Source organism: Buteo buteo, chromosome 8 (genome assembly GCF_964188355.1).
Source record: "Buteo buteo chromosome 8, bButBut1.hap1.1, whole genome shotgun sequence".
NCBI lineage: Eukaryota > Metazoa > Chordata > Aves > Accipitriformes > Accipitridae > Buteo > Buteo buteo.
This window is the reverse complement of record NC_134178.1, coordinates 22,341,417-22,413,505: the sequence shown is the minus strand read 5'-3', so window position 1 is coordinate 22,413,505 and position 72,089 is coordinate 22,341,417.

Genomic DNA, 72,089 nt, shown 5'->3' with positions numbered 1-72,089 from the left:
GCTTTGGTGCAGTGGAATTCTGAGTGGGATGACCCATTACGTAATTTAGAATGGATGTTTTTGTCATTCCAGCCATGAAATACTGCTCCTGGCTTGTTTGAACTTATTGCTGATGTAATCATAAAAGCCAGAAAACGCTGTGTAGAACTAATAGGACGTGATCCAGCTACGATTGTTTTACCTGTTCAAAATTGGTACTTTGAATGGTGTCTGGCAAACAATTATGAGCTGCAAGCAGCTATGGCGGGTTTTCAAGGACAGATTTCGTATCATCTACTGTCGTGCCCGCTCCTGAAATTTGCTCAAGAAATACCATTTGGTCAGAAAAACTTAAGCCAGCCGGAACCTGTGAAAGGCCCTACTGTCTTCACAGATGGTTCTGGAATACCGGGTAAAGCGGCAGTAGTATGGTATGAAAACAACAACTGGAACGGCAAAGTAGTACATCAAAATGGTTCTCCTCAAGTGGTAGAGCTGCGTGCAATGGCTGTTGCTTTTTCTATTTTTTCTACTCCTGTAAATATTGTAACTGACTCAGCGTATGTAGCTAATTTGGTTTCTCGACTAGACAAAGTGGCTTTGACCATGTCAGACAATCAATTATTATTTGATGTGCTTTTAGAACTCTGGAAAAGTATTCAACTACGAACAGAACCTTATTTTATCATGCATATCTGGAGTCATACCACTTCACCAGGTTTTTATACGGAAGGTAATGCTAGAAAAAAAAAAAAACAAAACCAAAAAAACCAAAAATAAAACAAAAAGGGGGAATGGATGGGGAACTACCATAGGCATGCTTAGATAAAGCAGTTTATGTTCTTAACTTTCTCCGTTATGGGGACAATTCTTCCCTACCTCCTCTTTCTCAACACTTCTCTCTTTTCAACACAGAATTTACAAAAGGGTATCAAAGTACATGTTAAAGATTTAGTTACTGGTCAGTGGAATTGACCATGTGAGCTATTAACCTGGGGGCGAGGTTATGCTTGTGTTTCCACAGATACAGGCCCACAATGGACTCCCGCTCGATTTGTGCGACCGTCATCATCTGGAACATCCCAGAGGGTGCGGCAATATAAATACCATCTCAACCAAAAAACTAAGTGTAGGTCACCTTGGCCAATATAACAGGTCAAGATTCTCTGTGCATTGCAACCGCATCACAAAGCCCATGAACCAATAGACAGGATGGCTATGACTCGTGCAGCGCGCCTGGCCAGCGAGTGCATGCGTCATAGGTTGCAACTGAGGTGGATTTTGGCACCCGCTGGCCACGTGTGTTGAAATCCGTTCCTCTGCAAATGTATAAATACCGGGATTTTCCGAAGAGCATCGGGCTGGTGTACAGCAAGGCCATCGTTGCCTCCGTGGGGACGCCCACGCAAAGCTGGCACCTACCGATTGCTGGGCTGAGTTCGTGGAGCAAGACAGCACAAGAATGTACAGATGGTTCATCTACCTCACAGTCCTCAGATGGACGTAGTCATGGATACCGCCGCAAACCAAAGAAAACATCTGGATGACCCTGGCTGATGTGACCGGACAAGATTGCTTATACCTTAGTACAGTAACACCAAGCAATCCTTTTTTTGCAGGTTTAATAGGGGGTTACACTGACATCAACAGAGTTTAAGAACTTATTGATGGAGACCCCTGTGCAGCAGGTCATGGACTCAATGGATGGGAATGCCTGGTTTCCACGAATCGGGCATTCACCCTCATTGCCACCCCAGGAATCACAAATTCTGGGGTCCCTGAATACAGACTGGTGTAGTATTATCTGATTTACTGCTAGACTTTGATAGTGTCAGACATGCTACACTACAAAATAGAGCTACAATTGATTTCTTGCTTTTAGCACAAGGACATGGTTGTGATGAGTTTGAAGGGATGTGTTGTATGAATTTACCCGATCACTCAGAATCCATTTTCAGTAGTATTCAACAATTAAAGAAGGGAGTCAGGAAGCTGACAGAAAGCGATGAATTAGATTGGCTGACGAAGATGTTCGAGGGTTGGGGATTGTCTGGATGGTTGATATCTCTGCTCAAGACTGTGGGGGTAGTGATCTTGGTTGTGATAACTATGCTCCTGATGTTACCCTGTCTTTTCAGCCTTCTGCAAAGGGCCCTGCAGAGGGCAGCCAGGACAATATCTTTAGCACAAATACAAAAAGGGGGAATTGTCGGGGGATGCAACGAGCCTACGGAATTCCTGACAGTTCGAGAACAGCGCGACCTTGAGCAGCTTGTAGTGTATCCTTGAGAGTCTGGAAAGATCCGAGAAGACCAGTACAAAAACAAGATAGTGATAAGAAGAACCGTCCTAACGAACTCACCAATCATGAATTGTTAGTTACTAACCAAACCAATCATATACTAACACATACTCAAAAGAAGGGTATAAAAAGGTGTGTTAGAACAATAAAGTAGCCATTTTGCATGATCTATTACTTGTCGTGTCCGTCTCTACTGCGACAACTTCCCCCACCAAAAGTCAAGAGAGCTCCCCCCCCCCGACCCGCTCCCCATTTATATACTGAGCATGATGGCACATGGTATGGAATAGCTCCTTGGCTAGTTCAGGTCAGCTGCCCCGGCTATGCCCCCCCACCTCCCAGGTTCCTGTAAAAATTAACTCTATCCCAGCTGAACCCAGGACAATGGGTTTGTTCTTTTGCTATAGGCATCCTTGAGTTCTCGACAGCGCTTTCCAGGAGCCAGTGGAAAATGATGCCATACCACCGCTTGTTCAGCCACGGACTGACAGCAAAAGTTTGTGCTGGAAGCCTTTCCACCAATTGGATCAATAGGTTCTGCTTTAAACTTCATGGGGAGAGCAGGAAGATGGATCATAAAGGGTAATTGGTTTCTCTCTGTAAGTATATATTAAATTACACCGTCAAATATTACCAACATAGAAATGCCTAATAAAACACAGAGGTTTCTAAGCTGCAGATTCCCTGCCTGGATGCTTTTCCTTTTATTGTGGCATGGAAAATCCCACAGCTTTTTGAATAGTTTTCTTGTCCACTGATTATGTATTTGATTGATGAAGGTAAGGGTGTTTTGTTTTTTTTGTTGTTTTTTTTTTTTTTTTTTAATAAATAGCATTAAATAACCAGAATGGCCTGCAGTTAACAGATCCATTTCTTTGGTTTCTATTGGTTTATGGCTTAATATTTTTTCTTTTTTTACCTGTGGGACTTTCTAGTTACAGCATCCTCAAAATACAGTTTATACAAAATACATATGCATCCATTCTCAGAAATTCTCAAATGTTCAGAAGCACCACTCCCCTGTTTTTCAGTCTTTGCCCTTGCTCTCCATATAATCCTGTATTATTTTTAAGATTTTATGCCCTAATTTAAAGACATTGTGCAGTGGACATAGCCCAAGATACCTCTCAGATCTTTTAAATCCATATGCTCATAACCATTCTTAAGGGCAGTACTTATATAGTTACTTAGTTTATGATATAATTGAAAGTATTTTGGTGTTTAAGCAACTGAGGTTAGTCTCTGAGGAAAAGCTATTTCAATTTCATTTGAGATCATCAGTTTGAAGAATTAGGTCTACAGAGATCTGAATTTTATGGTGATTTTAGGAGCTTTTAAAAATAATAAATATTTTATTTATTATATTAAAACCTATGGCCTTTGGATAAAAAAAGCTAGTAGAAAACGCTTGTGGTTATTCTCCTCTGCCTATAGGGCATGAGCAGGCTGATGATGCATCTCAGGCTGAGACACAGTGAACTTTTCAGATAAACACACACTGCTTCCAAAGTTTAGTGCTATACTAGTTTATACAGCTTGAAGGCATACATAGTCTGTCCATCTCACAAGTCACTTAAGATTACTTTCCACTTCAGTGAAAATTGTTGTGCATGTGAGAAAGCATAACTACAAAAAAACTCCCAAAAACCCAAAAAAACCAAAAACCCAAAAACGCTGCAACAACAAGGAAAACATCTAGTTCTTTTAAGCTGTTTGTAGCTAAATAAATGTAATTGTGGTATGGAACTTTTAGACAGACTTGGATTTGCTTAAAGGATATTCCTGACATCCAACCATATTTCTTGATGTACACATTATGTAAGTTCTTATCTGTTATTTGAATGTTTCAGGGTTATAAAATCAGTTTCTTAGATGTTGCAAAGAACAGAACACCTGCCTGCAGCATACCTAAATGCTATACAGTCCATTGGTGAAGTTGCAATAAAAATAAACATCAAAATAAAACTTATATAAAAGTTAATAAGCTTAGCTTGCAAGACACTTTCAGGCATCTGGAGAAATTGCATTACCAGAAGTCATGATCAATATAATGCTAGTATCCTCATTACAGACTTGAGGAGGATACAAGCTTTTCCAAGCAGGTTTCCTAGTTGTAATACTTACAGTGGGTCCAAGTAGCTTAAACATTTGCCTTATTACAGAAAAGCAGTGAAAACATTTGTTTTCAAAAAAAAAAAAAGTTAACATTTGATGAATTTACATGGTGCCAGGAGATTACTTGGAGTGAAGATCAGTGACCTGAGTCAGAAAATGTACTGGGTCTCTCAGGCTTTTGTACGTTCAGTAGTGTCATGGGCAGACGTGAGCAATGCACCATTCATTTTCTTTCAAAACCTGACATTGTGTACTGGGTCTGGCTGGGTTGGAGTTAACTTTCTTGACAGCATCCTGTATGGTGTTGTGTTTTGCATTTGTGGCTAAAACTTGCTAACTCACTAACATTTTGGCTATTGCTGGGTAGTGCTTGCATACCGTCAAGGATTTCTCTTTTTCCCAGTCTGCTCCCACAGCAAGTCAGCTGGGGGCAGGCAAGAGACTGGGAGGGGACACAGCTGGGACAGCTGATCCAAAGTGACCAAAGCGATATCGCATACCATTTGACATTGTGCACAGCTAGGGAAAGGAAAAGGAAGGGGGATGTTCTTGGTTATAGTGTTCGTAATGTGTGCTGAGGCCATAATTTCCAGGAAGTGGCCTGACATCTGCCTACTGATGAGAAATAGTGAATTAATCCCTCTTTTACTTTGCTTGCACTCATGGCTTTTGCTTCAATTATTAAACTGTCTTTATCTTGACCCACAAGTCTCCTTGTCTTCTTTCCATTTTTCCCTGTTGTGCAGGAAAGGAGAGTGAGTGAGCAACTCTGTGGGTGTTCAGCTGTTGGCTGGGGTCAACCCACAACATGCTGCCACCATTTAGAGGTTAATTACAACGGGAGCAGTTTGGTAGAGCAGCACAGATCAACACTGATGAGGTTGCTGAATTTTCTTGAAGAGAGCAAAACCACTTTATTAGCAGCTGATGGTTAAGTAGACCTTTCCAGGATGGTCCTGGGTCTGGTTACATTTATGACTGGGATACACTGGCATCATCTCTAAACTTTGATTAGTCAGCAGTTGAAGTTTCTGACTGTTACTCCAAACCCTTGTCTGATAACTTGTTTTGTATTGCCAAATCTTTGACACCCAGCCGTGCTCTGGATCTTGGCCTCTCCCCCTCACAGTTCTTCAGACTCTTCTTTGACAATGACAACAAAAGAAACCAAAAGAATAAGCAAAGTTAACTTTTACCCAAACATTAAATTGTGGAAGTTTTTCACAAAAGAATTTGTGCGACTGAATTTGTAATAGTAAATGCTGCAGACTCCCTAGTGTCAGAAGGATTGATATAAGAAAACAGATGACCATGCTATGCTCTGAATACTCAAAATAATGTTATGGGCAAAAAGGAACAAACCATACATGTGAAGCCACGGATTTGTTTTAGTCCAATGAATGTTGTTACAGTCTAATAGTGAAATTATTAGCCAACTTACAATAATATTAACACTTATAATTCAAATTAATACAGACCCCCTCCCTTAACAATACCTTTAAAATCATTATACATTTAAACCTACTAACATCTACTCCTTTTCTCTGGTATTCTGCCTACACTTCCAGTGTCCCACTGGGTCCTGAGGCTGAACCTTCTGCCTCCCTCAGGAAGACTGGAGGGAAACTCAGCTATAGCTAAGACACCTGATACTGCCAGCAGAAAAAGAGGCAATGTGAGGAGTGGTCCTGCTGCTCTGAGGAGATGAGATACAATGAGAGAGGGAAGGGGCTGCAGCCCCAGAGAGTTGAATGGTCCAAGGGTCACTGAAATGCCTGCAAGGCCAGTTGTTATGATCCATTTGCAGATCAGAAGCAAAGCAAAACTGGTTCAGGGACTTTTTTTTGTTTTGTTTTGTTTTGTTTTGTAATTCAAGTATAAATTGAAACCAAAGTTTGTGATACGGACTTGAGCTTAAGACTGATTAATAACTGGTCCTAACAAAGCAAAAAATCTTGATTTAGCAAAGCATAATGATTTAAAAGGAATTCAAGCACAAGTTTTTTGATTGCTCTGATGAACTGAAATCCTATCAAATAGGCTCACTCTATCCTTGCAACTATCTTAGAGAAAACTTACAGGGAAAATTAACATAAAACTAGCTGCTATTACTCTAAATCTGGTTTTAGCTAACCTCAGATGATTCCATAGGCATTTGCATATGGTAGTTCTATCTGAATGAAAGTTACCTCATATTTCATATTTTCTCTGGGGTAACAGAGTAAAAATTTGCCTTTTTTTTCTGACATTAAAACAACATTTCAAAACAAAGCATTATTTATTCGATGCTCAAAGGCACAACCTATTTAGGAATATAGGTTAAAAAAATGAAAAGCTTAGGTGTAGGATATTGGCTATACCTCTGGAAATCCTTCACGGTAGCTTCATCTATCTGACAGAGAAAAGAAACAAATCAGTCAAATAAAAAATTGCAGAACCCCTTGGTGCCCTGTTATCTTCCTCCCTCTGTGTATATGAGCCTGTTCAACAGTTTTGTACAGACACAAACTGGACAGGATCTTCCTGCTCCTTCAGTCCTCTTCTTTAGCCAGAGGTGCGAGAATTTTTAGATCTCTTTTAATCCCATTCTAACCTGACCAAAACCAGGCAACTAAGGTTTGTCCCCACTGATGATGGAAGCATTATTGTCTTTGCTGGTTTGAATAACTACATCAGGAAAGATGGACTTTCTTTCATTTCCTCTAGATTGTCCTATTTGTACTCTTATTTGAATAGAATAGCTAAATCTCTGCACCTAACTCCAAGAGATCCTTACCACATACATAAAATATAATACAGACATTTCAGAGTTTACCATAATAGATTAAATTTGTTGTTTTCTGTTGTTAGTCAATAATAAAAAAGTACTGTGAAATCATTTTGCTTTTGTGTTTTTTTCTGTCTCCAGCAAGAAATCTGTAGCATACTCATGCAACTGCACAAAGATAAGCTTGACTATAATTAACATTTTAAAATTTAAAACAAAACCTTCTCTAGAGGATTTTGGGGTGTAAACAAACAACTAGACCAAGCCTTTAAAAGAGAAGCATTTTCTATTACATTTGATCTCTGTCCTACCATTGCTTTAAAATGTAGTATTTTATTGAATATAGATCCACCTGTAACTGTTTAGGGATTACTACGTGAATGGGATTTTTGATAAATGGATGTTTTAGTCCCTCTGCAATCTAATTTATCATTGAAATTGGAAGATTTAGAGTTTCCAGATATCCAGACAGTAATGAATTCTCCAAGGTTACCTCAGTTTCTCAGATGAGAAGTACATTTAATATATGACTTAGAGACAGCAAAAACATTGAATCAGAACAGATTAGACACACAATCTTTAGAAATTTTACAGGTTGATTCAAAATAATGTTCATCTTTTGAACCGTCTGAAACAGAACTTCTTTCTTTGGGAAACTGATGACTTTATAGAACTTTAAGCTTCTAGAAAGGTCCTTTTTGTTTGACATCCTACAGTTTCCTTACATCTTTGCCACAAAATATAAAGTGCCAGACCTTTGATTGGGAAGCCACACAGAAATGTTGCCACTTTCAATACCGTAACAAAACTGTTTTATAAGGATTAAAGGAATTTGAAGTCTCTGAAGTAATTCCATCTATGTTTTTCTACACAGAAAAGAAGTATGTTTGTTTGCTTGCTCAGAGAAGGTCAGAAACTGGATAAGATTTGCCAAATGTGAAGTCAAGTTTTTATGGCTATTATATCTAGAATTTTTCTTATTGTAGGTCAGGGTAATTCTATTTCTTCCACACTGAATTTTGCTTTTAAACCTTTAAACCACTGCATATTCTTGGCACACATAATAGGCCAGAAGAAAAGTTATTCTTTATTGACAAAGTTGTAAAGAGGAAGGTATAGAGTTTATTACGCTATTACCCTAAATTACTCTATTACCCTATATTACCCCACATTACTCCAGTTTCCTAGGTTGTTGCTGTGAAACAACCCAGTGATCCTTTTACAATAATACCATATAGAAACAGAGTCACCATGGGGCTTCAGTATTGAATGTCTCTTCCGTCTCTATGAAATATTGGTCTTCTGTTCTCAGGTGCTGTCCTGATTTGAGCTGGCATAGAGTTAACTGTCTTCCTAGTAGCTGGTACAGTGCTATGTTTTGAGTTCAGTATGAGAACAATGTTGGTAACACTGATGTTTTCAGTTGTTGCTAAGTAGTGTTTAGTCTAAAGTCAAGGATTTTTCAGCTTCTCATGCCCAGCCAACAAGAAGGCTGGAGGGGCACAAGAAGTTGGCACAAGACAGAGCCAGGGCAGCTGACTCAAAGTGGCCAACGGGGTATTCCATACCATGTGACATCACGTCTAGTATATAAACTGCAGGAAGTGGGGGTGGGGGGGGATCGCCGCTGAGGGACTAACTGGGCATCGATCGGCGGGTGGTGAGCAATTAGATTGTGCATCATGTGTATATTCCAGTCCTTTTATTTTTATTATTATTATTATTATTATTATTATTATTGTCATTTTATTAGTGTTATCATTATCATTATTAGTTTCTTCTTTTCTGTTCTATTAAACTGTTCTTATCTCAACCCCTGAGTTTTGCTTCTTTTCCCCGATTCTATCCCCCATCCCACTGGGCGAGGGGGAAGTGAGTGAGTGGCTGCATGGTGCTTAGTTGCTAGCTGGGGTTAAACCATGACAGGTGCCCATCCTATTTGGATGGAATCTAGGAGATTTCATATACTAGAAACTAGCTCAGAGAATAATTTTTAAAAGGGAAATACTGCTTATATAAAAGAAAGAAAATTTAAAACACTCACGAAAAGGATCAAATGTCTTTAAGCATCCAATCAGGGATTCACAGACAGTGGAAGATCAAACTAGCGTAACTTTCAGAAGTTTTTAATACATTGTGTTGCCTAGATCAGTAATTCTCCAATATTTTTATGATTAAAATCAATTGTAGTGTATATAAGGAATTCCTTTGCTAAAAGATTTTACTCGTCTTTTCACTGAAGGGCTGACCAGAAAGCTAGAATTCATATAGATAGTTCTAAGACAATATGCCCAAACAATGTAGCTTACTGTTTGGGATTGTGACACAGGGGTTTTGTATTGATCTAAGATAAATTGTAAGGTGGGCATAGCTCCACAGCATTAAACAAATAACCTCAGAGAGCACGCTACACTTTAACCTACCTTGAAATATCTAGAATGATTATTATTGGAGCACCTGTTGACTATAGAAGATGAGCACAGGCTGAACATCTTACTTTAGGCAGCTAAAATGAAATGAGATTAATCTGACCTCTAATAAGAAAGGCAAGCTACAAGGGAGCACTGAGTGAGGGCAAAGGGCTCTTTCCTCCTTTACATTCTGCCAGGATTTGAAGGTCTGGCAATGTACATACCCTGTTCATAATAAGCCCTGACTCATTGACATAAAAAGAAGAAAATAGCGCTTAAATATTGAGAACAAAATGAACATAGTAATACTGTAAAAACAAAATAGTATTTTTCCTTTATAAAGATGAAATGATAAATCTGAAAAAGTTTTCTTTGGCTTTTTCTCCAACACACTGTCAAATTGATACATTCATTTGAAATATGCTGATTTTAACAAAACTGTGTTTTCAGATGAAAAATCTTCTGACCTTTTATGTACATTTTAGTTATGATTTCAACTTATCTTTTCTATATTTTCTAAATGAGTTCTTCTGGATTTTCAGATTTTAATACATTTTATCTGAGATTTCTGTAATTTACAATCTAATTTACAAGTATGGATTGTGCCATTAATTAAAGGGTTTCATTCTTTCCTCCCTCCCTAGCCCACCCAACATTCTGGAATTTTTTTGTTAAAATATTAGGTAGAGGAAAAGAAGTATTTCACTGTCATTGAGTTATTATTGGACTAAGCATCATTATCCAAGATCTTGTTTATGCAAGTTTGAGACCAAAGTAAATCCAAGAACTCTGTCCAGAAATATGCAGTCCCTTACCTTTCAACATGTTTTTCACAGCTTTTCCATAATCTTCAGCATCCTTGCTATCAAAGTCTTTCTTCTCTCTGTCATCAGCCTCACAAAAGGGTCCACCCCATGGTTGTCTCACCAGTCTTGCCTCTTGCTAGGGAGGCACTAGATTTCCCTCCACCACAGGAAATTCTCCCCTTAACCTAGTGCTAAGCTGTATCAGCCCTTATCATGTTGCACTGTAGGGGGAAACACCTCCTAATGTCTTTTGTCTTACACTGCAGATGTCCATTTAGGCTACCAGTTTGCAACACTCATTTATATCAGCTTTACTTCTCCAGATAAGTTCAAGGTTAAAACAACGGTCCTTATACTTGCAAAGCAATAAAGTTAAGTACATGATAATAACACCAGAAACATGATTAGAAGACAAAAACACTAAATAAGTTACTTCAAATTTGAAATATATCTGCCAATAGTCTCAAAACTTAGTTCTTCATGTGATTTTTTTTAAGACATTTTTCTTGATTGTGACACCTATGACAAATGAGGGTCTGCTTATCTCAGATGGTTTTGTCCCTGTCCTCAAGCACACAAAAATACATGACCTCATATTTGCAGTTATATGGATACACAAAGATCTTGAGAGCAGGGGCTGGATCCTTGACATTTTTCTCCTTGCTAGTTAATTTTATTGTATCTTATTTATTGACATTTAAGGTCTTCACAAATGTAAATGAAACTTTTTTGTTTGTATTCTGTAATGTCCTAGCTCTGTTTTCTTCATGCTTCTTATGGGTCTTGTCTTTATCTGATCACTTTATTTCCTTTCTTCTTCATACACTCATACACATGTATTTTCATAGCTTTCTTACAACTGCAGTCTTCATATCAGAGAAACTTTATACAGCACTTTTTAAAGGTCTCATGAACGGATTTCCAGCCAGACCATACTCATTTACCACTGCTGTGGATCTCTTACAGGAAACCTTCTGTGCTTGGGTTTCCATAGGTGTTGATGCTGAGGTTATGACATTTTTTGTATTTTTTGTAAGTTTACAAGCTGTACAAGAAGAAAACTCAACATGTCACCGGAACTAGTTTCTTGGGATAGACAATTCTTATACATACCCTGATTTGGAGCAGTAGAGCTTGTGCCTAGTTTTGGGGTTCATAAATATTGCAAGGTCAGGTAGAAACAAAGAAAATAGAAACCAAGGCAAATTAAATTAGAAGAAGTGTTCGATGAACTACATCTCCCTACTCACAAACAGTACATCATATGGTTTAACAGAATCTTGCCATACTGAACAGAAACAAGAAAAGGAAAAAAACAACAGGAACATAATTACATATAACAGCCAACTAGACCTTCCAAAAATAAGTAATAGTAATATCAATATCAATAATAGTAATAATAATAATAATAATAATAATAATACTTTTTAAAACCCTCTTAAATTTCTTAGTGATGTATTGCTAGTATGGCTGGCTGCTTCTAGTAAGTATTTACTTCAGTAAAAATTCCACTCGCAGTTTGCTATCATCAAGCCTGTTTTTTTGGGCTAGAAAAGCCTCAGTGGAGCTTCAGCTGATTTAGGGTCATAAGCCACACATCACCCTGTCTGTTTAGTTGTGTTTCTTACTTTCCTTTCCTTTGCCTGTTGTTGCACATATTTGCTAGCTGTTCTGGCTAAACATTTCTCCTTTTTGGTATATCTGTGATTTCTATCTGACTGCAATTAATACAGCTTCATACCAAAAGAAAGACTTCTCAAAGTCTTTGTCTTCCTTTAGTCATGAGAGGGATTCTTTTAATTCCAAGGTACAAACCATTTCATAAGATTAGGGTGGCCCATAAACCAGCCTTTTAGGCTTTTGCATTTTGTATGATTTCACACAAGAGGTGTGATGGCTGTATTTAGAAGTGCTGTTTATGATGATGTTTGTGTTCATTTGGAACTGTTTATGGCTGCATTCCATCTTATACATATTTTGTCTATCCATAAATACTGTACACAGCGAAGGTCTTCTTAGAGAGTGGTTGTTTGGCTGCTACCTGTTTCAAAGCTCAGTAACTCTGTAAAACAGGCATGAAATTTTGAGTCTTTCACAGATAGTGTAATAATGCCTAAGTGAAGTAAAGTTTGTAGGTAGAGTGTATATCAGCTTCCATGAGCTAAAGTAGCTGAAAAAGAACAGTTCAGCTTTCAAGCAGAGATGTTCTTGAGATTATAATGCATATAATCATACATTTACATAACTGCATAGGAACAGAGAGATCTGTCCACACCAAGCAAAAGGCACCCTGAGTCAGTATCTGTACACTCCCTTCCCTTCAGGATATGGCTTCAATGGTAGTTAAGAACAATAGCGTACCAAAATTTCATCTAAGCTTCCTTCCAGATGTTCTTCTTCCAAGAATTGCCCTGTAGAACTGTTTCCTAACTTCTCTTTTATCTCCTAATTGAAATTAACTGGAGGTATAAAGACTCCACAGAAATTGTCATAACATTTATGTGTATCAGTGATCTTTATAATGCAGGAGTGATATATTAATTCAGGGAGGAAACTACACAAGTTGCTCGGCTTTTATGACAAATGTTTGAAGAGATAATAGTTTTGCATCTCAGAATCATGACTGAGAGAAGATGCACTGGTTTGAGAACCTCCACCCATTCCCTGGCTTAGGCCGTGTTGCCACTAGCAGGTGTCTATAACCTCCTGACAGGTTTGAATTTTGTCACAAGTAATTTATGTGAACTTCAGTTACAGACACCCCTAAAAGTAGTAGAGAAGTGAAGTAAGGTACTTCAGGAGAAAAATTGTGGTTTTACAGTATAAGTTACTCACTTTAAAATGCCAGCCTCGGTGCCTTGGCTTTACTTTGTCTTTGAATATATTAAAGTTGTTTGTTTGGACTGCTCCTACACTTTCTGGCTGAATACATCCCACTGTCTGTGATCAGCTAGCCAACATGTTAATGGAATGTAATTTGAGTTGCACATAATTATCTGGATGGGAGACTACCACTCTTGTGTACTCTAATGGATAGCTGGATTATGTAGCTTTATTACCCAAAGCAAATGGGAACATGAATTACACACTGCGTAATCGAAATGAGTAGGGCCCATAGGTTCAGTCTGATGCTTATTAAGTGGCCTGCCGTAGTTAATTCACTTGTAAAATAGGATTTATAATGGAAACATTTAAAGTGGGAACAGCATCTTACCCCCATCTACCAGTAGCTCTGAAAATATTGTCATATGGCAGCATGTTAAAACAGAAACCAAGTTCAACTGAATATGTTGCAGCAGAGAATCTTTTATATGCTTAATGCACAGAATCTTTAATAGGTAATTAATGATGTTTTATACTATTTCTTGATAGGGGAAATCTAAGAACATACCTTAACTTTTACTGGTCTGTCTACTTAAAATATTATCACAGAATTAATTTTGTACATAATCAATCTTTGAAGGAGTGTCTTGAAATAAACAGCCTCAAAATGAAAGCAGTGTCAGACAGTATTTTTTTTCCTTTGATAATTTCATTAGATGACATGTTGATCATATCTGTCTTTATTTGGTATCCACAGACACTCAGAGACTAAAGTAAAAGTGGTACTGGAGGAAGAAATGTGGGTGGAAAAGTGGGCATGGGAGGATGGTCTTGTTACTTTGTTCTTGATTTCTGCAAACCTACATTTTGGATTTTTTTAGACCTCTCTACATTTTCAGAGTTAGGCCCTAAACATATGCATCCTAAATAAATGTAACTAGCAATATAAAGTGACCACCAGTATGGGAACTTTCACTTCTGAAATTCCATGTTGTGTGATACTAGACAAGACACTTCCAGACTGGCTTTTTGGGCTGGTGACTCAGTCAGTGTTGAAAGTCCCATGAAATCTGGAGGAATAATTCATCCCATTTGGCACTGTATGGAGAGGGACATTACTCGCAAAAAGCAGTGTTCATTTTAGACCTCCTAATTGCTTTCAGACAGTGCCATGGCTTCTCATCAAGCTGGTCAAGGTATTAGGCCTTCAGAATGCCTTTATGAGGGCCTTGAGGCTGTAACGAACAAGACGTACTCTCGTGAGACCCCACCTGGAATACTGCATTCAGATCCAGGGACCCCAGCACAAAAAGGACATGGACCTGTTAGAGTGGGTCCAGAGGAGGCCCACAAAAATGATCAGAGGGATGGAATACCTCTCCTGTGAAGAAAGGCTGAGAGAGCTGGGGTTGTTCAGCCTGGAGAAGAGAAGGCTCCAGGGAGACCCTATTGTGGCCTTTCACTGTACAAAGCAGTCTTATAAGAAAGATGGAGAAAGGCCTTTACCAGGGCCTGTAGTTATAGGGTAATAGTTTTAAACTGAAAGAGGGTCAATTTAGATTGGGTTATATATAAGAAAGAAATTTTTTACAATGAGGGTGGTAAGACACTGGAACAGGTTGCCCAGCTAAGTTGTGGATAGCCCATCACTGGAAGTGCTCAAAGTCAGATTAGACGGAGTTTTGAGTAACATGGTCTAGTGAAAGATGTCCCTGCCCATGGCAACAGAGTTGGACTAGATAGTCTTTAATGGTCCCTTCCAACCTAAACCTTGCTATGATTTTATGGCAGAAGAATGAAAGAGAGAAAATCAAATATAGAAATAAGGGAAACATAGAGAAGTTATGGAAAATGAAAAGTAGTAGGAAAGGGAAAAAAACAACTGTGAAATTGATCTTTCATAATTATTTTCCTTTTATTTGAAATATTCTATATTTTTCCAAATTTGAAATCAAAAGACAAAATCTGAAAAAAGGCATATTATGCTAACATTGTTAGTATTCTACAATCTAAAGTAAAATGTATTTTTGTCTGGCAGGGGAGAACCAAAACATAACTTATATGTCACCAGAATGTGCTAAACCCCTCAGAAATAGATACCAAACAACACTCAGACACTTGGCTCATATGAAAGTATGGCCCTTGTTTTTCTTTTTAAATGTTAATAGCTATTCAGATTCCTTGGTATAAACAGCTGGGTTCCACTTTTTGCTTGAGATGACAGTGGTGATGGTGCTAAAATCTGTAGGATCCAATTAAACATTTTCATGACTTTCACCCAAATTAAGATCTCTCTTCTAAACACCAATAGAATCTCAAAAAGATAGGTAATGAGTTGAAAAAACTGTTTTGTAGACCTACTCTATATTTAAAAACTTGCTTCTAGAGATATAGCAATGTAAGAAGGATTTGACTTACAGTTGGCTAACATCTATCTAGCAATATGTTTATACTATAATTATAACTATTTTGACATTTTAGTCAATAAGTAAATTGTTCTTTTGCTACTCATTCCAAGAGATGAAGGAAAACATTTCCCTCCTCTCACATAGTATACAAGCATCTGTACTGTAAGCAATGACTTTCCATATACAGGATTAAACACTGAAAAATGTATTGGAACTGCAAATGCTTTTATTAATTATGGCAGATGTCAACTACAGAAGTTTGTTGTAAATTAATATAATGACATTTTTGGAGCATTCATTATTACTGCTAATGTTGAGAACCTAGTATATGGATTCATCATATAATAGCTGACTACCACAAATAGAGTATTTAATGCTGAATTCATATCAGTCCTTTCCAGGAAGGAGTTATGCCAAAATTGCATCACAGAATATATAAGTTAACCGAAGAGATTAAATATCTATTTGTTTATTTTTTCAAAATGTGATTAGAAATCACATTTTTATGTGTTGTTACAAGTTTTCTTTCTGTTTAGTGTTTAACAGGTATAGATGTTCACTTTTGCCAAATACGGGAAGAAGTAGGTACTTTAGAGCAATGCATGTTTTCCTATTAACATTCATATTTTTTCACAGAGAAGTCACAGGTGGTTTTATATGCCATTTAACATAATTATATTGATAAATAAACAGTCCCTACAGTTATTCATACATCTGTTCTCAAACATATAAAGTGTGTGTATGTGCTCACACAAGCGCTTGTGCCCAAAATAGGAAAAAGAGAGAGGGGGCAATAAATTGCATGACACTTGCCATAAAAGAAAAGATGCCTCCTTTCTTTAGCTGAGGTATAGCTACAGTAACTTCTGTGCAGTTAATGGAGCTATCCATGATATCTGTGATATAAACCGTGATGGTTTCAATTTAGAATCTGTCCCCATGCTACTAGTGAAATTTTGGGTAGAGGCAGGCAGAATCTAACCGTGCAAACCAGGATTTGCAACAACAGAAAGGTGCTAAAATTTGCAATAAATTTAATTACAGAAGACATATTGAATCTTTCGGTTTTGGCTGAAATCTTGCCTCTATTAAAGTTTGTATGCATTTAGCAATTTACTTTGTTCAGATTAGCAATAAATTTCACCCTTAGATTCTGTGCTACCCCAGTAGCACAATTCTTCTAACTCTGTGCTAGGATATTGAGACAATATTGACTCAAGAAGAAACAAGTCATTATGTGATTCTACAGTGTCATTTACTGCAGCTTCCTTGATTTTCCTCAGGGACTCAGTATATTATTATTTTTTTTTCCTAAGATTAGGCATACAAACCACTATTTCTGTTTCTAAGATACTAAATATTATACATAATTTTCTTACAAAGTTTTAATAACCTTAAATACCTTTTTTTTTCTGCAATGCTGACTTGAAACTATGTCATGTTTTAAAATTCTTTTAGTGGAAACAACTGTGAAGAGAAAAGTCCAGTCTTTTGTGAAGTTCAAATAATTTCAGCAGTACAGTTTAAATCCATTGAAACCTTTTTAATCAAAAAGAGTGCTTGAGTGGGACAAGATAGGATTAGAATGAGATCTTGTGGAAACTACTAAAACATACAATTACCAACCTGCAAAAGCAACAGAACAGAATTATGGAATGTAAAGAGTAAGAGGTAATAAGGCAGGAGTTATGAGAAAAAAACTTTAAGATAGACTATTTCAAATTTCAATGCCAAAACCAATTCTGCTGCTTGCAATTACATGGAGTCAATATTACTACTATTGAAAACTATCATCTCCTACATCTAAAAAAACTTCTGTGAGAGTAAACGTGCTAAGTTGGAGCTTTCAGTCATTACTTTTTTTTCAGTCAAGAAACTGAGAGACAGTATACTGAAAAAAAAATATTTATAACTGAATTTGAAAATGTGGGCATTTTTTTAAAATCTTGTTATATATATTGTCTGTAAGCAGTTTCTTGACTAATTAAACAACTATAATTTGCAACTTATGCCTAAATAGCAGTAAATTGCTTTTAGTCAATATCTAACAGTTCCAGCAGTCCTGATAATCTTGAAAAAGAACCTTACAAAAATCATTTCATGAGGTGAGTCAGTTTAAATTGTACTAGAAAATATTAATCTTAAAATGCCTTCTAGATGCAAACAGCAACTGCTGCTTGCATGTTAATAAACAGAAATCACGACTGCTGTTATTAAATCATATGTGATTAATAGTGTGCCCCTGGATCTAAGAGCAGATGAGATCCTCCTGTCATGGATTCTCTTGCTCATGATGTTCCATTTAGGGCCTGGACAATTTTTTTGGCAATATAACATAATGATTAAGGTATCCATAAAAGCTCTGAGTAAAGTGCTTTGTCCCTCATTACAGTCATAAAGGTTTTCTACAAATGAAAAGAGTAGATTATACTGCATGTAGCCTCCAATAAGGTGTCCATTCCCCTTTAGGCAGGAACTGCTGTGCTAATTACAGCTGCAAGGGAGGATGCTCTAAGCCAGTTCTAACATAGTTTGATACACAGGGTGTCACTACACACTTTTTGGGGATATGAAGAGCTGTTCACAGGAATTCAAGATCCAAGTACATCCTAGACTTCTTCAGTGGCATAATGACATTACCTGTCACATTCGTAACAGCTTTAGCATTTGATTTGCTTTCCTAATTTCTGTAGAGCCAATATTTTCACTGAATTAGAATTCAGAATTACCTAGTGTGATTGCAACAAATATTTTCTTAATGGTAGCAGCCATTATAACACACATATTTAAAATCAGGACTTTCCCCCCCCAAGTCCTTGTGCAGCACTACATTTCTCTGTATTAAATATTGTCAATCATTTTATCAACTAATCACTGTATATTGTAAGTTCCACCTTCACACATGGTCTTTGTTTTGTCACCTTGATACCATAGTACTGTCAGAAAATACTGTACTTTTAGCAAGAGTTGATACTTGAGTGTAAAAATAACTCTGTGTCTGTTATCAAGGTGACAACAAGAACTCTATTCTTTGGTCATTTTTTCTCCTGTCTTCTCCACCTCCTTATTGTCAGTGATAGCAAAGTGTGTGGAACTCTTTATGTCATATATGGAGCACATGGAGAAACTCTGCGTGATTCTTCCAATGTTGAGCATGCGACAGAGATGCCGGTTAATTGGTTTTCTGAGTACCATAGCTTTACTCCCATGAGATGCAAAGCTGTGCCTCTCCTGTCAGTACTTGTCAATGAAGCTGCTCCTTTCCTCTAATACCACAGTCCTAGAGATTCCTTACAATGAAAAAGTAGCGTCTACTTGGGTTTTATGCAAAAAATTAACAGTTGCCGTTATATTGTTGGAGTGACTGTCCTCCAAAGGCAGGAAAAAGAAAAAAAAACCCAAAACACAAGGGGTGGTGTGAGAGGCTGAAAGAGTTAATGTCTCAAACATTGCGGTGGGGCAAGTTCTGCTTAAAGACAAACCCTGCACAGCAAGGAACCAAGGTGAAAAGCCCATCAGCTCAGACATCAGCAACAGGAGGGGGAGGGTGTGCTGGAGGGTGCGCATTTCCCTGTTCTGATAAACTGTTCTGATACAAAGATCAAACAGTGGCCGTGTCTGCAGGGAAGGAGAAATTACTCCACAAACGACCCCAAAGCTCAAAGACTCACAAACTCCTCATTAACCTGACGAGTTTAGGTGCATGCCCAAAGGAGGGGCAAGGATGATAAAAGGACATAAACTGAAGCCCCAGGCGCCCAAGCCCACCAGGATTGGACCCCTCAGCTGAATGAACCAACACTGGACCCAGGACATCTTTCTCTCTTCCTTTTTCTCTCTCTGTCTTCTCTCTTTCCTTTTCCACAATCCCTACACCTCATCCTTTTCAAGTGTGGTGGGTTGACCGTGGCTGGACTCCAGGTGCCCACCAAAGCCGTTCTATCACTCCCCCATCCTCAGCTGGACAGGGGAGAGAAAATATAACAAAGAGCTTGTGGGTCGAGGTAAGGGCAGGAGACATCACTCACCAATTACCGTCACAAGCAAAACAGACCCAGCTTGGGGAAAATTAACTGAATTTACTACAAATCAACCAGAGTAGGGTAATGAGAAATAAACCCAAATCTCAGAACACCTTCCCTCCACCCCTCCCTTATTCCTGGGCACAACTTCACTCCCGGGTTCTCTACCAAACCCCCCAGCAGCACAGGGGGACAGGGATGGGGTTTACGGTCAGTTCATCACACGTTATTTTCTGCCGCTTCATCCTCCTCAGGGGCAGGACTCATCACACTCTTCCCCTGCTCCAGCGTGGGGTCCCACCTACGGGACACAGTCCTCCATGAACTTCTCTAACATGAGTCCTTCCCACGGGCTGCAGTTCTTCATGAACTGCTCCAGCATGGGTCCCTTCCACGGTGTGCAGTCCTTCAGGAGCACACTGCTCCAGCGTGGGTCCCACACGGGGTCACAAGTCCTGCCAGAAAACCTGCTCCATGGGCTCCTCTCTCCACAGATCCGCAGGTCCTGCCAGGAACCTGCTCCAGCGCGGGCTTCCCACGGGGTCACAGCCTCCTTCGGGAACCCACCTGCTCCGGCGTGGGGTCCTCCACGGGCTGCAGGTGGAGATCTGTTCCACTGTGGACCTCCCTGGACTGCAGGGGGACAGCCTGCCTCACCATGGTCTTCACCACGGGCTGCAGGGGAATCTCCGCTCCGGCGCCTGGAGCATCTCCTCCCCCTCCTTCTTCACTGACCTGGGTGTCCACGGGGTTGTTTCTCTTACATGTTCTCACTCCTCTCTCCGTCTGCCATTTTTGTCTGTCCCAGCAACCTTTTTCTCCTTCTTAAATATGTTATCACATAAGCACTACTACTATGGCTGATTGTCTCGGCCTTGGCTGGCAGCAGGTCTGTCTTAGAGCTGTCTGGTATTGGCTCTGTCGAACACAGGGGAAGCTTCCAGCAGCTTCTCACAGAAGCCACCCCTGTAACCCCCCCCCAGCTACCAAAACCTTGCCACACAAAGCCAATACATCAAGATATAAACCATTGACCAAGTCTGAGGCTAAGAGTGGATCCAGCCGCCCCTAGACCCTTTTCTGAGGAGGAGTCTACAAAGCAAGGGGGTCTGCTCTGAACCTCGTGACTCAACGGGAGGGATGTCCTTATTCCCTGAATTGGTATATATGGTTACACAGTTTACAGAAGTAGTCTTATGCCAATTCGTGTTGTGAGAAAACCTGCCACCTACTACCATACCTCCCCAGTGTAGTTTGCTTCTGTCATTAATAAAATCTTTAACTGATCGTTTCATGTTGTTTCACCTTAATTTAGCCTGAGGGAATTTCAAATTAAACATGACTCCCTGGTCTGTCCAGTCTGGGTCGTGACAGGTGGGAAGAGACTGAATTATGTATATCTCATGAACATATAGGTGAATATGAAGGAAAAGAGTCACTTGAGGTGAAGGCCCACAAATCTAGACTCTATCCATCTAGGCTGATCCACCCCAAGGCTTTTGATTGGCAACAGTCAGAATCACAGGTCACAAGAAGCGTCTTCTAGCTTTTGTGCAGCTGAACCCCAGCCCATGCATTCTTTCTTAATATGAACAAATAGCGTTGTGCCAAATTCTCTTGGGTCTGTTAAGCATTTTCAGTAACACAAATAATGTTTATTCTTAATAGCACACTTAAATATGGGAATTTTGTATAGATTGTAATTTCCTTCAGCTGGAAAACATAACATAAAGCACTACGCTGGGAAATGGAGACGAAAATAAAATGCTATAGGTGGCATTTCTTTAAATCAGGAAAAATAGTAATCTCAAAATTAATTGCCCAAGATTACTTCATCTTCCCTGTTACATTACTTTGACATTAATTTCTATTAATCTCACTGTTTGTTTTCTGGGAGCACAGCACATGTCTATTAAAAGGCTTGCAATGTTTAAGTTTTTCCCTCCCCTAGTTCTTGATCTTTGAAAATTTGCAAGGTTCCCGGTATATAACACAATTATAGAACTGTGCCAGATGCTTTATGCATATGGCAAGCATTTTGAAGAAGGTCTGTGTTGTGTTCTGCAGGTCTGTGCAGAAAGTGCTACTATAAGATTTGTGCAAATTTTTACAGCTGGAAAAAGATCACTTAATTATAAAACAATAATGGAGCTGGGCTGGACTACTTAAGGGAAACCTGACACAGATGCTTGTGTAATGGAACACAGTTATTAATTTATAGAATTACCCCTGTCCTGCAAGCTGTTCCTGGCATGTGAATCCCATTGACTTCAGCAGGGCTCTGCAAAGGCACGGTGCCTTCCAGCCAGTTGGACCACTTTGCAGAGTCAGAGATTAACTGTACGATTTGAGTTAGATAAAAAGTGACATGAACAGCTACGTCAGGCTTCCAGTCTTCAATGTAACTATCATATTATCTCACTTTGTCACTACTTATTTTGTATTGTTATCATGTACAAACTGCTGGATGTGTCCATAATTTGATGGAATTTTATTGAGGAAGTTAAGAGCCAGATTCTCAAATAGTAATTGTTCTCATGAGGTGAAATGAAACATAACTAGCTTTCAAATTCTCGCTGCAAAATAGAACAAATTGGGGATTGTGAGCTCGCTCTCTCTTTTATGCTGTAAGAAACAGTGGCACAGCGATTGGATGGTCAGCTTAGTGTCTGCTAAGGGTTTTTCTCTAAAAGCAGATTACATCTTCTATGAACTATGAAGAAAGGCAGAGTAAACAGTCTGAAGATCTCTGAACTGTCAGAAATACTCACTGCAGAATCAAGAATCTCTTGTTTATATTGAAGGTCAGGTTAGCACTCTGTACAGTGAGATCCCCTGATCTCAATATAAGGGAGAGTGTGCAAAGAAGTTTTAGGTTTGAATTCCAATTGAGAGAACAGCACAGTATTGCAGCTATATGTTCATGTCCATATTGCAGTAATCCTTCATCGGTAGGAATCTGACAACATGCAAACCATGCTGTGCAGATTGACAATTTTATTGCTGAAGTACACAGGAAACAGAAACCAGAAAAACGAGCTCTCTTAAAACAGGTATGGTTTCCTTAAACGTATTACATAAAAGAAACTTCAAAAACCAAACCAAACCAAAAAACCCAAACCAAAAACCATAAAAAAAAAAGATAGTAAGAAAAAGTTACCTCCTAAGTCCCTCAGTTATCTTGCTATTTCCTTCTCAGTTCTTCAGAGGATGTGAGACATTCAATTTTCAAAAGCCAGAATCTCCCAGTTGAATCTCATACTTCTAGACTGTATTTGAGTTCTGTCCTTACGTTAAAGCTAAACTGCTTTTCCTCTATGTTAAAAAAATGCTCAGATGAAAACTTTCACATGTGATTTTTTTTTATTTTATTTTACAAAGAATGGGAAACTGTTGTGTCATATCTAAGTGACCATTAAAACAATCATACAGAACACTCTTTCAAATACCTTTACAAATGCAAACTTTGCTGCTTCAACAACTTACAATGCATAGATTTTTATGCTTACTATGAAGTATTTGCTTTCTGTCCATTGCAGCTGATTCTATTTTATAGCAGGCTTTTTTATTACAGAATGGATAAAAAACCAACCAAACAAAACAAAACAGCACGGTCCATTATCATCCTATTTGTATGTGAACTACTCTTGACTTTATATTAGCATTTTGATTCTGTAACGTAGAACCTAAAACAGTAGACAAAATAGACATCTCAAAAATGTTTCAGAATGACAAGGTAAAACAATTAAAGGTATAATGTTAGTTAACCATAAAGGAAGTATATTACATCTTTCTGTACAGGTTATTATTCAGGCATTAAATGGCCATTGAACTATTTCAGTCAAAAGTACATTTCTAATTATGACTTTCAGTTTTACAAAACTTAAATGATCTTCATCTACTTTTTGTGGTCTTGATATTACTGAACTTCACATTTGTAACAATATCCAATAAGAACTCTCCTTCTCTACAACCATAGAATCATAGAGTAGTTTAGGTTGGAAGGGACTCCAAAGATCATCTAGTCCAATCCCCCTGCAATAAGCAGAGACATCTTCAACTAGATCAGGTTGCCCTGTCCAACCTGATCTTGAATGTTGCCAGGGATCGGGCATCTACCACCTCTCTGAGCAACCTGTTCCAGTGTTTCACCACCCTCATTGTAAAAAATTGCTTCCTTATATGTAGTCTGAATGTACTCTCTTTTAGTTTAAAACCACTACCCCTTGTCCTATCGCAACAGGCCCTGCTAAAATGTCTGTTCCCATCTTTCTTATGAGCCCCCTTTAAGTACTGAAAGGCCACAGTAAGGTCTCCTTGGACCCTTCTCTTCTCCAGGCTGAACAACCCCAGCTCTCTCAGCCTGTCATCATAAGAGAGGTGTTCCATCTCCCCGACCATTTCTGTGGCACTCCTCTGGACCTGCTCCAACAGGTCCATGTCTTTCCTGTGCTGAGGACTCCAGAGCTGGACACAGTACTCCAGGTGGGGTCTCACCAGAGTGGAGTAGAGGGGTAGAATCACCTCCCTCAACCTGCTGGTCATGCTTCTTTTGATGCAGCTCAGGATACGGCTGGCTTTCTTGGCTGCTCGCACACATTATCTGCTTATGTCCAGCTTTTTGTCCACCAGTACCCACAAGTCCTTCTCCACAGGGCTGCTCTCAATCCCTTCATCCCTCAGTCTATATTGATACTGAGGGTCGCCCCAACCCAGGTGCAGGACCTTGCACTTGGCCTCGTTGAACCACATGAGGTTCACATTGGCCCACGTCTCGAGCTTGTCCAGCTCCCTCTGAATGGCATCCCATCCCTCAGGCATGTCAACCACACCACTCAGCTTGGTGTCATCTGCAGACTTGCTGAGGGTGCACTCAATCCCACTGTCTATGTCATTGATGAAGATTCTCAACAGTACTGGTCCCAGTGCAGACCCCTGAGGGACACCACTCATCAATGTTCTCCATCTGGACATTGAGCCATTGACCACTACCCTCTGGACGTGACCATCCAACCAGTTCCTCATCCACCAAACAGTCTATCCATCAAATCCTTCTGTCTCCAATTTAGAGAGAAGGATGTTGTGGGGGACCATGTCAAAGGCCTTACAGAAGTCCAGACATACGACATCTGTAGCTCTTCCCTTGCCCACTGAGGTAGTCACTCAATGCATTAGAGAAGGCCACTAGGCTGGTCAGGCAGGAGTTGCCCTTGGTGAAGCCATGCTGCCTGTCTCGAATCATCTCCCTGTCCTCCATTTACCTTAGCATAGGTTCTGGGAGGATCTATTCCATGATCTTCCCAGGCACAGACGTGAGGCTGATATGTTGGTAGTTCCCAGGGTCCTCCTTTCTACCCTTTTTAAAAACTGATGCAATGTTTCCCTTTTTCCAGTCACTGGAAACTTCACCTGACTGCCATGACTTTTCAAATATGATGGAGAGTGGCTTGGCAACTACATCAGACAATTCCCTCAGGACTCTGGGATGCATCTTGTCAGGTGCCATAGACTTATGTATATTCAAGTTCCTCAGGTGGTCACGAACCCAATCTTCTCTTACAGTGGGAGGGACTTTGGTCCCCCTGTCCCTGCCTTACAGTCCATCCACTCGAGAGGTATGGGAAGAGAGGTTGCCAGTGAAGATGGAGGCAAAAAAGTTGCTGAGCACCTCAGCCTTCTCCTTGTCCATTGTCACCAGTTTGCCGATTGTGTTCATCAGAGAGGTACGCTTTCTTTGATGTTCCTTTTCTGACTGACATATATATAGAAGCCCTTCTCATTATTCTTTGTGTCCCTTGCCAAGTTCAGCTCCAGCCATGCCTTGGCATTCCTGACTCCATCCCTACACAACCAGGCAGCATCCCTATATTCTTCCCAGGATACCTGTCCCTACTTCCACTGCCTGTGCATTTCCTTCTTGCCCTTTAGTTTGACCAGCAAGTCTCAACTCATCCATGCTGGTCTCTTGCCTTCCTTTCCTGATTTTTTACACCCAGGGATCGAGAGCTCTTGTGCTCTCTGGAAAGCATCCTTAAAGATCTGCCAGCTCTGTTCTGTTCCCTTGTCCCTGAGGACAGTTTGCCAGGGGGTCCTAGTGACAAACTGCTTGAACAGCTATAAGTTTGCTTTCTTAAAATTCAGGGTCCTGACTTTACTCTTTGCCTGACCCATATCCCTCAGGACTGTGAACTCCACCAGTGCACGATCATTGGAGCCCAGGCTGCCTCCAGTCTTGTCGTCACCAATTAGCTCACTTGCATTGGTGACCATCAGATCCAGTATCACGTCCCTTCTGGTACAGCTATCTATTACCTGGCTTAAGAAGTTATCTTCAATGCACTCCAGGAGTCTCCTGGATTGCCGATAGCTCGCTGTCCTGCTTTTCCAGCAGATGTCAGGGTGGTTGAAGTCCCCCAGCATCACAAGAGCCTGCAAGCTTGATGCCTCCTGTAGCTGAAGTAAGAAGGCTTTGTCAATAGGCTCCCCTTGATTGGGTGGCCTGTCATAAACACCAACCACAAGATTCCCTTTGGTAGCTTGGTCTCTAATTCTTACCCCTAAGCTTTCAACCTGCTCGTGCCTATTCTTCAGGCAACTCTTCACAATTCTTGATGTACAGGGTAAGCCCACCACCCCTCCTTCCTCTCTTGTCCCTTCTGAACAGCCTGTGACATCAATAGCCACACTCCAGTCATGGGATTCGTCCCACCAGGTTTCAGTAATGGCAACTAGGTCATAGCTTTCTAGCAGCATGGTGGTTTCCAACTCTTGTTTGTTGCTCATGCTGTGTGCATTGGTGTAGAGGCACTTCAGCTGGGCTGTTGGTCGCATCACCTTTTGTGGTGGGTTGACCCTGGTTGGATGCCAGGTGCCCACCAAAGCCGCTCTATCACTCCCCCTCCTCAGCTGGGGGGGAAGAAAATATAACAGAAGGCTCGTGGGTCAAGATAAGGACAGTTTAATACAGTGATAGAAAAGGTCGCGCGTGCGAAAGCAAAGAAAAAAAACAAATGATGTTATTCTCTACTTCCCATCAGCAGGCGATGTCTAGCCACTTCTCGGGAAGCAGGGCTTCAGTACGCGTAGTGGTTGCTCCGGAAGACAAAATGCCCCCCCTCTCTGTCTCCCTTTACTTAGCTTTTATATCTGAGCTGACGTCATATGGTATGGAATATCTGTTTGGTTAGTTTAGGTTAGCTGTCCTGATTGTGTCCCCTCCCAAGATCTTGCCCTGCCCCAGCCTGCCATTGAGGGGAGGGCAAAAATGTTGGGGAGACAGCCTTGATGCTGTGCCAGCACTGCTCAGCAGTAGCCAAAACACTGGTGTGCTATCAACACCTTTCTAGCTACTGATGCAGGGCACAGTGCTATGAGGGCTGCTGTGGGGAGTATTAACTCCATCTCAGCCAGACCCAATACAATCTCCACCCCTTATTCCATACCATTTGCGTCCTGCTCAGGTCCCACATAATTTAATACAGATATCTTCTAACCATATTATTGTATTTAATTCTCATTACTGAAATCCTTTCTTACCAACACTTACAGCTGAAACTACGTACTGAAACCACTTTTATACCCAATGTACAGATTTATACATTCTTATTAATTACTATCCCCTGTCCTTTAAGAGACAGATATTCCATGGGCTTCTTCCACTCCTCCAGATGTTCACACTCAGGTTATGACTTAGGCCCCATCCATCAAGATGAGTGGTCAGGACAGGAAAAGCAGTATGTTCGAATGCTGGGCACCAACACCCGCTTGGTTTGGGTCACCGATGCACTTGTCTGGTTCCTTGCGAAGTTCACTCCTCTGCAGTTCAGGTCATTCCTGCTACATTACTTCCTACAACATACAACTCACATCACAGATTATTTTTCCCCCAAGGTTAAATGTCCTTGAGGCACACACTGGGTCTCCCCATCCTTCCGCATTACCCACCAAGTACACCCAGGTCCCTGAGCAAAGACAATCCCACGAATGGGTTTGCCTTTTCCCGTGGGAGGTGCAATCCACACTGCCTTCCCCAGCCACTTCCCCATGTGCACTACGGGGACCTTATCTCCTCCCACAGTATGTAGGGGTTTTGTTTGGGCAGGACCAGGACGGTTAGCAGATCCTCTGGTGTTAACTAGCCAAGTGGCTTCTGCTAAATTTGTATCCCAATGTTTCCATGTCCCATTGCCTAGCGCTCTCAACATAGTCTTCAACAGTCCATTATATCTCTCAATTTTTCCAGATGCTTGCGGGTGATAGGGTATGTGGTACACCCACTCAATGCCATGTTTCTTTGCCCAGGAGCTTATGAGGTTATTTCGGAAATGAGTCCCATTGTCTGATTCAATCCTTTCTGGGGTACCGTGTAGCCATAAAATTTGCCTTTCGAGGCCTAAGATGGTGTTTCGGGCAGTGGCATGGTTTACAGGATATGTTTCTAGCCAACCAGTAGTTGCTTCCACCATGGTGAGTATGTAGCGCTTGCCTTGGCATGTTCGTGGCAGTGGTCCAATGTAGTCAATTTGCCAGGCCTCGCCATATCGAAAGCCCAGCCACCGCCCTCTGTTCCAGGGAGACTTTACTCTGGTCGCTCGTTTGATTGCAGCACATGTTTCACATTCATGAGTGACCTGTGTGATGGCCTCCACGGTCAGGTCCACCCCTCGATCACGAGCCCACCTATATGTTGCATCTCTCCCTAGATGTCCTGATGTCTCATGGGCCCATCGAGCTACAAATAGCTCACCCTTACGCTCCCAGTCCAGGTCCACCTGAGCTATTTCTATTTTGGCAGCCTTGTCTACCTGTTCATTATTTCGATGTTCTTCAGTGGCACGGCTTTTGGGCACGTGAGCATCTACATGACGTACCTTTAGAGTCACGTGTTCTACACGGGCAGCAATGTCCTGCCACAATGCTGCTGCCCAGATGGGTTTACCCCTGCGTTGCCAATTGGTCTTCTTCCACTGCTGTAGCCACCCCCACAGGGCATTAGCCACCATCCAGGAGTCAGTATAGAGGTAGAGTACCGGCCACTTTTCTCGTTCAGCAATGTCTAGGGCTAGTTGGATGGCTTTCACTTCTGCAAACTGACTTGACTCGCCTTCTCCTTCAGTGGCCTCAACGACTTGTCGTGTGGGACTCCACACAGCAGCTTTCCACTTCCGATGGTTCCCTACCACACGACAGGATCCATCAGTAAACAAAGCGCAACACCTTTCGTCTTCTGATAGCTCATTATATGGTGGTGCCTCTTGGGCACGAGCCACCTCCTCAGGTGATGCTCCAAAATCTCTGCCTTCTGGCCAGTCCATGATCTCTTCCAGAATTCCTGGGCGGTTAGATTTCCCCAGTCGAGCTCGTTGTGTGATCAATGCTATCCACTTACTCCATGTAGCGCTAGTTGCATGATGTGTAGAGGGGATGTTTCCTTTGAACATCCAGTGTAGCATGGGCAATCATGGTGCCAAGAGGAGATATGCTTCTGTACCAACAACTTCTGAAGCGGCTCGAACCCCCTCATATGCTGCTAATATTTCTTTTTCAGTCGGGGTGTAGTGGGCTTCTGATCCTCGGTACCCCCGACTCCAAAACCCTAATGGTCGACCTCGGGTTTCTCCTGGTGTTTTCTGCCACAGGCTCCAGGTGAGACCATGCTCCCCAGCTGCAGTGTAGAGTACATTTTGTACATCTGGTCCTGTCCGGACAGGCCCAAGAGCTACTGCACGAGCTATTTCCTGTCTGATATGCTCAAAAGCTTGTTGTTGTTCAGGGCCCCATTCAAAATAGTTCTTTTTCTGCGTTACTCGATAGAGAGGGCTCACAAGCTGACTATAACCTGGAATATGCATTCTCCAGAACCCCACAAGGCCTAGGAAAGCTTGTGTTTCTTTCTTGTTGGCTGGTGGAGACATAGATGCTATCTTGTTAACCACATCCATTGGGACATGACGGCGTCCATCCTGCCATTTTATTCCCAAGAATTGAATCTCCTGTGCAGGTCCCTTGACCTTACTTTTCTTTATGGCGAAACCAGCTTTCAGAAGAATCTGAATTATTTTTTTTCCCTTCTCAAACACTTCTTCTGCCTCATTGCCCCACACGATGATGTCATCTATGTATTGTAAATGTTCAGGGGCATCGCCTTGTTCCAGTGCCATTTGGATTAATCCGTGACAAATGGTAGGGCTGTGCTTCCACCCCTGGGGCAGTCGATTCCAGGTGTATTGGACACCTCTCCATGTGAAAGCAAACTGTGGCCTGCATTCTGCTGCCAAAGGAATGGAGAAAAATGCATTGGCAATATCAATTGTAGCATACCATGTGGCTGCCTTTGATGCCAGTTCATATTGGAGCTCTAACATGTCCGGTACAGCAGCACTCAGTGGCGGTGTCACTTCATTCAGGCCGCGATAATCTACTGTTAACCTCCATCCTCCATCAGACTTTTGCACTGGCCATATAGGACTATTAAAAGGTGAATGAGTCTTACTGATGACTCCTTGGCTCTCTAGGTGATGAATCAGCTCATGGATGGGAGCCAGGGAGTCTCGGTTTGTCCGATATTGCCGACGGTGCACTGTCCTGGTAGCGATTGGCACCTGCTGTTCTTCAACTTGCAGCAATCCCACAGTGAAGGGATCTTCCGAGAGGCCAGGCAGGGTAGATAGCTGTTTGATCTTCTCTGCATTTACAGTGGCTACACCAAAAACCCATCGGTACCCCTTTGGGTCCTTGAAGTACCCTCTCTTGAGGTAGTCTATGCCAAGGATACAAGGGGCCTCTGGGCCGGTCACAATGGGGTGCTTTTCCCACTTGTCCCCTGTCAAGCTCACTTCAGCCTCCAGTATAGTCAATTCTTGGCATCCCCCTGTCACTCCCGAGATCCAGATGGGTTCTGTGCCCCTGTATCCTGATGGCATCAGTGTACACTGTGCACCAGTGTCTACCAAAGCTTTATACTTCTGTGGGTCTGATGTGCCAGGCCATCGAATCCACACAGTCCAGTATATCCGGTCATCCCTTTCCTCCTCCTGGCCGAAGGCAGGGACCCTCTATTGCTGTTCTTCATCAGAATATTCACTGTCCGATCCTTGCGGTACCAGACCAGAAGTCCCCTCACCAGAATCAAGGGAGGTGGTTTCAGTTCTTCTGCGCTTGGAGGATCGCTGAGTGCTTTCTTGGGCCTCTACAGCAACTACGCTGACAGCCTTCTTCTTGGGTGACCCCTTCTTAACAGCTGTCTTCCCTCTCAGTTCACGTACGCGGGCTTCCAGCTTAAAGGTAGGTTCACCATCCCACTTCCTCATGTCCTCCCCTTGGTCACGCAGGAAGAACCAGAGTGTACCACGTGGCATACGCCTTGGGCTCCCTTTCCCTCTGACTTGGGCAGGAGAGGACTGATTTCTTGGAGCATCCCTAACAGCCAAGGCACTGTCCTGTAGGGATGAGGAGGCACAGAGATTTTCCTCAAAGTTTTGGAGCCAAGACGACACTTTCTCCACAGTTGGTGTTTCCATATCTGGACAATACATTGCTGCCAAGCTGTTAGAATACGATGCTGGGGCACCTTGAATCACCTTTCGCCACATGGCCCGTGTGCACAGGACATCCTCTGGATCTTTGGATACTTCCTCATCATCTAGATCACTGTAGATGACTTCCACCACTGCTAACTCTCTCAGGTACTGGATGCCTTCATCTGCAGTAGTCCACTTTTCTGAGGAATTCACAAGATCTTCCTTGAATGGGTATCTTGCCCTCACACTTGAGAGGAGCCGGCTCCAGAGACTGCAAACTGCTGCCTCTTTTCCAATTCCTCTTTCAATTCCCCGGTTTCTAGCGAGGGATCCCAGTTGTTGGGCTTCCTTGCCTTCCAGTTGCTGACTATCAGCCCCGTTATCCCAGCATCGGAGCAGCCAGGCAGCAATCCGCTCACCTGGCTGGCGGCTGTAATCTTTCCGCAAGTCCCGAAGTTCTGAGGACGTCAGGGACCGGGTAGTTTCCGCTTCCTGTTTAAGCTCCCTCACTCCTTCCTCCAATTTCTTTGTTGAAGGACCAGCTTCTAGATCAAACCTTTCCTCTTCTTCTTCTTCCCTCACTAATCGATGGTATGGACCCGTTGATCTCCTTGTCCACTGCTTCCTTTTCACTACTGGGGCAATTACTGTAGTTGTTGTTGTTTGGGTCCCTATCTCGAGCATGGTGTCCTCAGATACAGTCTGGGTCCCTGCCTCAACCATGGTCCTCTGACAGTGTTGAACTATGGCTCGGTAGGCATAGGCCAGGCCCCAGTACAGTGCAAGAAGCTGCTGGTTTTCATTGGGATAAGCAAGGCACCCTTCTATCAGGTGGCGTGTCAGTTTGCCAGGGTTACTTGCCTGTTCAGATGTAAAGTCCCAGGTTATGGGAGGTGATAACCGTCCTAGGAATCTGCCCAAATCCTTCCATATACCCTGCCACCCAGGGACCGGTCGCTTGAGGGCACATTTCAGTATTGCCTCACCTAAAACTTGCCTTCTCTTATACCAGGATGAGACCAGATTCCACAATACCCATAATATGCCACCAGTATTAATTATTAGTATTAAACAGCTCACATAAGGGTGAACAAGGACCTCGGGAGCCTGCATAATAAAACCATTCACATCAATGCCTGGTAGGGAGAGGGAGATGTGTTCTCTCATCTCCTCCACAAGATAGCTCCCACAACACAGCAAAGCCATCAGCGCCAGGACAAAACACATAGACATTATTTGTATTAGCACGTTCCCACGTTCCTTCGTTCTCCCCACAAGATAGCTCCCACAGCACAACAGAGCCATCAGTGCCAGGACAAAGCACGCAGCCATTATTTGCATTAACATGTTCCCAAACTCAGCAAGCTAGAGATAAGCAAGCAGCTAACAAGCTCGGTGACCTGCACAGGAGCTTGCCACTTAATAACTAGCTATAGAACGCTTAATGCAAAACTGCCGTTGTCGTGCCCCATGTTGGGCGCCAAAAAGGACTGTGGTGGGTTGACCCTGGTTGGATGCCAGGTGCCCACCAAAGCCGCTCTATCACTCCCCCTCCTCAGCTGGGGGGGAAGAAAATATAACAGAAGGCTCGTGGGTCAAGATAAGGACAGTTTAATACAGTGATAGAAAAGGTCGCGCGTGCGAAAGCAAAGAAAAAAAACAAATGATGCTATTCTCTACTTCCCATCAGCAGGCGATGTCTAGCCACTTCTCGGGAAGCAGGGCTTCAGTACGCGTAGTGGTTGCTCCGGAAGACAAAATGCCCCCCCTCTCTGTCTCCCTTTACTTAGCTTTTATATCTGAGCTGACGTCATATGGTATGGAATATCTGTTTGGTTAGTTTAGGTTAGCTGTCCTGATTGTGTCCCCTCCCAAGATCTTGCCCTGCCCCAGCCTGCCATTGAGGGGAGGGCAAAAATGTTGGGGAGACAGCCTTGATGCTGTGCCAGCACTGCTCAGCAGTAGCCAAAACACTGGTGTGCTATCAACACCTTTCTAGCTACTGATGCAGGGCACAGTGCTATGAGGGCTGCTGTGGGGAGTATTAACTCCATCTCAGCCAGACCCAATACACCTTTTTAGAGGAACACACCTGAATTCCTTTGAGGTGTTTCACTGGTGTTTCCCTGTTGGCTCCTATTACCTCAGGAGCCTCTAGTTCACCTCCATAAGACTTCAAGTGTGCTCCAGTGTACTCAGCACATCTCAGAGCGACAGGCTGAGAGTCCTTACTGGCACTCCATGCCTTTAACCTTGACATGTCATCCCACAGCTTGTCATGGGCAAGCCTGATATTATACCCCTACCCTTCAAGTCTAGTTTAAAGCTCTGTCAATGAGCCCTGCTAACTCATGACCAACGAGCCTCTTCCCCTTTGAGAAAAGTGAATCCCATTTGAAGCCAGCAGGCCTGGTGCCATGTAGACCAACCATTATCAAAAAAAACAAAATTGTGGGGGCAACACCAGCCATGGAGCCATGTATCAGTAGACTGGGTCCATCTGTTTCTTCCAGTGTCACTGCTGGCAATTGGAAGGATGATAGAAGAAAAAATTACCTGTGCTCCAGATTCCCTTTCCAACCATCCCAAGGGTCTGAAGTTTCTTTTGATTGCCCTTGGACTACATGTTGCGGCTTCATTGCCACCCACATGGAAGAGCAGTAATGGGTAAAAGTCCGAGGGCTGTACCAGGCTAGGGAGTTTTCTAGTGATGTCCTTAACCCGGGCACCAGGGAGGCAGCAGACTTCCCTAAGAGAAGGGTCTGTCCACCATATTGGCCCCTCTGTTTCCCTCAGAAGGGAGTCACCTACAACTATAACCCGTCTTTTCTTCCTTGTGGAGGTGGTCATGATATGGAGGGTAGGCCTTTCTGACCTCAGCAACACCTCTGGTGTAGATGGACTGTCATGCACATCATCCATTGAGTGGCCTTTCACATCCAGAGCCTCATACCTGTTGTACAGAGGCAGCTGGGAAGGCAAGGTGGGCAAAGAAGGGATTTGCTTGCTGCCCTGAGAGTGGACTTGCCTCCATTCACTCCTTTCCTTTAAGCTACTCCCTTCTGTGTGGCAGGGGTAGGATACAACATCCCCTTGATCTTGTTTTTTTTCTGGTGATTGTTTCTATTTCTGTCTCAGGGAGAGCAGAACATAGTTGCACCAGTCTATCCCTTTCTCATGCTCCCCAGTGCTCCTTAACCTTTCTGCTTTCTCTTGCAGCTCTGCCACCAGAGCAACTTCTTAATCTATTTTTTTTTTTTTTTTTTTTGGTAAAAAGAAATGCTTTTAGGCAAGAAGTTGGTCCACCCATTGCAGTAACAGACATTTCACTTAGTAGTACAAGTTTTATATTTTTTATTACATTTGCCCATAACAACTTGATCTGTGTAAAATTTTCCAGCTAATTTTATTTTTAGAACTAATTTTATTAGTTCTACTTCAGTACACTTATTTGTTGGTTATATTGGCAGGTTTCATGGGCAATCTTGATTTGCATGTCTGGTAATTCTTTTTAACCAGACAACATAATGGATAAGAAGCTAAGGAAATCACCAACTCTCAGACAGTCAATGCGACTACATCTTTTTTTAGGGTAATGTTTGAAGTCAATAGCTGTAAATTGCTTTCCACTGAGTTATTAATGATTCTGAGGTAGAACTCAGAGGTTTCTATCAATTTAGGCATACTGACATTTTGCTGAAGTAAGAACTCTAGAAAGCAAAGGCAGTAATTCTTAACCTGTAAAATTACTGCTCATACTCCATATGATTGACTTCCATATGGTTACTTTATAGGTAGAAGATACCTTGCAGACTTTAAGGATTCTCTTATGTGACAAAAGTTTTCATGTGAAATGCCAGGACACCTACACATTGTGTTAAGACTTTATTCAGTGGAAGTAATAGTGATACGTTGGACAAGACACTACTAACTGACAGTTTGCAAGGATGTTAGTAATTATGATACACACTGAGATTATGGGGTGCCTCAACATTTAGCTGTGATTTTTTGCAGATATTTGTACTGAGTCTAGTTAGGATAATCATACTTTTTTTTCACAGGAGCCTGTATGGTGCTGTGTTTTAGACCTGTGATTAAAAGTGTTGATAACACACTCATGTTTTGACTGTTGTTGAGCGTTTGTTGCACAGCCTCTAGGCCCTTCTTTTTTTCCCACTCTGCCTCCCAGCAAGTAGCCTGGAGGTGTGCAAGAAGTTGGGAAGCTGACCCAAACTGACCAAAGGGATCATGCTCAGCAATACAGCTCAAGGAAAGGAGGAGGAAGGGAGTATGCTCATGGTTATGGCATTTGTTTTCTCAAGTAACTGTTAGGCATGCTGAGGCGCCGTTTTCCAGGAAGTGGCTAAACATTGGCCTACTGTTGGGAAGCAGTGAATGAATTCTTTCTTTGCTTTGCTTGCATGCACAATTTTACTTCAACTCTTAATCTGTCTTTATCTCATTCCATGAGTTTTCATGCCTTCCTTTTGTTTTCTCACTCTTCCTATTCTCTCTCTCCATCCTGCTGTGGGGGGAGAGTGAACTAGTGACTGTGTGGGTGTTTAGCTGCTGGCCAAGGTCAACCCGGCACAACAGTCTTTGCTAATATAGAATCATCGAATAATTCAGGTTGGAAGGAATCTCAAGAGGTAATCTTGCCCAACCTCCTGCCCAAAGCAGGGCCAGGTCTGGGATCAGACCAGGTCATTCAGGACCTTGCCCAGACGGGTCTTGAAAGCTTCCAAAGATGGAGACTGCACAACATCTGTGGCAAACGTCTCCTCTGCTTGACTGTGTTCAGAGGGAAAAAGGTTTTTGTTGTATCCAGACTGAATGTATTTTTCTCAATTCATGCCCACTCTCTCTGATTGACGTGACATGTTCCTCAGTGAAGAGCCTGGTTCTGTCTTCTCAATGACGTCCCCACAGGCAGCTGTTAGGTCCTCCTGAAGCTGTCTCTCATCCAGGTTGAACAAGCCCATCACCTCCGGTCTCTTCTTTTAGGGCATGTTCTTCAGCTCCTGACCAGCTTGGTGGCCCTCCATTGAACTCACTCCATTTTACCAGTGTCTCTCTTGTACTGGAGAGGCCTGAACTGGACACAGTAATTCATATGTGGTCTAATGAATGCTGTGTAAATAAGAAAAATCACTTCCCTTGATCTACCAACTGTATCCCTGTTCATATGGCCCAGTGTAGGGGTCGGCGTTCGGAAGATCTCGCGTTGTCACGGAAAGTTAGAGGGTTAGTCGCAGCCTTGTGATGTACCTGTAACCCCACCTCCCCTTGTTAGTATAAAAGGAATTAACTGCGCAATAAAAAGGGAAGTTGGCGCTCACACTGTGTGTGTTATCTGTCTCTTTCCCTGGTCCGGGCCGACCAGTGATCTAAGCGTGGCACCTTGATATGTAGCGAATGCTACATAGTGGTGATCCTGGTGTGATCGGTTGCCATGGCGACGATGGAACTTGTGCAAGTAATTAGGGGTTTGAAAGGGTTGGCTAATGAGGTGGGTGCCCGAGGAACGATTAGGAGGGGCCCCACGGGCGAATGCATCCAATGGGTGCTGCGCCGGGGAGGGATGAGTTCTCCCACAGAAGTTTTTAGTCCCCCAAACTGGGGAGTGGTTCAGGAGATGTTGCTTCAGTTGGCGCTCGAGGGTGAGCACGGCGCTGCGGAATGATTACGAGCTTGGGACATGGTGGAGGGGGTAGTTAAGGTGGGACAAAAGGCTAGGGAGTGCAGGTCGGCGGCGCGAGCTATCCTGTTCGCGGATGAAGCGCCGGTTCAAAAACGATGGGGGATAGTGCCCCCAGGGACGGTGGGACAAGATCAGATGGAGTGGGTGGTTGTGGAGCTGGGCTCGCGGAGCGGTTCCTCTCTGACTGATAGCGTGGACTCAGAGGGTGCGGCGGAGCTGGGGTTTTTTCCGGTAGAGACGGTACCTGCGAGACTGGATGGGCCCTCTCTGCGGCGGGCATGGGAGGAGTTACGGCAGGATCTTCTGAAGGAGTTGCGGGAATGCCTCCTGGACTGGGTTCCCGGCGGGGATGTTAAGGGGGAATTGTACTGTCAGGTGAAGGAATGGGAGGAAAGAACGCCTCCGGAGGGGGAGCTCAGGAAGCTGAGAGAGTTAAAAACTGTAGTAGCGGGGGAACCACCCCCCGGCGAGGGAAACCAGGCGCCTTTGCCGGGAGAGCAGGCGGAGTTTTTGCCTGCCGAGCCTATGCAGGTTGAGCCTTTGCCTGCTGAGCCTTTGCCTGCGCAGGCTGCACCAGTGCCTGTGGCGGCTGAGCCAGTGCCTGTGGCGGCCGAGCCTTTGCCTGCGCAGGCTGCGCCAGTGCCTGCGGCGGCTGAGCCTTTGCCTGTGGCAGCCGAGCCTTTGCCTGCGCAGGCTGCGCCAGTGCCTGTGGCGGCTGAGCCTTTGCCTGCGGCGGTCGGGCCCGTGCCTGTACAGGCCGAGCCTTTGCCTGTGCTGGCCGAGCCTTTGCCTGTGCGGGCCGGGCCTACTGAGCCTGTGCTGGCTGCGCCTTTGCCTGCGGGGCCTGGCCCTGTTGTGCCTATTCTTGCTGCGCCATCAACTGTGCCATCTGCTGCTCCTGGGCCGGAACGGGTTAATCCCTCGGCTGGGCCCTTCCGAAACTGGCGCGCGGTACCAGCAGCTATAGATTCTGATTATTCCGATGAGGTGAGGATGGATAGTGCGATACGGCGGTCATCAAGAAGCGCGCCACAGAGACAGGCAAGGGAGGGACAGGACGCCTTACAGAGGCATTGGAGGGGAGTTTAAAAAAAGAGAGAGAGAGAGAGAGAGAGAGGCGTTTCACTGGAAAGTCCTTGAGAACTTAAGGAATGCTGTGAGTCAGTGCGGAATCCACTTCTTGATACAGCCAGTACTTGTATGTAGTACTTGCTTTAGGTAAAAAGTGTGTTAAGCATACTTTGATTAAACATAGCGCGGGCGAGGGTATGCCTGTGTACAAACACGTGAAGGGCTCCTGAAATGGGTTCCTAGTCGTATGATTCATCCTGCCTTAACCTCGTAGTGTTTGAGTTTTCTTACAGATTGCTGTTATCCTGTCCTGGCTTATGACACCTTGGGTATCCGGATGACATCCCTCTCAGAGTCCATCAATACGTGCCTTTATGGGATCCGACTGTCGGAACTCGTGGCCAGGAATCTAGGTGCCTCGGACATTAAGCCTTAACATCAGCACACCAACGATAAGCCTTATAGAGTAATAGAAGTAACTCTTTCCAAGTCTTAACTTTCAATCTACCTCTTGTGTGAATTTCTATAAAGGAGCTTTTTGCTCTCCAGGGTAAATGGGACATTTACGGGTGTTTAAGATAGAGTGTTTTAAAGTAATTGTAGAGATATGTTTCTACTCATGGCACTTTATATAGTTATTTCTTTGTGTGGAATTGTTCATAACAATAGAAGCCAACTCGTCATGGGGAGGGGAGAGATGTAGGGGTCGGCGTTCGGAAGATCTCGCGTTGTCACGGAAAGTTAGAGGGTTAGTCGCAGCCTTGTGATGTACCTGTAACCCCACCTCCCCTTGTTAGTATAAAAGGAGTTAACTGCGCAATAAAAAGGGAAGTTGGCGCTCACACTGCGTGTGTTATCTGTCTCTTTCCCTGGTCCGGGCTGACCAGTGATCTAAGCGTGGCACCTTGATATGTAGCAAATGCTACAGCCCAGGACACCGTTGACCATTTTTTGCTGCCAGGACCCAGTGCTAGCTTACACTCAGCTTGCTGTCAGCCCAGACCCCCCTAGTCTTTTTCAGCACAGCTGCCCCCCCACCCAGACTCCAGCCTGTATCATTGAAGGAGCTAGTTCATCCCAGGTGTTGGAATTTTCAAGAGGTTTCTGTCAGGATGTTTCCTACCCAGGCCTCTCTCAAAGGCAGCCCTGCCCTGGGTTCTCCCCAGTTTGGCGTCATCCATAAACCAAATGAGAGTGTACTCCATCTCCTCCTTTAAGGTCATTGATAAAAATGTTAAATAGGATAGGTCCCAGTGCACATACTGAAGAAACTCTACCTGTAAGTAGCCTTGAGTGAGAGGAAGTATCACTAAACATTATCCTTTGAGACTGACCATCCAACCTGTTCCTCATCCATCTAGTAGATCACCTGTCTAGACCACAATGTGCCAGTCTGCATAAAACAAAGATGCTGTAGGAAAGCACATCAAAAGCCTTTTTAAGTAAAAACAGGCAACACCCACTGCTCTCCCCTCATCCACATGTCTTGTTATTTCATCTTAGAAAGCAAATAGGCAAGTCAACCATCCTTTACCCTTGAAGAACATACACACAAATATATAAGTCTAATATTTCCCTTCTGTTCTAAGCAAGTGCTCTGCCAGGAACTTGTGAGCACATTAGAAAGGACTTTTGGAATGTTCTCATGGCTTTCTTTGTTGCCATCTCTCATGACCACATCATTCAATTGAAAGCAAATATTTTGGGTTTGTGTGGTGGGGTTTTGGAGCTGGGGAGGGGCCACAGGTCTGGCTCCTGTGAGAAGCTGCTAGAAGTTTCCCCAGCTCCAAGTCAGACCCAGCTCTGGCCCAGGCTGACCCAATCAGTGACTATGGTAGTGCCTCTGGGACAACAGATTTAAGAAAGGAAACCTGCAGTGGAAAGGGGAGTGGAATGTGAGAGAAACAGCTATGTAGATACCAAGGTCAGTGAAGAAAGTAAGGGAGGAGGTGCGCCACAGGAGGGGATGCCCTTGCAGCCCGTGGTGAGACAGCAGACTGTCCCCCCCCAGCCCATGGAGGGGAGCGGGAGAGCAGATGCCCACCTGCAGCCCAGGGAGGAGCCCACGCCAGAGCAGGCAGATGCCCCCGAAGACGGGTGTGACTCCATGGGAAAGCCCACGCTGGTGCAGCCTGTGCCTGAAGGACTGCAGCCCATGGGAAAGACTCATGCTGGAGAAGTTCGTGGAGAACTGTCTCCCATGGGAGGGACCCCGTGCTGGAGCAGGGGAAGAGTGTGAGGAGCCTTCCCCCTGAGGAGGAAGGAACAGCAGAGACAACATGTGATCAACTGACCGCAAGCCCCATTCCCCATCCCTCTGTGCCTCTTGTGGGGAGGAGGTAGAGAAAATTGGGAGTGGAGTTGAGCCAGGAAGAAGGGAGGGGTGGGGGGCAAGGTGTTTTAAGATTTGGTTTTACTTCTCATTATCCTGTTCTGATTTGATTGGTAACAAATTAAATAGATTTTGGGTTTTTTCCCCACATTGAGTCTGGTTTTTGCCCATGACTATAATTGGTGAGTGAACCAATTCCCTGTCCTTGCATCGACCCACAAGCTTTTCGTTATATTTTCTCCTCCCCATCCCATTGGAAGGGGAGGAGTGTGTGAGTGGCCTCATGGTGCTTTGGTGCCGGCTGGGCTTAAACCACAACAGTGAATATCAGGAATTCTCTTTATTGCCTATATAAATCCTTCTGACAAACAGCTAGTTGACTACAGTAGGCTAAGGCCAGACTTAGCTTAAGCTTGTGGAAAGATGCTAATTAGGCAAATATTTCCTACATTTTGGGCAAGTGATACAGCTCCAGTTGCTATACCAGATTATTAATAATTGCGAATCACATGTGATACACAGCAGGGGTTTTTGGCTCTGTCTTTGCACTATGTATTATATTTGTGATAATAAGCCCTGGGATCAGTACTTGCCTGAGCTTTTCTGCAGCTTTAACCTTTTAAGTGATAATGTTTCTATGTAATTACTAAAAGCAAAAAGCCCTGCATTAAATTCCTTTTGAAGTAAATTTGGCCTCTGAATAAAAGTTCAAATAATGAATTAATTTTTTCTTCTTTCAAGTTAAACAATATGTGGAGAGTTTTTTCTAATATTATTCATTAACTCTAAGGCTTTATATGCAAATTGTGTCAAAAGTTTTGCATTATTCTCTTTTTTAGCATTATAATTATCATGCTAAAATCTTTTCTGATACACCTGTTTCCCTTCATTCAACATTTGTCCTTGAGTAACCAATGAAAGAAATTATGAGGGCTTTTCATTGTAGTAGAAAGCCCCACTGTAAGTGCTCCCTACCTTGCTTCTTCTTGAACTTGAATCTGACTGAAAAGATTTCATCATGCCATTGTGATTCTTCGGCAATTTCAGTTGCAGCATCCACGGAAAAGACAATGTATAGTGTGTGTGCCTAACTCAAAGCAATCTAAGCAGCCTAAACCACTAACTACTTTTGAATTAGTTCATTTTATGCATTACATAACAAGCAATCGATGCATCAACCTCTTCATTTTGAGAATACATCTGTTTGTTTCTTTATAAATAGCATTTAAGAAATTTTCTTCTTTTTTTGTTGTTTTTGTTTGTTTGTTTGTTTTTGTCTGTAGGAACATTCTGCAATCACAGAAGACTTTAAGAGTAGGTGATTTTGTAGAATTTCTTCAATCTCACCAAACTTTTTGTTAGTTGGTTTAACTAGAAAGTATCTCTAGGCTGTGGCAACAGTTAGGTTTCAGCCCATATTACATTTACTGAAACTTAAATCTTGCTCCCATCACTGAAGTCATCAGCTGTTATGGATTGTTTGAGCTTTTGATAGAAGTGGACAATGAGTCATCAACTGAGCTATCAAATATCTATTTCCCAAGCATTTAGACATTTCAAGCTTTCTTTTTTCTACTTCAGTAAATTACTCACAATCTGTCCATTGGGGACTGTAGATTAGGCCAGGTGGTTACAGCTTGCTGCAGGTTCTTCTGTGCCCCTTTGCCTGCAGTGTAAAACAATAGACAGCTGTATTTAGCTGTATAGCCCTGCTAGTAGAGTGTCAATTATCATGCTGACACATCAACAGCCTCAGAACCACAGCTAGACCATGTCTACCCAGGTCATGTGTAGATGTAGCATGTGCAAGTGTGACTGCCACTATATAAAACTCAATTCCTATATATTCTGAGGTTTGGTTCTTATCCTCACTGCAGACTGCAGCTTCAACATCTAAACCTCCAATCACAGCCAAATAGCTATTTCTTTTAACTGTGTTCACTTTTCTAAGTGAGTGCATTGTTACTTTCTTCGAGATTCAGATACCTTTTTGCAAGAGAATATAAGATTAATTTGAGGAACCCTACCTAAAAAAGATGGTACAAACATGTTGTTGTGGAAACAAGGTAACTGAAAATCCAAACTGTTTCTATTATACTATAAATAATAAATCAGATGCATTTACATGTCAACCTATACTCAATTAGGGATTTTTTTTTCAGCAAAACATGATTTGCAACACTATTTCAATAAGAGGATAGAATAAATAATACACAATTTTCTAAATGCATTCTGCTTCTATTAAAATTTCTCCATGCCATGAAATCGTTAGCAATTTTAATTTGAAAGATTAAAAGATGTTGTTGGGTTGGGGATTTTTTTGTTTAGTAAATCTGTGGTATTTGCAACTCACTGAATCATAAGTGTTTGCTTTTCTATTGATTGCTTTACACTTGCAAAGGATGATAATAGAAATTCATCAGTAGAAGTACGTGCACTGTCTGTATGTACAGAAGAATATAAAGAACAAATTAGTGGGTTTGATGACAGCTGAGTACTATGTAATTACTCTAGCATGGTCTTTTCCAGTCTAAATCTGATGAAGATGGTACAAATATGTTCTTATATATATGTAAATAAAAAAGAAAAAAAAAAAAAAAAGCAGTGTTTTATTGTAGTGTATATTAAAATGGACTGCACTAATTGACATTCCAAGTTTAGGCAGTACATTAAAGGAAAAAAATGTAGTAACACACTTTGTTCATTTGCTAGAAACTGATGTTATTCTAAGATATTTAGGTGACAAACAGTTATAGTAGCTTACCTTTCTTGTGATAGAAAAGAGGAAATCTTCAGAATAGAAATGAATGATTGATTTACTGATGTTGCTGTAGGATAAAAATGGTACATGTTAAAAATGGTACATAAAAAAATGGTACATAAAAATGATACATTTTGCTTAACTTTTTAACTCATTTGTTTCTTTCTTCTTCAAGCTTTAGATTTTAAAATAACATGTATCAGGACCACAGACAGAATGAATAAAGGAAAGTAATTAAAATAAATGAAGAGGTTGAGTGGGATTCATTTTTGGAGCATATAAGTGGGATATGTAGTCTTCAGGCAGAACATAAAAAGATTTGAGCAATCTCTCCCATGTTAGAGAACAGACGAAAAGATGGGGATAGGTATGATTTCACTATAAACATATTTGTATCTACTAAGCAGTATCCACACAACTGAAAGAACAGAACGAAGTAAAGAAAAACTGTGAAACAAGAGCAGTACTGAGCCTAAAAAATAAAAGTCACATACAGTGAATTAGGCTATTAGTCACCCTCTTCTTTCTTGGTTAAATAATAATTTTTTTTATAGATATTGATAAAATATTTTTATTCCTGCTTTTGCAAACTCAGTCTACATTTGTCTTTTCCTTTCATAACCAACCTTATCCCCAGTATTCAAAAGCAATGAGGCTGTTTATTTCAGCAATAGTTAAAGCCTCATTCAGAGTGATGTAATGCATACCAAAATGTTTCACTCAGTCTTAGCAGGCAATTTCTTATCAGTAAAGAGAGGCAACAAAATCCAATTTATGTAATTCAGTTTCTGCATGGTTTGCTTTGTTTCTCATGTTAAGGAATGAGTTGGTATTCCTGCATTTCTCTTACTATAGAGCCAGCACTAAATTATGCACATGTTATAGCAAATTTTTCATATGGGTAATTAACACACAACTCACAGAAGCCCTTGGAGAGTGGCTTCCTTCCATTTCAAATGTTAAAAACATACTCAGAAGTAGCTAGCAGTTCATGATATCTAGTCACTAGGCCAATTGAAAAGTAAGATTTACTATTAGTGATAGTATAATAATGAAGGAAGCAAAAGAATGAAAATTGTTACTGAATTATTTAGAAAAAAAATCACTTGATAGACTAATTGTTACATTTGTATTTCTCTTATTTAAGTGATGAATAGGAATAAAACTTAAAAAATTAAAAGTTGTTCACAGAATTTTAGGAAATGTAGATGTTTTCCCAATTGTTTTCCTAAAACTAAGTTTCAGGAAATTTTTTGTACAGGAAGAATTTAAAGAGATTCAGTTCTACAAAGGAAGACTTTCTTTTTTTTTCAGTGACTCAGAGAGATAAAAATAACAGTGGACTCAGCAAATCGGCATATATTAAGGCATAATATTGTGGATAAGAAATGTATGTCTTTAATATTTAGGCACTTATTCCAGCACTTGCTTTTTCACAGCAATACAAAATAATGAGGAAAATCAGTTGCTCTCCTTATTCCAAAAGTTTGTTGTTGGTTTTTTGGCTAGTATTTATAAAAAGCTTTACAGCCATCAGATAAAAAAAAACTCTGTAAATGATGATCCCTAAATATTGAGGGGCTGAGCATTGGAAATATTTAAAACAAATTCCCAAACTTCCTCGGGGCAGACAAATTTTGAAACAGATTTTATTGTGGCTATCTGCTGAATGCAAGAGGAAGAGATGATGCCTTCTTATACTCCCCCTTAAAGGTCTACATTAAGAGGTTTGCTTAAATGTATCAAAGAATGACTTATTTCTGCACACAAAACTGTCCAAATCTGCATAAAAACATACTTTCAGATGGTTAATTTAAGCAATGGAATGTTTTTTTTCCCCACCTTGTGACCTTCAAGCAGCTTAAGGCCTTCAGGCATCATCTATGCAATGTAGTCAAGAGAAATCAACCTCCTCTTTATAGGATTAAAGTTTGTCATAAAAAAATCCATAAGAGGACTAGCAGTATACATTATTCCATGTAGTCCATACACTTCTGAGGGGAGATATTTGTAGCAACAGTGAGATGAATGTGGGAAAGTTGACTTTTTAATGGTTCAACATGCATTCAGACACAAAAAAGTTTCTTATATATAGTCTAATGTTAGTAGAATATTTCCTATAAATCTTCTAAGGAGCTGAAAAAAATTCCCACTGGAGATCTGGAAATTGTGCTTCTTCATCACCACTGAAGTGTTGCCTACTGGAAGGGCTGAATAATTAAGAAAACACTTGCCAGTTCAGCATGGTGTGGCAGCAGCTGTCTGTTCACTCAGGTGAGACAATTGAATTCTGGAGAGCTCTTGATTCACTTTCCCTGTCTTGTTTTTAAAAGGGAAGGTCTATGCTTCATGATCTTGCCTTGGTTTTCCATGACTACCCAACAGAAAGCTTCACTCCAGAGGGTTGTGTTCATCTTTACCGTCTTTGTTACAGACATTAGGTTGTTGGAATATCACCAAGTTATAAATAAAAGGAGTGAAAAGTTATCAGAGAAAGACACTGGGTATCTTCCAATAGCTTGGAGACAGAAAGGGTATTCTAGCCCCTCTTTCTGGTCTTATTTTAATAAAGTAAACAGAATATTTTCTTGCTGCCCAGTATCTAAGCAAGCAAAAGAAAGAAAACATGGAAAGTAAGAGGAGTGAGGCATAAGTGTGTATGAAAGAGAATGTAATCAGTTGCCAACAGCAAACCATTTCAGTTTCAACTTTGTAGGAGGTTTTTAGCATACAGAAAACATTAATTTAAAAGCTAGTTTCTGACTGGGGATGGAATTTTATTGAAATTTGAACCCTTGCAGACATCATAAACTCAGCCATTAGATTTGAAAAAAATATGTTACTATGGAATTGCCTGTAGGACTTTGAAGTCAAGTACCTGGTTTCATTTTTTTCTTTCTCTGTGTTGTTTCATTTTGGTTTTTTGGGTTTTTTTTTCTTTTTTTTTTTTTTTGTCACTACTAACTCTCTGATTCTATCTTTTACCATTTTCTGTCCTTTCCCTTTTACTTCTACTTCGGCTTCTAAAGCATATTTACAAACACTCCAATTTCAACCACAGATTCCTTCATCATATACAAAACCTGAACCTGACCCAGCAGCAAATTTGGCTTATGTTTTTTAAAGCACAGCTTGATACTCCATTTCCTAAAAAAATATCTTCCATTTTGATTGAAAATCATTTCCACTGAAGGAAGTCAGTGTCATCACTAGAGGTGATACTAAAAGAATATTAAAAAAAAGGAATAAATTCTGCATACTAGCTGTATTCTGGCAGTATACCCATATGGTTACATCACCTTGTAGTACTGGAAGACATAGTCGAGGACTGTGAAAAATAGATGGCTGATTTCTTTCCAAAAATAGCATATATTGTAAGCAGCAATTAAAGAAATAATATTGTGTGTGTGGAAGATTAATAAGCTATAATAGCCAAAGGACCAATGAAGTGAAAATGAGACTTTAAGTGTCAAGCAGCACATGCTCTTCTCTGTTCTAGTGTAAATTGTGCATTTCCATACTGCATTTGTATCTTCCATGTTTACTTCCAAACTACTTTTCCATGAATTAAACTGTTGGTGAAGCTATGTTCAAAACATTTTTTCCCTTTGTATCCAACATATTTCCCTGTTTGCAAGCCTAACAGTACATCTTCAATGTCAGTGTTGAATCTATTAATTTTTTTCTACATCCACTGTATGATTACAGTCCAAAAGGACTTCCAGTCCAGACAAACAAAGGTGACTGAAGAGCAAATTTTTATTTTTACATTTGAATGAGCTGTCAGCCCCTATTTTCTGTCTTGTTCACTTTTGGTGCCTTAGTGACGAACCACTTCCTTTATCAATAAACTATAAAGTTTGCATTTTTATATGGAAAAAGTGAGATACAGGGTTATAGTTCACATAAAATTTATCCTTGAAAATTGTAGACCTTGTCTGCTTGTGTTTCCACTGTTGACTGCTGTGTTTGCCTGTGATTCTTTCCTTTTTCTTATGTTTGGTGTTAAGTGGAAGTGGCCTTTTCATACTAGTTTGCTAAATAGTATTGGTATTAATGTGGACCATGATCACTTACTGAAAAGGCAGGTAATTAAACTTTAAAAACCATTCCCAAAGCATCATTCTCATCATTAAAAGTTGCCCAAGAAAACCTCTTTCTATATCTTATTGGTTTTACATTGTTTATCCAAAGAAGCATATAATGACTGCATGCAGCGTCTTGAAAAAACTAGCTATTTTCCTCTTCCATCTGCTTCCTTCCTCATTATATCTCCATTCTTTTATTTCTGCCTTTTCCCTCTACTATTTTCATATTTTCCCTCCCACTGTCTATTCCTTCTCTTTTTCTATTCTAAAAAAGAAAAAAAACAGGACAGAGAGGAATGAAGTTGTCAGAAGCAAATGGATTTTGTGAAATAGCTGTTTTACAGGTCAGCAATGTTAAACAGAGACTCACTGTGTTGTACAGGAAATTTTAAGAACATCATTAATCTGAAATAGCTGTGTTTGACTAAAGGGTATTGTACAATAAAGTTCAGTACCTAAAATCCATTTGGTTTTGTTCTTTTTCTTTCTACTTTCATCCCTCCAGCACAATCATAGTTCTTAGTTATGACAACATTTTTCATTTAAAACTTTCTTCACGGTTCAGATACATCCAGCTGAGGGTCAAGAAAATTTTTGAAAACATCCTGAAGGAGTTAGTTCAAAAACCATCTTGAAACAAAAGGATGAAAACTACTGTGGTAGTAAAGGTAAAAAACACTTAAGAAACACTTTCCCTGTCTGTCAGTGACTTTGGCACTGCACATTTTTGTAGGCATGCAAAGTGGGAAACATTCATTTTTGTCACTACTGCCTGCAGGATATCTGATTTCTTAACAATTATCTATGAAGCCCTTTCTGGCCCAGAATAACTATGGCTATCCGTGGATTTCTGATGGCTAATGATAATGTAACTGTAAAAACAATTATTTTAAAAATGTTTACTATATTACTGTTGACAAAAACAAAACAAAACAAATACAAAAAAACCCACCAAAAATGTTGCTGAACAGTTTGCTTGACAAAACACATACATGTAAATACACATACAGGTTTAAATCTGTCAAATAGAAATACCTGAAGCTGGACAGAGTGGTCAAGAAAATAATTAACACTTGGAGTAACTAGATTTTTCACATCCTGGCACTGCTGAAATTTACCATCCCCACATTCCCCTTTCACTCCCTACGCATTGTCATAGGGAGCAGTAGCCCCTCTGAACAGGATTAATAGAAGTTTTGAACTCTCTGAGCAAAAAGTTGCTTTTCAAAGGCACACCTTAAGCAAAATATCCCTGTCTCCTTGCCCTCAGGCACTTAGAGATCAAGTAAAATACATATCACCATGCAGGCATCACAGTCAGAAAGCCAGTCATGGACCAAATGATGTGTCAGTCAAGTCAGTCTTTCTCAGGAAAGAAAAGAAAGAAGAAAAAGGAAAACACAGCAACCAACCAACCAAAACCCACCAAAATTGTAACATTTCCTTTCCCTTTATCCAGCACTATAGTACAGGTATAAGAACTGCAATCTCTTACCAAATTCAGACCAGAAGCTTTTTTTTCACCACAGATAAGTACACAACCACAGCAATGCAGTATCAATCTCTTTGTTTATGGGTACAAATTGGAACACCTCACCAGACCTGACTGAGAACACTCTATCTCGGGATACCTGAAATCCAAGAGGTTAAGGTGCTCTACTAAGCCAGGGGAGAGCACAGATATGAAGTCTTTGATCTGAATCAAAGAAGAAAATTAGTCTAAGCCTGGCACAACTGGGTTTTCTACCCAGGAGTGAGGCATAAATAACTGTGCTGGACTATTTCTGTTTTATCTAGGGTTGGGGTTTCAACAAGCTTATCTACTGCACCAAGCATGGCAAGAAGAACAGACAGGGGACAAGAGCTGCTTGTAAGCACCAATGTGAGAAGTTCATGCGGCCCAAAGCTTTATTATGAAGTTTGGTTTGGTGAAAAATGCATATCACCGTCAACAAAAATCTGCAGAAAAGTGTATTCATTTTGACATCTTACACTTCAAGGGGGAAAAACTTCAAAAATACTTGATAAAGAAGGAAAAATATTTGAGTAGTTTGGTTTTTTTAGTTATGTTTTTACTTACAAATATTTAGCTTAGACATTTATTTCAATTGTGTTCTAAAATTAGCAAAAGTCATAACATTTTGCTTGACTTTTTAACTCATTTGTTTCTTTCTTCTTCAAGCTTTAGATTTACTTATTGTTTTGGAAAGGATTAAAAGCGTATTTTTGGTCTGAGCCAAACTGGACTTTTAAGGGGTTTTCCTTTCTAAATAAAAAAGGTTATTATTTGGTAGCTAAGATCAAAGTCTTTTTTAGGAATATGAATAATATTGTAGTAAATTAACTGTAGAAACATTTTTTAAAAAAAAAACCCTGAAGTTCATGGTACATTTGCTTCTACAGTAAAGAAGTTGATAGAATAATATGCAACTTTTTTTTTTTTTTTAAGTGTCTTTGGTAATTATTCAGCAATCTAGTTTCCAAATATGTTTTTAAGATGTTTTACAGGCTCATGAAAGGCTAATAAAACAACGTGCAAAGGATTCCTCTAATGGCTTTTGATGAATGCTTCTTTTCACAGCCATTAACTCTTCACAAAGAACTCTGCAATAAATGAGAGCTTGTTCTCTTACACAGTCATTACTGGGGGCTTACAGGATTCTGATGTATATGTATAACTACCAATGAATTAAATATATACAATTCCTGTTCCAAGATTCCTATGAAACTAGCAGGAAAATATTTACTCCTCGGTCAGTATGTTCATTGGGTTGTACATTGCATAATTTCACCCTGTAAATATCAGTTTAGAATCAATCTCTTTGATTCTGTTTTGAAAGACTGCACAAGTGGGGAAACACACACTTAATGCCAGTTAGCTCTAGGTAACAATGTCGCAGTGTATGTGGGAACCAATTATAGCTAATTACAATTTGAATAACCTTCTGTGCCATTAAAATTCTTGAAGAGCTTCCACAGCTCCTGCTCTATGACAATTCTTTTTCTAAGGATGTATCCATTTTAGGAAAATTTGTTGGGTTTTTTTGTGTTTGTTTTTTTTCTTTTCACTTGGGTTGTCATATCAACTAGAAGAAAACAGAGATATAGGAAACGAAGGAGAGTCCAAAACAGATACAGTAGTAACAGTCTACTAGTCATGCAATAGCAGGAGCCAAGTACGTTCCCCAGTTTGAATATATTTATATTTAACACCTAGTTCAGTGGCTGATTTTCTTTAAGTGAAAATCAAACCCACAGAAATAAAATCTTCAACACTGTGAGAAGGTTCTGGAGTCATAGTAATATTGACTTGGAGCAACTCTGATCACTTGTGGGATAGTAATGATGCTGTGAAAAGCTGAAAGTAGGACACAGCACAACTGTGGTCCCCTGTTAACTAATAAGAAAGAATTTTTTTCCAGGAAAAAAAATGGTGAACACATCCTAGGAATGTACTAGGAACAGAGTTGTTACAAAAGCAATTAGATAGGGAATGTGCTACAAGTTCCAATTATCAGCAGCTGGGAAATGTTTGGGAATATGATGGTGGGAAGGAACTTGGGACAGTCTAACTATGAGAGAAAACTAAGAAAAATACATGGAAGAAAGGACAAAATTGAAGGAGGAGAGAAAGAAAGGTGGGAGGGAGAGAATGAAGGAGGAAGTAAGGAGAGGAGAAAGGAAAGGAAGAAGGAAAAGAAGGAGGGAGGGAGGAAGGGAAAGAAGAAGGGAAGAAGGAAGGAAAGAGAAATTGAGGCAACTTCTTTAAAAAAGGGATTAATGAGCTCAGAAGAATTGGTAAGTAGACTACAAAAATGGAGTTCAGAGAATTGTAATGGCAGAAGTGCAGATTATTTCAATGCAAAAAGAAAAAAAAAAGCAAGGAAGATGAGAAAACATGTTATCATAATAAGGCCATAATAAGATAAATCTCAATAAGAAATTATGTAATGTTAATTATGAGTACCTGAATTCCCTCAAAATCAAGAAAGACACACACAAAATTAGGATAATAGGTTTATAATGCAGATTATTAGCACAAACCTATAGGGACAAAAATCAGTATACTTTAAGCACAAAGAATGATACAAGGAGAAAGAAATATGAAACATTCTGTGTGGTCTACATCTTACCTAAATTTATCTATCAGAGATGAAAAATTCTAGTCAGAGCTAGATGATAATGGATAAGGAAGAACACCTCCAGAAAAAAAAAAAGAAAACACTCTGCTCATCTTTCTTATGAAGAGATAATTAACCTTTTCTCCTAGCTGCAGAGGGAGTCCAGATGACCACAATGTATAGATTAAGCACTTATGTTTTAAGTATCTATGAATATCATAAATTAGGTGTTATTAAAACCATTGTCTATAATTACTTAACTAATAAAAGAAAGACTTACAAAAGGAAGATAAAAGACTACATCTCCTGCTGGGTGATTAAAGTTGTTGATCTCAAGGAGACAGAACTGATCAAAGACTTTTTTGCTTCTGGGTTCATTGTCAACAGACACTTAAAACAACATATCATAATGACAAAGACTAAGATTTTTCTTTCAATAGAAATAGAATATATTAAAGAGTACGTAAGACAGATGTTTTCAAGTTGGCTGGGTGTGATGAAATTCACTGTATCACAGTCTGAAAATTGGCTGGAATAATCCCAGAACCATTTGCACTTGTCTTTGAGACCTTATAGAAAATGGTGAAAACCAGAAGTGTAAAGATAGTGCCTGCTATCAAAGTGGGAGGGCAAGAAGAGGGAAAGAAGGAAGGAAAAGGAAATTATTGTCCAGTCAGCTTCACTTCCATTCCCAGAAAAATGTTGGAACAAACCAAGTGCTTTATAAACACCTAGAAGGTAACAAGGAGATCAATACAGACCAGTATGGATTTATCATGATCGAGGCTCATGAAGATATTCTAATTGCTTCTACGACAAGGAAAATAGCCTTAGGAGTTGTGGAGAATTTATAAATACTTTGGCATTACTACAACTTCTAACATTGTCTCAGGTAACATTCTAAGGAAACATGGTCAAGACAGAATGTCTGCTGAATGCCTAACTGATTGGAAAATGATAATTAAAGAGGGATCATTTTTTTCCCTATCAAACAAAGATCTATGTGAATGCAGTTCTATACTGAGTCTGGTTTAAAACATTTTTTTATTTTTATGTTTTACAATTTTGATAAAAAATGAGGAGTGAGAAGGCAAATTTGCAAATTGATACCAAGCTCGGATTATTTACAAGCATGACAGAGTCCAGGTTTAGAATTTCATGTGATCATAGCCAATTGGAGAAACAATTTGGAGAGCAAAAATGCACTTTAATAAGGACAAATGACAAGCTAGGCACTCAGCAGAAATAATCATCTGCCATAAATACAAGATGAGAAACAAATGATTAGAAATTTTCACTGCTGAAAAGAACCCAGGCATTTAATGGATCACAAACTGAACATGAATCAAGAGTGTCACACAGTTACCATAAAGGGAAACCATTGTGGAATACATAAACTGGATTATTGTCCATGAGGCACGTGATGCACCGTTTTATTCTATTCAACTCTGGCATGAACTCTGCCAAGAAAAGTTTGCCACAGTTCAAGAAAGATGCAACCCAGGTGGACAGGGTTCAGAGAATAGTGAAAATTATTAGACTTTTGAAAACCTGATGTAGGAAGACAAGTTGAGAGAAGAGAAGGCAGAGAGAACATACAGTAATAGTTAAGTGTATAATAATGTCATAAAAACACAGTGGAAAGAAAATCCTCCATTGGTAAACTTTTGGGTAGAACAGCCCATATGGGCATCACATCTAAAGCTGTTTGGTTTACATTATCAGTGCAAGCTTTCTACTGAAGTAGAAAGAAGGACTGAAGCAGGGGAATGTATTTTGGTGGAAATTATAGAAACTCTCCTATGGGAAGTCGAAGAAGTGACTGTCAGGAATGACAGGATTATGGTTGATCTTGCTTTGTGATTGTAGATGATTTCTTACATTGAGGTATGTCCTTTAATTTCTGTTATGAGGCCTGTAAAAGAATCTCAATTTATTTCTATGCTTCTATCTAAGGGTATATCTTCTTTTCCTTATTTGTTTTGGGGGTTTACTTGTAGAATTCTTTATGATACATTCAGTAGAATTTTTTGTAGATAATTGTCCCTTTTATTCAAGAGCTGTAGAGCTAAGAAAATATTTTTAAGAGTTTTATGAAAAAGGGTGAAGAAAATGAAGTGATATATGCTACACAATGATATGCATATATGGCATTTTTTAAACTGCGCTTTCAGAGTCTACATTAGAGAAGTTTGAAAGTGACTACATTATACTTCAAATACATATCTTTAAGTATTGTAGTGTTGTGTCTTAGTGACTTTGATTCATTGGTTACAATTGGTGAATAATGAAACAGAACAATACTGTGTGAAATAGCAGTCATGAACTTCAGATGTATATAGTGACAATAACCATTCAGATTTGGCCTCATATTGTTTAGTAAACTTCTACCTTCAATGCAGATTTTTTTATTCAGCCGTAGAATTCTGTTATCTGCTCTGTAGGTAACTCAAATTCCTCTAAAAGGAAATATATCCACTGTTATCAAAGACTTTTTTATGAAAGCCCAGGAAATACTTCCTTCATTAGGAAAAAAAAAAAAAGGGAATATGATGTCTGTGTTATTACTAGCAAGTATTCTTTGAATTTATAAATTTAATAGAGTCAGAAGATATTAATCTGGAGGTATTTTAGTATTCCTAACATTTGGAAGTCATGTGTGTACCTAAAACCTACATTTTCAGCTGAGGGTTGTCTTGACATGCTTTTCTCATGACAATTATCAGTAAAGAGAAAATGTCACTATTCACACATAGAAATTAATTATTTTATTGCTGAAAACACAAAGTGTACCCGATTTGCTAGAAGTTCTTTAGTGTCAATAATGTCAGTAGATAGATAACAACTAAAAATTAAATTCTTTATTGCCATGAACTTTGTTTATAACATAACAAGTAGTCTGTTCATATTAGGAGGGGTTTTTTTTCTACAAAGTTTTATTCTATGAATATTTTTTTCTAAGAACTTCCTTTTTGGCAATTAAATTCAGTCAGTCTACCTTGCCGTCATCTGGGAAAGGCAAACAACAGAAAAAAAAGAAAAAATCAATTGAGAAAAAAATCTTTTAATATAAACAAAAGAAGAGGTATATAGCAAAATCATCCATGGCTGGAACTGGTCTGAGGTGTTCTTCACAACTATTGGCAATTATACATAACAATTCCCAAGACTTAAGAAATATCTTTCACTGTTAAACTGCAACAGTTGGCAGAAAGATGTTCAAAACCATCATTCTTCTTTTATAAATAGGAAAACTGTGAAGAGGATGGCCCAAAGAGAGACAGAGATCAGCAGCAAGGCAAGTATATAATTCTTTAAAGTATCCTTTAAAATTGTATGCTTATAATAAATGATTTTCCTATATGCATTTCACTTCAATTTGGATCACTTCATAATCTTGCAAGCTCACATTCAGTCACTGAGCAAATGCTAATTGTAATCTGGAAGTATGCTATAAATATGCAACAGTCCTCTCTCTGAAGGACCAGGGATAAACAGTATGTTGTTGTTTCTTCTGCAAATGAGTATGATGTGCCCTTATTATTTGATTTAGGAATGTATGGGCATATTTTTAGTTGTTTGTTCTAAAAAAGTTTATTTGAGAACTCTGTATTTTAGTTTCTCTATAATAGTTTTCAATTTAGCTTCCCAATGACAAGCACAAATCATTCCTATGTTTAGCAAAGTAAAAAAAAAAAAAAGTCATGTCCGTAAACTAAAGCCAAAAATTCAGCTCTGTCTATGCTTGAATGGCAGGAAGTTTAACCAGAGATATGATTAATTCAGCTCTTACTTCCTTGGAGAACTCTGGCCCCTCAAATCAGACTTGCCTTCTCCTAATGAGTCAGTGCTGAACAGACATCGCTTGTCTCTGCCTCGCGCAACTATTAAAGAAAGAAAGAAAACACCACCACCTTGACAGGACTCCTGCCAAATGAAATCTCTGCACATTGTACAGTGGGGAGATGAACACATTTCTCCACTGCTTCACAGAATCTGAAATGAAATGATTGCAGTTAGTGCAAGTAATGTCTGCAGGGTTTTTTTAGAATATTTTAAAATCAAAACTTGTGCCTACCAGGTTATGTATAAAAGGAACATTCCGTTTCAGGGAAAGGACAAACTGCTGTGTGTTCCCCTGGTTAATCCTTGAAATGGGCTTTTGAAATTCTTTTGCATTTGAAATGATTAACATTCACCTGTTTGTTTAGTCTGAGTTTCACATTCAGAGAAGTGGATAAATGCCATTTGAATAAAATGCTCAAAAAAGTGCCCTTAAAGAGCCTCTAAGCATGTAAAATCTTGCAGATTGTGAATCTTGTAAGAGCACCTTGGTCTACGACTCTAGGACATGTATATAAATCTTAATTTTAAAACATTTGAGGCATGAGTCCCTGTTTTCAGAATATTATAGTTTATTCAGTGAGCCTGTCAAGACAAATTCCAGAACCTAAGCTTTAGTACAAAACTGACTCCTATTTTCTTAGAGTGACTACAACAGCCCAGATGTTTATGTACCTAATAATTTAGCACATGCATTTTGGCACAGGTATGTTAACATGTTGCAACAACATTGTATAGGTAAGTTTCCTCCCTACAAAACACATTTGAAAGAGAATCTATTTATTTGTACTTTGCATACGGAATTATGGGATGGGACGAAAACTTATCCTGAATGTCTATAACTGCTTGAATTAAATCTGGATCAGAATATGGAAATAATCTCCTACAACTAACAGTGAAAAGGGAATGAAAAGAATAATGAGCAAACTTCTGATATGAATCATGAGGACAGTCATAGTATCGCCAAGGAACACTAAAAAGTTCATTACTAGAAATGTACACTACTACATAGATAGCTCAAAGAGATTTTAAATATGAGAGATTTCTCAACTGTGTAGTTGAGTTTGAATTCTGAGCACAGCAAACTTTTTGACTTTATCTCATACTTTGGCTGCCATTTGCGATAATCACAATTAAATGTATGACTGTAGAAAAGTCTTTGAAACAGATTTTATTACTGGTCAAATATCTCACCACTCAGAAGTTATGTTTTACTAAAGTATTTTATAGACTTTATCATAATTCTCTCCATTCACCAATTAGTAAGGTGAAATTGTGTTGATAAAATTATATGACTTCTTAAAGTTAAGGATTAAAAAATATCATGACCATACAGCATTCTGTTTTTAATATTTCTGGCTATTTAAACATAACAATTCATACAACAATGGTTCCTGGTGTGGGAATAGGGCAAGTTTTGAGAGCTAAAATTATGTTTTCCCTGAAGCAGCAGCAATATAATTTAAGGGTTTTATCACTAGTAATTTGATTTGCTGCTCATTGTAATAATAACAAATTCAATTGTTATTAACGGAAATGTCATATGCACTTTCATAGAGGTTTTATTGTAATTCACTATTAATCAGTGTATCATTAAAATAAAGTGTTATCTTCTAATATGTATTTATTCAAGCATAAAGGCAAAAAAAAAAAAGACTATTATGATGTACTGTACCATTATGCAATCAGTTCTTTTAAGAAAACAATATTGCTATATACTTATGTCTTTTTCTTAAGTTACAGTGAAGCATCAGTGTACCAGAATGTGCTAATTCACTTCATATACACCCAATGCTCTGTTGCAATAGCAAGGTTAAATTTGCTCAGTCCTTTCCTAGAAAAAGCATCTATGTAGAATCTTCAAGGTTAAAGCATGTTGAAATAGTTTTCAGGACTATGGTGCATCCCATTCATAATAAAAGAGTCTTTTTATTTGAACAGGTTATCTTTATTAACACAGATAGTTGACTAAAATATAGGTTGATATAGCAGCTTCTAACCTGTATGAGGGTCAGATTTCTCTATTTTCATAATTTAAAATATAAGTTGACCTTTTTACTCAAATTTCACATTCTCAGCTATGGTTATGTAGAATGGACAAAATTGCATCAAAAATACTTTAAAATTGCACAAAAAAGAACATTAATTTCACTGACTTTTGTAATTTTTGTAAAGTAATCACTGGGCCTGTATAGTGAACCATGTTGGGGAAAAAACACCCCAAGAAATTTCAAATGTATAAACTATATAACTCATTCATTCATTGAAGGTTGAATTCAAGCTCAACAGTTATATTCACAAATTACTTCCAAGATGTTACAAGACTCAAGATTATGTAGATTTCTGGATTATTTTGGATTTTTGAGGAGTTTAGCTTCTGTGGAAGATCCAGAGCTTGGGGCTAAGCTATTCCCATCAGTGTAAGGTCTCGGTAGCATTGGGGTCTCTGAAACGGAACAGAGAGAAACCAAAATGAAGAACAAGCAGAGATCTAGAACCAGCCAGAGAAAACTCTGAAGAAAGAGATACATCTAAAGAGACAACAAAGAAGCAGATTTGTGCACTAAATAAGTCTGTTACTTTAGACTCTTTTAAGTTTTCCCAGCCCTAGTCGCACAAAAAGCTTTTGTTTAATCATGCTTTTGTAATACTAATTTAAGATGCAAAAGTAGCTCTTGACAAAAAGGTTGGTCTCATGTCTCCTTATAAATGATTCTGATTCCATCTATAGGCAAATAAAGCTTTAACACTCGCCTGAAAACTTATTCACTTTCAATATGATCGATGAAATGTTGCTTCAGATCAGGCAGAAACCAGGATTCTTGCCTGGGTAGTGAAAATCCAGTGCCCTGAAACCCTTCAAGCCATAAATCCATTTCTATTATGTCTCCTGTGTTATATTTCCAGATTTTTGTAAAAGGAGAAAGCATCTTCAGGAGAATCATTCAGTAGGAGTGAGCATAAAGGATGATGTCTTAAAATCATTGAGTAATTTAGGTTGGGGGGACCTCTGAAGATCATCTGCTCCTATTTTCTGCCCAAAGCAGGATCAAATACAAACTCAGAGCAGGCTGTTCTAGGTCATCTTGTCCAGCTGAGTTCTGAATATTCAGTGACAGAGACTTCACAGCGTTCTTGGGCACCCTGTGCCTCACAGTGAGAAAATGTTTCCTCATACCTACGTGAAATTTCCCATGTTCAGCTTGTGCCTCTCAGCTCTTGTGACCCTCTGTGAACCTCTGGGAGGTGTCTGGTTTCATCTTTGCTGTAACAACCCACAATGCACTAGGCAACTAAGGCAGCAGTAAGGTCCTTCTCAGCCATCTCTTCATTGGTCTGAACAAGCCCAGCTCTCTCAGAGTTCCTTTGAATACCATGTGCTCCATCCCCCAGGCATCTCTATGGCTTTCCACTGGACATGCTCCAGTTTGTCATCCTCTCACATGGACTGGGGAGGCCTGAACTGGACATAGTACTCAGGATGCAATATCGTAAATGCCAAGTAGAAGGGATTAGTAATTTCCCTTGACCTTTCAGCCATTTTCTTAGTAACACAGTTATAAAGGGCACACTGCTGGCTCATATTTGTTGTGTTAAAGGGCAAAGAAGTTTGGCAGAAAATAAATCCCCTTGCATTCCAGCTTGTCCTCAGGTATCACAGGGGCTGGGGGTGGCTAGGCTTAGATTCTGAATGATGTCCAGTTCAGCACTGTAAGTCTGGTCACGTGCAATATATTGAACTATCGCAATTATGGATACTTCATATATATGTCTACTTCATATATAATACTTCAAGGCCTGACCAGGACTCCTGTTGGCATTTGGACTTTACTAACAGTAAGGGCAGATTTATCAGTGAATGAAATTTTAAAATGTACTTTTCACCAAGGTAACTCTTGACATCTAATCCCACGACATGGCACCAGTTGTCTCATTGGTGTGACAGATATATTGAAGAGAAACAGGTATATTCTTTATTTCTTCAAGTCCCTGGTGTTTCTGAGAGAAACTATTCATCAACAATCTCTTTGAGTTATACTAGAGGAAAATGAGTGGAGATCAACTACTGACTTATAGAAAGATGAATGATACTTTCTGATCCATTGAGACAAAGTATGCAGATTATGATTACAGGCAACTTGCCCATGCACATGACTATCAGAGGTTTTATTTTTGTGTCATAAAAGTGATTGCTATGCTGTATTCTTATTTGAACTGTGATTGTGAAGCACTCAAGTTTAGATCTTACATGATGCCATGTGTTCTTAGAGCTTAATATTTATTACTCTTTGTCAAACAGTAAGAATTTTGTTAAAAGGAATATAGATAAATAGATCAGCAAGTCTGAGAGCTGACAGATATCTTAGGAAGCATGGTTAAACACCATTACATAGTTATATATTAGGTAAACTGTTGTTAAGTTGGTTTTACTTATTAGAGGAACTAGCAACAAATTGACTCACAGAAACAAGTCTGGAAGACTTTGAACATATGGCCTCTTCATGGCACAGGTGTCCTGATCCAATGTCGGGGAAGGTTTCAATATGATCCCAAGAGCGAGATTAAGACACAAATGAGGTCAAAAAAGTTTTTAGTATCAAAAGTGTCAAAAGTAGAAAATAGTAGTGATAGGATAGAATGGAAGGAAAGGCAGAAATCAAGCAAGCAGTCAGGATAGAGTTGCAAGGATAGTCACCACCATGGATCCAGTGGTGTCCAGTTGGTCCTCAGCCTTCAACTCTTCAGTGATGGGTGCATACCATGGATTGTCTCCATGTTTTTTTATAGTGTTACCAATTGGTCACTGATTTGTTATTGATTAGAGTTAATCATATTAATATTAATAGTAATATAGAATTATAGGAAATATTTTAGTAAAATCATATCTAATTTTAATAGTTTAGCAAAATCTTATGTATGTTGTATTTTATATATCTAACCACCAACCAGTACCTGCTGTGAAATCCCCTGTATAGCCCTGTACCAAGGCCGGAGAAATTGGCTAAAATAATCTAGTAGAAACATTTAGGACTTAGATAACAAGATAAAAGAAAATTAAAATCTGATTATAAAAGAGTTTGGTTTGACTAAAAAGTAGAAGATTGTGAAGCATAAGTATGGGAGTGTTGAGTTTGAAGTGTAGCCTTAGAAACTTAGGAGCTTAGGAACTGTATAATGTGTAACCATAAGAATTTAAGTATTGTTCAAAATCATTTAACCACAGAAGTTTTGACAAAGATTGGTAGTCTTGTAGTGTTTGTTTAAAAGGCTAAGGAAACCGTTATGGACACCAGCTTGTTGCTTGGAAACACCTGAGAGGTCAAGAAGCGGACGAGTGAGGAAGACTACGAAAGACCACCAGAGGACTCTAGAAGACCACCAGAGACCTTTAGTGCGCCTGCGTGATGGACATTAACATATGCAAATGATTTCCTGGAAATCTGATGAATATGCAAATGACGTCTTTGTAATCTTATGAATATGCATAAGTGAGTTCAATATAAGGTGTATTGTTTTGGTTACAGGTGTGCGTGGTTTGTGAGAGGACTCGCCCACGCACACGGCCGTCAATAAAGAAGAGTCTGCTTATCTACACTAAATTGGTGTTGATAAGTTTTTATTCCGAGATTTCGGTAACAATAGGGCATAGTTTGATGATGCATGCACATGTGTACTGTTCACACACTGTTCACGTGCTGCAGGTTTCATCTGTCACATGACCTTCACATGATCAACACCAGAAACCAGCACCTTACCTCAAAGACTACAGTCTCCACGGCAATGGTAGTCTCCACATTCCTGCATGCTTCGCCCACTCTGGCCTGTCTCCTCCCCTGGAGGCCTCAGTGGCCTGATAATTGTCCTTAGGGACAGAGGAGTGTCCTGATTAAACAGGCCATCTCAGAGACAAAGAGCTCGAGATAAGCAGTTCACAGTTCCTTGACATGAATGGCTTGAGATGACAGTCCAGTCTCTCACACCTAACAAACTTTGAGACAAACAGCTTAAGGTAACAATTCAGTGTCTCACAACAGGTTGTATGTTAGGTCATATAGTGGGGTATTCTACCCTGTTTCTATTTTTTGATTCAGCGGGATTGCAAACTGAGATGGTTATAAATCTTGACAAGAACTATGCACCTGTTCTGGATATAGCACTCTATACCTTTGAGGGACACCCTATAGACTGTGAGCCTCAGCATTAATGGTGCCCCACTTTGCTTGCTGGTCTTGGTGAATTCCAGCCACTCTGAAGTGCAACTGGAGCCTACACACCCAAAGTGGTACCATTGTTACAAAGCAACGAGGTGCTAAATGTCACTTTGTGAAGAAGGTTGATGACTGCTTCTGTTTGTCTTTTTTGCTGTCTTTACCAATTCCTCCAATTTTCTCTCTCTCCTCTTTTTTAGGAGAAAATAATTTGCACAGTTTTAAACATAAATTATCCTGCCCATAGCAGCTGGCATACTGGGAGACAAAAAGTAAAATCACCATCCCTGGGACTTCACTTCCTGTTGTTTTTACTTTCTTTCAGTGATCATTACCAGCGCAGGAAGGAAGAGATAGTAGGCAAATAAACTATCAGGTTTCTGACATTTCTGTCAATTTCTACCCAAAAGCTTTTGCCACCTGACCGACTGATTCATTTTACCTGGAAGTGAATTTTTGCTGCTCTGCTTGAAAACTTACAAAACGTGTAAATGTGTTTGTGATTTATATTCCTCTCACTGCTTCAGTTCAAGGAATCCAAACACCAGAAGGGGAGACATCGTTATCAGATCATCTAGAGATCTTTCTAATCCACAGTAGATAAAAACAAGGCACAGATTCCCCCCCAACCCCAAACCCCCCCTTTCATTGATATAAGGAAATTGACACGTTGTCTGTTAAAGAATTAAAGAATTATGTTTACATTTTTCCAAGTTCAGTTCTGGATAGTGTAACCTGTTGATTTCATGTGAGAGGAACTCCTGGTCAGAATAGTGGAAAAGTCTCCACAAACCTTTAACTAACCCTCAGTAGCAACCATGATGACAAATGTGGTATATCTTACTCAAAAAAAGCTATGGAATTCATGCACAAAATGTCTAAGTATGGTACAAATTATCTTATACTCATTGATTTCAGTAGGCTGACAAGTATGTCTTTGTCTCCAAACCAGTCCCAAGGGTCCTTTCATCAGCTCTAGACCCCAAATTAAATAGATAATAATGAAAAGTTTAGTCTCCCACTTCGAATTAAGTTCCCTGAAACAAAATCTATACTGATCAGAAAAAAAAAAAAAAGTAGGAAAACTAGCTGGTCAATTTGAAAGTCTACATGAAGTATTCAGAAGTGAACAATATGAATCTTTCCTCCATTCCTTGCATTTGTTTCACTGCCTTTCCATGGGGAAATTCTTACCTGTCAGGAAGGCAATTATCAGGTAGCACATTGGGAAAGAAGCCCATTTTTCATCTTCAGTGTAATGAATGGGTTAACTTTGTTCATGAAATCACATGTAGGGGTAGGGACATTCTTCGCTTATCTAAAACCTGTAAAGGTAGGGACATTCTTCACTTATCTAAGACCATAAGTATCCAGTTGAGTAGACAATTACATACTGATGATTAGCATGAATGGGACTTGAGTCACCTAAAGAACAGCTGAGGAAGACTTCGGCCTTCATCCCAACAACCACCAGAAGCCAGATTACGACCACCTAACAACTGATGGCACAAGATACCGAAGATACCAGCCAGCTGTCACGTATCAGGGACTAAAAGACTGTATAAATAAAGACACTCTTCCCCAGTTTCGGTGCGAGCTTGTGGCGGAGCATTGCCTCCCCGGCCGCCCAGCGCTGTTTTGCTCTCTTATCGCTTGCTAATAAATTCAATTTTTTTATCCAATACAAATTGGCTCCTCCAATTTGTCACGAGCGTTTATAACAAATTTGGTGCTGTGACTCGGATCCAGGTTCTTTGGTGCGGACCTTCGCAAGCGGGGAGGCGCCCTATCCCTGGATAGCCCCGTCTTGAGGAGGTGCCGCCACCACACCCTGGACCCACGAACCCCTCTAAATTACGATAACTGAGCAAAAGAACCTGCAGGACCCCTTAAATTTTGTGCACGAAGACCAAACGAAGACCCCAGGAGCGGGTGAGCATATAAATTGTGAGCCGTTTGGTTGGGGTGGTTATCCCGGGGTGCGACTGTGTGAGAGGTCTCTCTGAGATCATGCGAGTGCGGACCCTCCAGTAGTGCAGTTCTCGTAGCCCGCGAGGGAGCGAGTCACGACCGAGGGGAAGTGAGTATGTGTGTGGATAAGGGCACCTCGGAAGATGAGGCAGAGGAAAGCAAGCCCTCTGGACTCATAAAAATAAGGAGGAAAGATAAGTTACCAAACATACCCCCAGATAGTCCCCTAGGCCTGATGTTAAGATATTGGGACAGTTCACCAAAGAGAAAGGATAAGTCTAAGGAAAAGACGATTAATTATTGTATTAAGATTTGGGCTGGGAAACCTCTCAACAATCCTCATGTACTCTGGCCCGTGTTCGGGTCCTGTAAGGATTGGGCGTGTCAACAATTAAACATATGGATAAACAATAAGAGACCACCAGCCAGCTCAGAGGAGAGTGAATATGCTACAAGCAAAGAATTTATTTTTGGGCTCCCTGGCCGGCTGCAGCTGTTTATTTTACCCGTAATTCTGCACGCGAAGATCCGAACGAAGACGACAGAGTCGTAAGTATTTAAAGGAGTATACCATTCAGTTGGGTGGGATTCGGTTGCCTGTGTGTGTAAGAGTGTGTGTGTGTGTGTGACGGAACTTAGTTCCGAAGCGATTGTGGAGGTCTTCTAACCGCGGTTCCAATCTCCCGCGAGGGACTTGGCCGGTGAAGGACCGAAGCGATTCCTATAGGATTCGTGGGTGGGTGATAGGTCCTAAACCCCCTACAAGACACTCTTACCGGTGACCAAGGGCTGTAGGAATTGCCACAGTAAAATTCCTAGATGGGTCAAACAAAGTCGAGAACCCAGGACCAGAAAGAAAAGAGCAAATTACCAGATATACCAACAGAAAGTCCACTAGGGACAATGATTCAAAATTGGAATGAAAAGGAAAAAGTAAATTAAAAATTAATTCAATATTGCATGGTTGAATGGCCAAAGAAACCTTTAAGACCACATGTCTTTTGGCCTGTTTTTGGATCTTTTGAGGAATGGGTTTGCCAAGCCTTAAATATATGTTAACTCAAAGGAATCTTTTAATCGGGAGGAAAGTGATTATACAGAATTATGGATTGGGACTTCATGTCCTTTTCCAACCTCAATATTTATGAGAAATTTGAGGAAAAAGGAGATAAAAACAAAAAGGGAAAAGAAAAAGATGATAAATGAAAACCACTAGATAACTTACCGCCTCCATATTTTAATAATTCACTCTCACGGCGGCTCCCCCTTTGGCGGCCGTAGTACCTCCACCAGTAACACCGATGTCCCTGCCTCCATCACCAACAACAACGCCAGAATTAGAAAAACCTCCGGCTGCATGTACAAAAAGTGAAACCGCCACATCCGAGGGAGCCTTCTTGTATCCCTTACGAGAGGTATCCCTCGGAGACAATCAAGGAGGCATTGAGTTTGTGGCAGTCCCATTAAATACCACAGATGTAAAAAAAAAAAAAAAATTTAAGAAAGAAATGGGGACCCTACTAGATGATCCCCTCAGAGTGGCTGAAAAACTAGATCAATTCCTAGGTCCCAATGCTTATACCTGGGAAGAAATAGTCTATTTTAGAGATTTTATTTACTACTGAAGAAAAAGGAAAGAGTTACATGTCAGTAGTAAGAGCAAAAGGGAAACCTTTTAAAGTCCTTAGTGATTTACTTTTGCTCCCTAAGGCAGAATACAATTTATCAAGAAGGGATTTGATTCTGAAATTAAACTTAAGCATTCAAAGTCAAGGAGAGGGGTCCGGCTCCGTGCAGTCGCGGCGGAGCCGGCGCTGCAGCAGCAGCAGGCGAAGTCCTTTGTTGCAGCCGCGACAGCAACAGCGGCAACAGCGACAGCCGCGGCAGGGGCAGCTCCCCCTCGGCAGCGGCCGCCGCCTCTCCTCGCGCCGCGAGGCGATAATTGCAGTCAACTATGTGAACAACCAAAGAGAGGGGGGCTTTCTGTGCGACTGCTGTATCGCTATCGATGAAAACAACAATTGAGATGGACTGTGCTACCACAAGGGTTCACAGAGTCACCAAATCTATTTGGACAAACTTTAGAGAAAATTTTAAGATTTCATTTTACTCCGAGAGGTAAAGTTATTACAATATGTAGACAATCTATTAATAGCAGGAGAAACTGAAGAAAGAACCCGAGAAACCACTATTAAATTGTTAAACCTCCACAAACTAAAAAGGAAATTCGACAAATATTGAGATTACTAAGATATTATAGACCGTGGCTTGAAAGCTACAGTGAAAAGGTGAAATTCTTATGTGAGAAATTAACTAATAACCAACTTAAATGGTCTACAAAAGATGATCAGAAATTAGAAGAAATAAAAAGGACATTAATACAGACACCTGTATTAAGCCTCACAGATCTAAAAAAAACCCAAAAAACCAACAAAAACAAAAAAACCAAAACAAACAAAAAAAAAAAAACAAAAAACAAAAAAAACCCCAACCTTCTTTATCTCTTTGTGAATAGTCCTTGCTCAAGACTGAGCAGGAATTAAGAAACCTGTGGGGTGTTGTTCTAAGTTACTTGATAAAAGTGTATACTCCACATAATGTCAGAAGTGTTTACAACAGAAAGTGGAAAAATGGCTAACAGATAGCCAGATCCCAAAATATGAAGCAATATTGATTGACTCCCCTAATTTAAAACTGAAGATAACCTCTGCTCAGAATCCAGCATATTTTGTTTGGAGAACCATCAGAAAAATTACAACATAACTGTTTAAAGGTAATTGAGACCCAGACTAAAGTGAGACAATAACCTAAAACCTGTGGAATCAGGACCTCTAAGCCCATCATGGTCAACTCAGGCTTGTGAGCTGTATACCCTGTATATGGCCCTAAAATTATTAAAAAACAAACAAACAAACAAAAAAACCCTATATTTACAGATTACAAAAATACATATGTAGTTCACACTTTTGGAAGGATTTGGAAGGACAGGGGTTTGATTGATGCTCAGGGGAGGAATCTTGTACATCGGGAATTGGTGACAAGGGTTTTGGGAACGTTGGGAGAGCCAGGAGAGATGGCAGTGGTGCACGTGGGAAGACATACGGGGAGATTGGATTGCCGAGTCAGGGAGAGTGGTTTGTTGGATGGAGAGGCCCGAGGGGCAGCCCTGGGGACTCGGGTCACTAGAGTTAGCATGGTAATTTTCTTTGTGTTCCTATGTGGTGGTTCTGGGAAAAGAGTATGTTGCTCTGCTGTGGAGCCTCTGTGCCAGAGAACTGTGTTTTGCTTCTGGGTATTTGGGGTTGCCAGTGAACTATTCTTGTTGGCAGGTTGGTGGGAGTGTAAGCACTATACAGTCCTGTGTTGGTACTTGGTTGTGTTTATGGACAAAATTGGAAGACTTTGCTAGCTATCTGAAAGGTAGTGCTCATTTCAAGTGGTTAAAAAAAAAAAAAAGTAAAAAAGTAACTGTTTCAAACTGTTTGCTTGCTCTTTGTTTGATTTAGAGAAAGACTGCGTGCGATTAAGGTAGAGACCAATTCGTGTGGCTGTTGTGTGTTGTCTCGCAGGTATTTGTAACAACATCTTTTTCAAATGTTGACTATTTTGGTGGCTGTTGTTGTACATATTTTGAAAATATTTCATTGAATTTATTGAATGAATGAAGATTTGTGTATGCACAGGGCTGCTTGGCTTGTCAGTGGTGAATGTGGGACAGTATCTATTGGGGAGTTGCTTATGAGATATAACATGTGGAATGCTAATATGCAGAGATGTGCTGAGCCCTGGTAGCATTCATGACATTTTAAAAGTCGGTCGACAAGCAGCCACAGGAAAGAAAAAAGAGCGGCTTGCAGACCTTTTGAGGAGGTACAGGTTGATTTCACTGAGTTGCCCAAAGTAGACAGGATAAAATATTTATTAGTAATAGTATATCATTTAACACAATGGGTAGAAGCTTACCCTGTAGCACGAGCTACTGCACAGATGGTAGTAAAAAAACCAAACAAAAAACCAAAAAAAACTTTATTAGAATACCTAATACCCAGATATGGGATAATCCAGTACATTGACTCTAATCAGGACACACACTTTACATCTAAAATTATTATGTCAATCATTAGACATTCAGTAGGAATATCACACCCCGTGACATCCACAAAGCTCGGGGAAAGTAAAAAAAAAAAAAAAAAAAAAGAATCAAACAACAACTGACTAAATTGATGATTGAAACACAGATGCCCTAGACAAAATGCTTACCATTGGCACTTTTAAATAACTAAACCACATAGTGAGACTGGATTATCCCCATTTGAAATGTTATATGACATGCCCTATGATATGCAATGCCCAGCCAATTACCCTACTTTAGATGAAGATAGTATTAACCCTTATATTGTTCAGCTGATGAAAAAGAGAGAGATTGTGGAAGAAGGGAATGGTGGTACAGAGGCCACCCCTAGATATATCCATACATTCAGTAAAGCCAGGTGATATGGTATTAATCAGAGCCTGGAAAGAATCCTCTCTCACTCCTAGGTGGGAGGGGCCCTTTCTTGTTTTACTTACCACAGAAACTGCTGTCTGGACTGCAGAACGAGGATGGACACATGCCTCGCAGATTAAAGGACCTTTACCTAGAGACCAGTGGGAAGTAGCAAAGACTTCAGAGGACTTAAAACTAGTGATAAGGAAGAAAAAGAAACTGCATGAATGAATAAATCCTTTTGGAAAAACGGTAAAACCTAGTTTATACCAGTGGTTCCAGGTATCACCTGGAGATAATTTACAGGTGGTGAACTTTACTCCTCGGCGTACAGAACGGATACCTCATCAAACCGGTGGAGCTGATATATATAAATTAACAGGAACTCCTAAGTACTTAGCTTTTTGTTGTGAAGTGGAGACTGAGGTCCCTAGACCACCGGAATATTTTAGCGAGATTCCGTGTTTAAAGCATCGTAACCACAACCATTGGAGTTGGGTGTTTTGTAACTGTGTAAAATACGGTCAGAAATGGTATTGTAGTTCTAAAAGGAGACATTATTATTGTATAAAGTGTCGAGGGTATCAATTCCCCCGTGGAGACCAATTGAATAGAGTGGAAATTAATAGACTAATTTGTGGGTGGGAATTATTAGTACCTGAAACCTGGGAAGTATATGAGAACGATTGGCCTGAAACTATAAGGTGGTGTGCTATCAATCAGATTCGCGTGGAAGCGAGCTAGACGTATCACTAGAATGGCTTCTACTCTTAAATAAAATTTGTGTAAGGAATGCTGGTGGACACACTGCAGGTACAGCCACCCATTTAGGGACAGCTGTACACAGTGTGCCCAAAGGAGAAGGGGACTAAACACGTCTGCCTTACGGGGCGGGGGGGTAACTACAGGAAATCCCTAACCAACCAGTAGCTCCTATAACCCTGAATCCTGCGAGTGTCTTGTCATTTCCCAGGTAATATAAAATATTCTGCACAGTTCCCGGGGAGGGGCTAAATCCCAAAAGGGCTTTGCAAGTGGAAAACACGCCCTTAAGAAGTACAACTGCTGCCGAGAAGATGAGAAACCTCGCTGCTCCAGGCACCGGAGTAGGCGAAGTAGGCAGAGGCGTACGGAAAAGGGAGTGTGAGTACACCATGAGATCATCGGCGGGTAATAGCGAGAAACAGACACTTCGAGAGGAAGAATGGACTCTGGGAGCCCAACCAGGTATGCCCTGGCAAAGAGATAATCGGGAATTGACATCGACACCCATTGGTGTTCCTTGGGAAACCCCACCAGCAATCCGTGTTTGGATGATGTTACTCTGGTATTTGCTTGTTGGGCCTATGGTATCTGGCAATATCAGCCATCAACCCTTCAAATGGTCACTAATACAACTAGAACACTCAGTTGTCATACAAAACAGAATTACCCCGGGCGCTCCCTCTTTCACGGCCCACTTAAGTTCCCTAGTAAGGTCATACCATGGATGGGCCCCCATTGAAGAGAATACTCGCAAATATACAATTATTACAAAACAGACGGGGCTTAGACCTAATGTTCATGCAGCGGGGGGGTTATGTACAGCCCTATGGGAGGAGTGTTGTATATATGTTGACCATACTGGAATAGTTAGAGATACAATGGCCAAGCTAGGGGAGGGGTTAGAAAAACGGAAGAAAGACTGGGAAGCACAACAGAGCTGGTATGAGTCTATGTTTATTTATACACCCTGGTTAACCACCCTATTGTCAACTATTGCAGGACCTCTTATTTTGTTGATCTTATTTTTGACTTTTGGGCCATGCATTTTTAATAAGTTGATCACTATTGTTAAAGGGTGCTTAGAAGCTGCACACAATGCTGCTACGAAAACAATATGAACAAATCGAGGATGAAGGAATTACTCCTATCCTCGGGCAGACAAAAGAAGCATTAGATTGATTTAATGAACAAAATCAGGATAAAATAGAAAAGGGGGGGATTGTAATGAACGGGTTAACTTTGTTCATGAAATCGCATGTGGGGGTAGGGACATTCTTCGCTTATCTAAAACCTGTAAAGGTAGGGACATTCTTCACTTATCTAAGACCATAAGTATCCAGTTGAGTAGACAATTACATACTGATGATTAGCATGAATGGGACTTGAGTCACCTAAAGAACAGCTGAGGAAGACTTCGGCCTTCATCCCAACAACCACCAGAAGCCAGATTACGACCACCTAACAACTGATGGCACAAGATACCGAAGATACCAGCCAGCTGTCACGTATCAGGGACTAAAAGACTGTATAAATAAAGACACTCTTCCCCAGTTTCGGTGCGAGCTTGTGGCGGAGCATTGCCTCCCCGGCCGCCCAGCGCTGTTTTGCTCTCTTATCGCTTGCTAATAAATTCAATTTTTTTATCCAATACAAATTGGCTCCTCCAATTTGTCACGAGCGTTTATAACAAATTTGGTGCTGTGACTCGGATCCAGGTTCTTTGGTGCGGACCTTCGCAAGCGGGGAGGCGCCCTATCCCTGGATAGCCCCGTCTTGAGGAGGTGCCGCCACCACACCCTGGACCCACGAACCCCTCTAAATTACGATAACTGAGCAAAAGAACCTGCAGGACCCCTTAAATTTTGTGCACGAAGACCAAACGAAGACCCCAGGAGCGGGTGAGCATATAAATTGTGAGCCGTTTGGTTGGGGTGGTTATCCCGGGGTGCGACTGTGTGAGAGGTCTCTCTGAGATCATGCGAGTGCGGACCCTCCAGTAGTGCAGTTCTCGTAGCCCGCGAGGGAGCGAGTCACGACCGAGGGGAAGTGAGTATGTGTGTGGATAAGGGCACCTCGGAAGATGAGGCAGAGGAAAGCAAGCCCTCTGGACTCATAAAAATAAGGAGGAAAGATAAGTTACCAAACATACCCCCAGATAGTCCCCTAGGCCTGATGTTAAGATATTGGGACAGTTCACCAAAGAGAAAGGATAAGTCTAAGGAAAAGATGATTAATTATTGTATTAAGATTTGGGCTGGGAAACCTCTCAACAATCCTCATGTACTCTGGCCCGTGTTCGGGTCCTGTAAGGATTGGGCGTGTCAACAATTAAACATATGGATAAACAATAAGAGACCACCAGCCAGCTCAGAGGAGAGTGAATATGCTACAAGCAAAGAATTTATTTTTGGGCTCCCTGGCCGGCTGCAGCTGTTTATTTTACCCGTAATTCTGCACGCGAAGATCCGAACGAAGACGACAGAGTCGTAAGTATTTAAAGGAGTATACCATTCAGTTGGGTGGGATTCGGTTGCCTGTGTGTGTAAGAGTGTGTGTGTGTGTGTGACGGAACTTAGTTCCGAAGCGATTGTGGAGGTCTTCTAACCGCGGTTCCAATCTCCCGCGAGGGACTTGGCCGGTGAAGGACCGAAGCGATTCCTATAGGATTCGTGGGTGGGTGATAGGTCCTAAACCCCCTACAAGACACTCTTACCGGTGACCAAGGGCTGTAGGAATTGCCACAGTAAAATTCCTAGATGGGTCAAACAAAGTCGAGAACCCAGGACCAGAAAGAAAAGAGCAAATTACCAGATATACCAACAGAAAGTCCACTAGGGACAATGATTCAAAATTGGAATGAAAAGGAAAAAGTAAATTAAAAATTAATTCAATATTGCATGGTTGAATGGCCAAAGAAACCTTTAAGACCACATGTCTTTTGGCCTGTTTTTGGATCTTTTGAGGAATGGGTTTGCCAAGCCTTAAATATATGTTAACTCAAAGGAATCTTTTAATCGGGAGGAAAGTGATTATACAGAATTATGGATTGGGACTTCATGTCCTTTTCCAACCTCAATATTTATGAGAAATTTGAGGAAAAAGGAGATAAAAACAAAAAGGGAAAAGAAAAAGATGATAAATGAAAACCACTAGATAACTTACCGCCTCCATATTTTAATAATTCACTCTCACGGCGGCTCCCCCTTTGGCGGCCGTAGTACCTCCACCAGTAACACCGATGTCCCTGCCTCCATCACCAACAACAACGCCAGAATTAGAAAAACCTCCGGCTGCATGTACAAAAAGTGAAACCGCCACATCCGAGGGAGCCTTCTTGTATCCCTTACGAGAGGTATCCCTCGGAGACAATCAAGGAGGCATTGAGTTTGTGGCAGTCCCATTAAATACCACAGATGTAAAAAAAAAAAAAAAATTTAAGAAAGAAATGGGGACCCTACTAGATGATCCCCTCAGAGTGGCTGAAAAACTAGATCAATTCCTAGGTCCCAATGCTTATACCTGGGAAGAAATAGTCTATTTTAGAGATTTTATTTACTACTGAAGAAAAAGGAAAGAGTTACATGTCAGT